General features: G+C 27.8%; 1 protein-coding gene across 2 annotated transcripts; it reads right to left on the minus strand.

The window, feature by feature from the left end:
• Positions 1-5,317: 5,317 nt before the first annotated feature.
• On the minus strand, positions 5,318-36,182 carry LOC129965602 (ATP-citrate synthase-like). Of its 2 annotated transcripts, none has more exons than XM_056079640.1 (27): positions 36,000-36,182; positions 34,356-34,526; positions 30,843-30,965; positions 29,338-29,400; positions 27,999-28,097; positions 26,980-27,071; positions 25,989-26,068; positions 25,379-25,509; positions 23,944-24,062; positions 23,647-23,783; positions 22,045-22,106; positions 20,776-20,893; positions 19,239-19,387; positions 19,016-19,150; positions 17,352-17,520; positions 16,523-16,638; positions 15,597-15,701; positions 14,950-15,041; positions 14,090-14,194; positions 13,367-13,448; positions 12,711-12,949; positions 11,759-11,852; positions 10,720-11,025; positions 9,891-10,034; positions 9,645-9,758; positions 7,697-7,856; positions 5,318-6,334 (listed from the first exon to the last, which is right to left on the minus strand). In XM_056079640.1, the coding sequence occupies exons 2-27, from the start codon at positions 34,506-34,508 to the stop codon at positions 6,234-6,236; spliced, it is 3,288 nt and encodes a 1,095-aa protein (XP_055935615.1). In that variant the 5' UTR covers positions 34,509-34,526; positions 36,000-36,182; the 3' UTR covers positions 5,318-6,233. The 2 variants fall into 2 exon arrangements, with proteins under 2 accessions (XP_055935615.1, XP_055935616.1); XM_056079641.1 differs by lacking the exon at positions 36,000-36,182 and adding an exon at positions 35,868-35,984.
• Between the last annotated feature and the right edge of the window lie 30,396 nt (positions 36,183-66,578).

Below are 66,578 nucleotides of genomic sequence, written 5' to 3' on the forward strand. Positions count from 1 at the left end.
CTTTCAGTCATAGCAAGACTGTTTGACCCTTTGGGTCTTATCAGCCCAATTATAACTAGCGCTAAGATGTTTCTTCAGAAACTTTGGCAACAAAGGCTAAATTGGAATGACACAATTCCACAAAACGATTTGAATGACTGGTTAAAATTCTTAAAAGACTTACCGGCAGTGAACCAGTTAAAAATTCAAAGATATGTTATCATCAAGAATCCCACCACCATTGATCTACATTGCTTCTGTGATGCCTCAAATAAGGCCCACGCTGCAGTCATCTATGTGTGTTCAAAATATAAATCCTGTGAAGTGAAAACAAGTCTTTTGTGCAGCAAATCGCGAGTGTGTGCAATCAATAATGACTTTATGAAAGAAGTTAAAACTCTTTGTGAATTGATTTTACTAACTAATATTTCTAATAATTTTATTTGTAATATTTTAAATTTAAATAACAACTATACTAAAATTGTAAGTTATCTTTTCAGATTTATTAATAATTTGAAGTGCTCTTCTGCACCTAAAAAAGGTAAGGTAACAATAAAGGAAATTCAAACAGCATCCAACTTCATGGTAAGCAAGGTGCAATCTTTTGAATTTTCAGAAGAAACTAAGGATTTGTCAAAAGATATTCTTATTAAACAAAGTAAGATTAAAAATTTAGCACCATTTCTAGATGAGGATAATATTCTTCGTGTAGGTGGTCGTTTGCAAAGGTCTACATTAACTCAAAATGAAAGGCATCATAAGCTTCTTCCTATTCATAATAAACTTACAAAAGTAATTATGGAATCTTTTCACAAAATATATTTACATGTAAGTCCCCAAACCTTACTCCATCTTGTTGGGGGAAATTTGGCTAGAAAAATAGTTAATGAATGCATTGTTTGCTTCAAAAATAAACCAGTAAGTTGTAATCAATTATTAGGAAATCTGCCAGCGGAAAGAGTAATTCCTAGCCCACCATTTTTTAATTGCGGTATCGATTTTTGTGGACCATTCTTAATTAAATATAAAGGCCAACGCAAAGGTATTTTTCAAAAGATTTATATTGCAGTCTTCATTTGTTTTTCAACTAAAGCCATACATTTGGAATTAGTCACCGATCTAACGTCTAATGCTTTAACTGCAACTTTAAAACGCTTCTTTGCCCGACGCGGTAAATGTGCATGTATATTTTCGGATAACGCAGGAAATTTTGTTCGAACAAATTCAGAATTAAAAAGACTGAAAAAATTAATGAGTAATCCTGATGATACTTTAAATAATTATTTAACTACAGAAAGTATTGGTTGGAAATTTATTCCTCCAAGGTCTCCTAATTTTGGAGACTTGTGGGAATCAGGTGTCAAATCTTTTAAATTTCATTTAAAGAGAGCAGTAGGTTGTATAAAATTCACATTTGAAGAATTTTTAACATTAACTGCAAAAATCGAAGATATTCTAAATAGTAGACCTTTTGTACCTTTATCTACGGATCCTAATGATTATACAGCTTTGACTCCGGGACATTTCTTAATTGGCCGTCCAATAACTTCAATTACTGAACCACAATTAATTGAAAAATCAGATAATTATTTGTCAAAATGCAAAAAATAACTAAATTAGTACAACAAGTTTGGAAAAATTGGAAACGTGATTATTTGAATAATTTACATCTTAGAAATAAATGGAAGTTTGCTAAGAATAATGTAAATCTTAATGATATGGTTGTAATCAAAGATCCAGATTTGCCTCCATATAAATGGAGACTGGGTAGAATTCTAGAATTAATAAAAAGGTTCAGATGGTTTAGTCAGAGTTGTTGTAATAAGAGTTTTGAATGGTGTTATTAAAAGAGGTATTAGTCAAATATGTTTACTTCCAAAAAATTAATTGGATTTATATGTGTATATGATTGTAAATAATATGTAAAGACTTTAACTCATTTGTATAAATTTGTATATATAAGAATTATTTCAGTATTATTTTGGGTAAATTTGTATATAAAAATTATTTCAGTATTTTTTTATTTGTCTTTACATTTATTCATTTTATAATAATTCTGTCGAATTTATTGTGATGTGTGAAATTCATATAGTGTCTGAATATTGAAATTGTGCAATTTCAAGGCTGGAGTATGTTACGTAAGCATGTTGCCCCACCTCTCACTTGTAACGCCCTCTAGCGGTATATGTAAAAAACCATCAGTCTTTGTAACATCATCGACGTAGCAGCACGCCGAAAGGCAAAGCTCAAAGAAACTCCCGAAAGCGGAGAAACAATAAAATCTTTAAAAACCAAAAAAAGGTCCGTCATTATTATTGAACCTCTCCAGGCCCTGCAGTCAATTTATTCAAGTCATAATCAAGTATTTATTAAATTAATTTTGGAATTTTATTCTAGTAATATTCCTAATGACCATTTACAAGTTATTCGTTATGCTGTTTTATAATTCTAAGAAATTTGGAGCTTTACAGTTTAAAAAAATATATTTCCTCCTTTTACAATATTGTTTAGAGTGTTATAGAAAGTTGTCTTTTGTTTTCGATATTTTTCTTAAAATTAATTTTACGTTTTGACTGTGCACTTTTTTTATTTGTACAATATTGAAATGGACTTTTTAGAAAGGGGCATAATATTGCGACTTCAGTTTTCAAAATTTACTACTTAAAATTGCTGAATAAAAATTAAATTAAAAGCAGTTAAAAAATTTGGAGAGAAAAAGGACTTTGAGATTTGCATTATCTCAGGGCCCCTGGAAGGTTTAAAACGGCCATGAATTCTTCTGAAATAAGAAATAATTACAATGATTAAAATATGGAAAAAACGCATAGCTAATCAGTAAACATTTCAATTAAGGTGTAGATGTATATTGTTGAAGAGTGTATTACCAGAACTTCATTAAAAACTATTTTTAATGATTTATTGTAAATAAAAGAACGATCTTCAATAAAATTAAAGTTACTGAAGAACATATACTACATATATTAATGTAAAAATCATTTTTCTTAATTCTATTTTATTTTTTAACAGTAGATTTGGATTATGGTTTAATAAATAGTGCAACTAGAAGAAAATTAAATTTGAATTCAGCTAATATCTCCTACAAATTTTCGCAGATACAAATGATCAGTTAGCAAAATATTAATATACTTCTGATTTAGTAAGTTGCTTATTTTATGCTTTGTATACTTACAATATTTCATATACAAAATGCAAAGTCATACAATGAAAAAATAATTTATCTTTATCAGAGTTCAGATTTAAAAAGAAATGTAACAATATTTAAATTATATCTACGATGATAAACAGAAAATTTTAAATCTGTAATGGCTTTCTACTCTGGAAACTGATTTTTTAAAAATTGATATAGCATGGAAACTTAACATCCGAATTTCAAGAATTGCTTTTGCAAGTTTTCCCTCCTTACAAATCATTCCAATACTACTAACCACCTTTAATTGTACTTTAAATTTAAGAAACAACTTTTTTAAGTGCCTATATTTACATAACATATTTTTATTTTCGAAATTATTGAATTAAATAAACGAATGAAGAAGAAATAAATCATAAATTAATGAAACGCAAACTCTTTCTTTAATGCAAAACGTTATATTTATGTAAAGTAATGCATTTATATCTGAAATCTAGAAAAAATTATTATTTCGAAGTGGGTACACTATTTATATGAGCAGAAATATCATTCCTCAATGTTTTTATCTTGCATTTTTAAATAAATACATTGAAAAGCCATCTTTCATAAAAAGCAAAGTGGTAATTACTCCTATAGTATTAAAACGTATGAAATTATATTAATGAACGTATCGTTAAGTATTCGAAATTGTGTCAAACATCAGGCTAACTCTCGCCAAATATGACACTTTTAAATAACGTTTAAGATGTTGTAACCTCTTCTAGAACTGACCCTCATCAGTAACACAACCGCATTGTAAACGAGACAACTGATTGACAGTTTTACGATTGGTACGCAAAAGTCATACAACCGGTGTACCTATATATTACTTCTTACACATGAAAATTAGTTAATAATGATTTGAAGGCGTTTGGTGTCAAGTATGCAAGAAAACAGAGAAACTGATGCCGAGTAAGAAAACATTTCGTTTATAGAGAAATCTGAAGATGATACTAATATTTTTCAACAAGAAATAGAGGTTGTAGAGATTCGTTTAGTTAAATAAATGTCGCAATTGAAAGCAACACTAGTGCCGTTTTGTAATGGACCACACTGTTTTGTACACTGGTCAGATATCGAAAATGATACCTCAAATCATACAAGGTAGATTTCCCCCCCCCCAATGAGTATGTATAGTTTGATTACTTTAAATGCAACAGAATGAATACTTTTTATTCGTATGTCTGCAGGATTAATGGAGTTGATTTAATGCAGCAGGTTTGAAAAGCAGGACTTTTAACTAATTCCAAACTTGTTTTCGTGGTTAGCATTGGTTTCAACTTCCAATTATTATATTATCATCAACTAAAAATTTTATTATCCAATTCTTTCATTGAAGTGCATTTTTTTTAAAGCTAAAAATACTGTTTTTAGCTATTGTAAATGTCAACATAAAATGAGTTTAATAGACAATTTAATGCTCTGCTAGAAATGAGAGCACTACTTTCTATAATTAACTTGAACCATTAGTTCTCCTTCATTTTAAAATAAGTTTCTGAATCTTAGAAATTTCCATATCAAAATATATTCATACATTTCTGTTTTTATAGATCCCTTTCCTGACAGTACTGGAGACTGAATTATTATATATTACTCCAAACTCAAATAGATGAATATGATAGCTTATATGTGTTATCCCTTGAAGTAGAATAAATTTATTGAAATAAAAGATTTTATATAATAACACATTAGAGTGGTCAAATTTTTCTCATTTGTAAATTGTGTAAAGTGATTTATTTTGCTATCTTTCCAACTTTTTGCAATTCTCATGATTTAACAAAAAAGTTAAATTATTTTCTTCAGTAAAAAGGGCATCTTATTCAATACATTCAAAATATGTTATTTATTTATAAATCAGTTTTCAAACACGTTTGAGTTTCTGAAATAATAAAATCCCACATTCCTTCCAAGCATATTTTAAAACATGCACATATTTCATTAAGAAAGTGAAATTTTGAAATTTGTTCCAAGGCTGTTTTCTATAAGTATGCCTCTATAAGATAATTAAACATTCTTATATGTTTCCCATTAAATCTCATTATAAATTGTCTTATTTGAAATTATGTTATGTTTAATTACAGATAAAAGGCATTTACCTGATGAACAAATTAAATTTTTGATACAGAAAAAAAAAGCCACATTCATTAAGGATAAGTTTTAAATATGCACTTTTCTTTTATTGCAGAAATGTTTACACTCGAACTACTTGATATGTTTGTTTTGGGCTTCTCGTATCTTACAATATCTTTCTATATAAAACATAAAAATTAAAAAAGAAACAACACCAGCAAAAAATATAATTAATGTTTCACAAATAACAGAATGATGGCAAATAATAAAAAGTTTTATAAATAAAATTGGAATGTACATATCTCGTATTTAAACCTCAACAGTTTATAAATAACAATAATAAAAAGCAAGAACTTGAGTACAGAGCCTTTTCTTTCCAGTCATAAAAGCTTTCATTTTACATCACATACTTTTTCATGGGTACTTTTTCTCATACAAATTTTTCAGCAAAATAAAGTATCAATTTTTATGTACATAAGGCATTGGGAATTTTAAGCATCTACAGATCAACTTTACAGGCATTGTTTTTATAGTACAAATACATATTTATCTACTGTTTTTCCATAAAATAATTCAATTGAACTTTAAACTCACAGTGACATAAAAGCAAATTATAAGACTATAAAAAATATGCTTTTACATCAGTCCAAATTTCTACAGAAATACTATATTTAATAATAAGAATTCCTAAAGTATAAATAAATTATTTATAACAAAGATTTATTTAAACATTAAAAATATAATTTAAGAAATAAATATGATCTTAACTTTAAAAATAAGCTTATCAAAAGCCTTCATCCAGAATTTACAGTTGAAACTTGCCTTTTTCTTTTGAGAATAAGCAAGCCAGCTTTAATGCAAATAATGATTCCACAAAAATAAATACAACGATGTTTATTGCAAAATGTTGTTTGGGTCCATTCTAGCCCACCAGTCTTTGTGCCATCCCCATGAAGGAAAAAAACAAAATAAAATGAAAAGAAATGCATCTGAAGATTCAAGATTCTTCCATCATTGATTCGGGCATAATATATGAGATATCATCCCATGGGTGACGATACAGGCCTTGCTTCAGACGTTTTTGATCCAAATAATGCCCTAGTTAAGAAATCCTTTTAGAATTAAACTTCATAAAAGAAAAGATTGTATACATATTTCACAAAGAAGGTATTGAAAGAATAAGAAAATTATTCCAAATGGTATCAAACTTTGATAGTCAAGTTTTTTGATTATAAGTGGCAGCTCACTGATTAGCAAGGAATACTGCAGTAGCTCTCGTATTTATTACAAATTTTATACTTTTTTTCAATAATTGATACTTTTTTACTAACAAAGTGATGATCTTATGAAATTAAGGATAAATATTTTTTAATTACCTTCTTAATTATTTTTACTTATAAATAAATTGAGCCACTTTTTATTCATGGTGATAATAAGAATTTTATACACTTTTAGTGTAAATAACCAGGAGGATATTTTTCAACTCTGTTAACAGGGAAAGGAAACATTAAATACATTAAATCCTGCTGAATTATTACTGTTATTCATGATCCACTAGTCCAAATATGCAATAATGTTAAAGCACATTTTAAAATAATGTATATAGCATTATTCCTTTTTGAGGGGTTGACATTAAAAAAAAAGATACTTAAAATTTATTGTATATTCCTGTGTATAAGCCACAAATTCAGAATTTTAACTGAAGCTAAATGATGGAGGTTAGGAATAGCAAGAAAATTATTAAATCCACATACAGACCCATTAATCTTCTAACAAATGTAGGACACAAGCATGGCACAACATTTTAATTGCTATATATCACTAAATATAGCTCATTTCTTATTCCTACTGCTTATATCTCTTAAGAATTTTTTTTTTTTTTTTTTTTTTTTTTAAAAGCTCTATCATTGTTGAAATTATTATAATTGGCTTGCTGCATTGGACTGAGGATTAATAGGGAAATATAAAACAATCATATCATTATTAGAATTTTCAGAAAATGCCATTACTTGCAGTATAAAAATTTCTTTTCCTACGCATCTAAATTTTTAGTTGAAATGGCATCAGTAATAAGATTAGCACAGATACAGCAGACCATATGCAAGACAGCAAGTAAATGGGAAAAAAAGTGCTAATTTCAGATAGAATTAAATCTATTGTCACCAGCATTCTACTTTATTGCCACATCAGTGGAAAATATTCCATCCATTTTGCCTGCTTCACAATATTTTTATCAATTATCAATTGAAATCCATAACATTTTATTTATTTATTTTTGGCTTGAGTAAATTTTTGAAGGGCAGAAGGAGTATTTTAAACCTATAATCAGAAACATATGGTATACGAGTTCAATTAATTTTTTTTTTTACATAATGTTTTTATTTGTAAATCGAAATTGTTTGTTTCATATAACTGTAAATAATAAAAGCAAATTTTATGGTCAATATGTCAAAAACTTACCAATGAATCCGACAGTTCGTCCCAAAACAAAAAGACCATTGAGAGCTCCAATTTCTATATATTCTTGGGCTTCCTCAGGAGTGAAACATCCGCTGCACCTTAGGAGATCCACCACAGCTGCACCAATCAGACCATCCACATTTAGAATTAGGTTAGGTTTCTACAAAGAAAAAAAATAAGAGCATAAAAATACAATTAACTTATATTTTATATATAACCGCTGAATTTTTTTAAAAACATATACTTATAATATCACTTTTTAATGGAATATATATGTCACTATTATAATTTACCATTCAGCATGATATACAAGGTTAATCTTCAGTCATGAAAAAATTTAAACAATCAATTACTTATCTAATGATAATTGCTTTGAATTCTGAATTCCATCAGAAAAATTGCATTTTAAACAACACAATCAAAATTATTGAGATAATTTTGTATCCTAATAATCTTGAATGAAACACCAATTTATTCAATATAATAAATTCTGAATATTGCATGACTGAAAATATATTTCAATAAACTTATTTCATCAAAACTTACTTATTTCAACCAAAAACAATGCTGAAGAGTAGATTAAGATTATAAACCCTCTAGCATATCTCTCACCCAAACAAAACACAAGAGCAATTTGCATATTTTTTCGGCTTTATTAAAAAACAATTTCAAATAGTATATATTGTATAGAATAATTAAACGTATTAAGAAATTAAGTAACTAATTTCTTGTAATAATTGAATGTTCATAGTAAGGATCATGACTATTCTAGTATAATCGAATTATTTCCTTTTCAGTAGATTTCCTCAAATAATGGAAGTTTATGTTTCCCATTTTTGCTACAAAATATTAACTCTTTTCAAGTATAAAATTTGCCTACTGAATATCTATCCTATAAAAGACATTCAAAGATTATTTCATTATATTTCTTCATAAATGTAAAAATGAATTAAATTAAAATTTTTATGAAGAGTAATAAAAGATCATAAAATTATGTAAAGTGGCAGAATCAGGAATCAAAGTATAACTCATTCATGAACAAAGAAGTATTCGACTTGTGCATACATGATAGCAGAATTAGATATTTCATTAAAGGTAACCATTTCTTTCTTTTATTACTGAGGAACATTATTTTAAGCAAATTACAGTAAAGATGACTATGTGATGCTTAGATATCTTTTTTTTTTTTCAATGTTCTAATAAGGATCAAAATAAATGTTTCCAAAAAGATGTATAATCCAATAAGGAGTACATAGAAATTTCAATGAACAAAGATCATTGTAATATGGCATAATAAAGTTTTGCAAATATTTGCCATACTTGTGTTGTTGTTACTAATGGCACTTGTCACAGACAAGCCCGCTGACAAATCAGTGATTTAAACTAAGTTAGTGCAGTAGTTTCTGAGGGTAAAGGCCCTTGAGTATCTGACGGGAAAAGTCTGTCTTCTAGCTCATATAAAGATGAAACTCACTTGCACAATCCCTTTTTACTAGGAGGGGGGGCTCTTTCTCACACCTCACAGATAGAACAAAGGGTAAAAAACAATCATGCCCGAAACAGGACTCGGTACATCCAAATCACTGAAGACGTGCTACTACTATGCCAGGATGCCAGCAAATATGGCATATTTGTTATTTCTTTAACACAACAGGTACAATAGATTTCAAATTTTTGTATTTCATTTTAAAGATTCAGTAGTTTTTAGTGCCTACCAGATAAAAAAAATCTTGGCTCAGTAAATTAATATTTTTGCTGAATGTCTGTAGTGCTGTGATTACCTTTTGATTACCCAATAACTAATTTACACTAGAATAATATTTGTTCAAATTTGCAATTCCTTTTTAACTGCAAACTTGTTTGGTTAGTTAATCATAACAAACCACTGAAATTGTAGAATATTTTAGCATAACATTCCCTAACCCACATTTACAAAGAGTAAACTGACCTTGGAAGTTGTGATTTTTTCTACTGCAAGTGCATAGTCCAGGATGGGTGTTGATGGAAAATGTTCTTTGACATATTCTTTAAGAATCTGCACCCGCATGTCAGGATTGTTTATCTGCAAATTTAAAGCATGTAAATTTTTAAAATCATCTTGTATACATAATTTTAAAACATATTAATGCCAGCAGGTATAAAAAGAAAAAATAATTTGAAAAAGTATTTTATACAAAAAAAGACATTAACGTACAGATTTTACTCTATGGCCAATGCCCATTATGAGTTGTCCTTTCTTTCTCATAGAATTAACAAATTCCATGGGAATCATGCCACTGTCATAAGCCTCACTAAACATTTTAGCTGCAGCATCAAGAGCTCCACCAAATCGGTCACCCTGAAAAATAAAATTACAACACGAAATTGGATTACATTGAAAAATAACTTTAATCAATACAAAAAAAAAAAAAAACTATTAAAAACACTACATTGAAACAAATAGGATATAATTTTTTATGTTATTATATTATCTGATAAAGTCACATTTTTTTCAGAGACATTAACAATGAGAGAAAGTATATCCATAATATGACGGAAAATGCAAAAAATACTGATAAATTCATCAAAATTATCCAAAATGGGACACTATTCTCCCAACAAGGAAAACTATTCGTCATTGTCCTTAAATATAATTTAAAAAGATTGTTTTATTATGAATTATTTACAAGACTCGTTTTTTAAAACTATCCACAAGACCTATTACACTCTCAGCAGTACACTTATAAATAATATCAAATAATGTGATACAATTATTTCATTGGATTTTGGAGAATTGAACAAATCTCTGAATTTCGCTATGTGCTTTCAAATCAAATATTAATTTATTTTAGTAAGAATATTAATATAATTCTTAGCACAACCCACCTAAAAAGATTTTTTAAAAATTAAGTATCAAACAGAAATAAGCAGAAATTGTTTTATTCTTAATATGTCTATCATTAATATCAAATTATTTTAACCAAATAAAGAAAATTCAGCAATGTTCCACCAAATAAACTGAAATTTATACAAGAGGAACTTACAATGGTTAGTAGACCAGAAACTAATGAAGAAACTAGGTCTTTCCCTGCACGTGCACATACAATAGTGTTATGTGCACCTGATACAGCTGGTCCATGATCAGCAGTAACCATGAGACACATTTCCAAGAAGTGCCCAGCATACAAAGGCAATCTGCGTTGGAACCACAGCAAGCCCAGTACTCCACCAATACCTATTTCTTCTTTGATGACTGTAGTAATGGGAGTGCCAGCATACAAAAGTTCCTGACCTCGTTCATCGCATATACTTGTCATGAAGGAAGCTGGCTTACGGATCAGACCCAGTTCCTACACAGGAAAAAAATAATGTAGGACATATTAAACCAACAGGGATGGTCTCTGTGAAACTTTCTTATATATTCTCAAATATAACCAATCTTTTAACCTTATGCTATTGGCAAACAATTGTTACGAAAGAGCCAAAGAACCTTGCATACAATTTTTTGGGTAATTAATCACTGGGATATGTTAATACACAAGCATCAGAACATAATGCATTTTTAGGCTCCTTATTCCCAATCAAATGAAAAAATTTGACATGGAGCTACAACTATAGTTTCAAGATAGACCAAATTTTATTCATTCATTGCATTTTTGAGTTATGAGATTTCCATGCTTATCAAATTACTGATTGATAGACAGTCGGCCCCTTGACAGATTTGGTTCCAAATCTGATACAGATTTAGATTTTAGATGTTAAACCAGACTAAAATAATTAATGATAAAAAGCAAATGACAGATTTAAATAAAATGTTTTTACATAAACATTCAAACAAAACTCAATACAATGAATTCATTAATACTCATAAATTTTCTGCATGGCAATGAAAAAAAAAATCAATTGCCCTTGTTATAAAAATAAGTTGATTAAAAAGTTTTAGATTTTTTTCCCTATTATCTAGAATTGAATGTAATCAAACTTTAAAGATAATTTCCTAGAAGAACAAATCAATATTTTTTTTTCAATGCATGTACTGATAAACTTTCCTATATATTTTAGAAATGAATTCTTAGTACTAACCCTCGCCCAGCTATAATCCATAGGAACTGCTGGAGGTGGAATTTCAGGTTGAGGTACAATTTCTCCTTGCTCCACAAGGTCTTCATAAACTCCCCTAAAGACATAATTTAAATATAAGCTTATTTGTTTTATATTGAAGTGAAATTAGTAAGCATATTTATGAAGTTATATTACAATACAAAAGAATTGCAGAAAATTCATGAAAATTAATGAATAAAAATGCTTTTTTTATATAAAATCAATACAAATATAACAAATGTAGTTGTATTTCTATCTAATTATTAAAGCAATTATTTACAGATACGATTTTAAAATCATTTAATAATAAAAATAATTTATATTTCAAAGTAAAAGTAATACTGTAAAAAAGTTGATACAACTGATGTATTAATGTACTCATACATTTAAGCTGAAGAACCTTTTTATATATCTGTTTATTACAAGTGTACTAGGTGTTCAAGAAAATATTAACTGCTTAAGGACAATTATTTTTTACTGTTATATATGTATGCATACAAATATAGAATGGCTTACCTCAGGCTATGTCCATAAGTGGTTAATCACTATTAATGCAAAATTGTACAAAAATTTTAAAAACTATTAATCAGGTTTCAATGAAATACATAAAGAAATGCTGATCCCTTTAAGAATTATAAAAATCAAATGGAATTAAAATTATATTTAAAAAAAAGTTCAAATAAAGCTAAATTTTATTCTGGAACTCATTTGAAAATCACAGTAAACATTTAAGTTTCATTAAAAAAAGATTAAGAGGCATGAAACAATGACAATGATTAACATCTCAGATAAATTTTTTTAGTTCTTTTCCCCTTTTCTGAATCGTAATAAAATGAAACTTTCCAATTTATGACATTACATTAATGCAATTTAAATAGCTCAAAATAATTGCCTTATTTTTTCAATTTTATAATTTTTCTGAAACTATACTCACTGAATGGTTTTGCCAAGGTTGTCAAATGTGTCAGGTACATATGCTCCAGCTTCGGAAAGTGCTTTGTTTTTGGCAACAGCTGTTTCATGATCACTATTAGCACATGCACCAGCATGGCCAAACTGAACTTCAGAGGTGAACATTTTGGCACATGTTCCAATGCACCAGGCTACAAGAGGTTTGGTGATTTGGCCATTCTTTAATGCTTTGCATACTTCATATTCTTCCACACCACCTACCTGATAAATAAAAATAAATTGAATAAGCAAGTTATAATTTAAACAAATTTGAACTTTCACATATTTTTCTAGCCTTCCTTAGAGAAAAGAACAAATAAAGTCCATAAATATCCAAAGAAAAACTCATTCTATTATATAAAATTTAATCTGAAATTAAAATAACATCAATGATAATACATTTGTATAGATGAAAATGAGAACTGTTATTTCAACGAGTTTGTTATCCCAAATATTTGTAGTTTAAAGCTATCTAAGAAAATGACAAGAATTCATTAACAGCATAAACTCTTAAAGTTCTTATCCTAGTAAAACATTTTATAAATATTAGATTTCTAATTACACAATTATTACTCATATTTAGTAAAACTGTTCTTGAATTCAGAAAAACAAAAAATACTGTATAAAAAATATACTAACTTCTCCAAGTAAAACCATCATTTTGACATCTGGCTCTTGTTGATAGCGAAGCAAGTGGTCCATAAAAGTGGTACCTGGATATCTAAAAAAGAAAACAAATGCATTTAAATAACATAGTAATATTTTTTTTTAAATTTATCTTTCTTAAACAAAATCATTTTTAAGATAAATGATCAATTGAAAATACATTTTCAAGCTATTTATTATCCAATAACATTTAAAATAATTTTTAGTATAGTGTAAAGTTATAATTAAAAAGAGTTACTGTAAAAAAGAATTAGAAAAAGAAAATTAATCACGGGGAATAAAACACAATCAGTAATTCTAGGTTTCATAACAGTATATAGATTACTGAATTTTTCAACAGCAATGAGGATACATGTGCATATTAAAAAGCTTTTCATAAATTCTTCAGGGAGAAAGAATTTAAACATGAAACAATGGGAAATAGATTTCAAAATCTTTTTCAACTATAAAGATCATGCTCTGTATTTAACTCATGAATTAAATAAAATAAGCAGACTAATTTTTTTTTCTACTACAATAATTTTTATTGGCAAAGCATTCAGTTTATATAATATAATTTTAAATCAAGAATTCACAGTGAAAAAAACATTACTAATGTTAAGAATAATCAATAATTAATGTAATGTAGGGAAAAAAAATTTGCATAGCAAAAAACATTAATATTTAACAAATAATTTAATTTAAAATATTGCTTACCTGTCACCACCTATGGCAACACCTTCATAAACTCCATTTGTTGCACGAGAAATTATATTATTTAATTCATTGGACATTCCTCCAGATCTGGATACATATGCCACACTATAAAAATTAATTAGAAAATAACATTTGTATAACTAAACAAAAAGGCAAATGCTTCAAATGATTAAGTAAAACATTTATATTTTTACCCCCCCCCCTACTCCAAATGTAGAAATTAAACTAAAGCATGATTTAAATGAAAGTTATGCATATTATGAATATAGTTCATAACAAATTTTATGAATAATATTTCTATAAAACAAGCACAAAATTTATTGAATTTTTATTTAATATTCAAAAACATTCAAATTTGGCAATCTGGCTACATTTATAAAATATTGAATTTTTATAAAAATTATTGATCTCTTAAAAAAAACTCAAATTTATTATATAATGCTCATTTGGGCAGTTAAAATAATAAAAGTTAACCAAATAAATAGTTTCGTGAAAATAGAATTCAAAATAAAGAAATCTGAAATATTAATAGCAGATATAAATGAAAATAAAATGGATATATTTACATTTAATAAAAGAGTCTCTTCCTAGAGTAACCAATATCAGTTTCTCCAGTAATGCTTGCATACACTTTACAATGCAATATTTTTTAGCCACACTTCTGACAATTTGTATAAAAAAAAGTCACATAGAACTTTGAGAAAGAAATATACAAAATTAATTTTGAACTTCAATCTTTAAAGTATTCTTAAACAGTTATTTCATGATATATTTTTTCCCTTTACACTTAAATATGTAGTATTGGTATCAATGTCAAAAAGAAAAAAAGTAATACATAATAAAATAATAATAATACAAACCACCCAGGCCTGTGTAATTTGGAAGCTAGAATATTGTCCATCATTCCACCAGTGTTGCCAATTTTGAAGCATCCGGGCTTTATTCCACCAACCTGTAAAATTAAAAATCTAGCAATTAAAAATAAAATAGTTTGAAAACTTAAAAGAAAAAAAAAACTTCTATCAAGGAAAAGTCAAGTTAAAAAGGAAAAAGCTATAGAGATGGAAACACAATAGCAATTCACACACACAAATTTTTAAAACATTTGGTCAAACTATTATTGGCAAAAAACTTCTAAAGATACTATTTGCATTAGTAGTTTTTGATATATACATAAATATAACTTTTAATGGTGCCCAAAAATGAAATATTATAGCTAGTTTCTAATTATATTACAACAATCAATTAATTCTTTACACAAGATTTAATTAAAGTTGATCAAAATAAACAAAGAACTATCAGTTCAGAAAAATAATTTTGAAAATAATTTGTATTTATTAAATGTTAATATAATTAATCAGAATGATTTAATTTATGCAAAAAGAATTTTAATAATTGTCAATTTTCTACATTTTTAATTTAATTGAAATTCATCAATTTAATTATTTTCATCAATTCATGAAAATAAGAACTGAATTAGATTTAGAGTAATTTTAGAACTACTTACAGTAGCTGGGCCTATTATTGTGACTCCCTTACTATCAGCCACTTTGTTCATTTTACGAGTCATGTTTTCTGGAATACCTTCTGCAATGATTGCAATTACTTTGATCTGTAAAAAAAAAAAAAAAAAAAAAAAAAAAAGCAACAATTATATAATGTTTATTTAATAATTTACTTAATATGTTTAGAATAAAAAATCTATCAGCTTAAAGTAAAATCACACTCATCATGAATACATTTCAAATAACCCACAACATAGTTTTTTTAATATAAATTCAATGAAACATCCTCAGTTTCTAAATGTTTTGTGATAGTAAAATACACAATAAAATATCAATAAGTGTCAAGTTATTGAACTAAGTATTCCAAATACTATATCATACATGAGGTAGTAACTAAAAATTAGAAAAGAATTGTTCAAATGAAATTGCTGTTTAATTTCATAGCTTTATTAATTTTTTTTTCATTTGCTCTATACTAAGACAGCCATAATAAAAAGTAACAGCACATAATTTTAAAATATGAATTCTATTTCAATAGAGCAAAACTTTAGATAGAAAAAACAATTTATATAACAAAAACATATTAGTGAATACGATTATTGTGATAAAAATGTAAACTAATAATAACTGCTATCAAATATTTTGAGACATACGAGAAAGATGAATGATAAAGTTATTGTAAACAAATCATGAAATGAAAAGAATTTTGACTTGCTTCAATTACTATAGGTGATTAAAAATTATTAAAATGATCCAATTCTCATCAAATTAGAAATTATTTTTATGCAATGTGTAAACAGCACTGCATTTTTTTTTCTGAAAAATGTATGACATATAATTACTTCTCCATTCACCTAACAATGCTTGTACTTATAATCAAAAATATACTACATCTTAAAATATCTATAAAATAAGATTAAGCAAATACCTGTGGATATTCCATTGTTTCCATAGTACTCTCATATGCAGAACGAAGGGATGCAAAGCTGATCATTACATCAGCATCCTTGTGTTTTTTCATAGCATCTGCCATATTTTTATATACTGAAACATAAAAAAAGATATTCAAACTAAAAGTGAAATGATGCTACCTTCATAAGCTTAAAAAAATAAAATAAAAAATATTTAAGATTCCCCCCTCAGAATAAAGCTTTCACTTTTTTAATCTTCCCTCCTTTTTTCCTTCCAAAAAAAAAAAAAAAATTCCTAGTATTCTAAGTAAATACATAAGCAGAAAAACTGGAAAAAGAAGCATGAATTACAGATGAAGAATCAAATTTAAATGGTTTTGAGTTAAATTTTTTTCAATCCAATTAATGATTTCACTGATATTAGGACATTTTTAATTAGATGCCTTAAATCAAAATACTTTAAATACATTTACAAACCAATAATGAAATTCAACTGAGATAGGACATGCAAATTCTTCTGAATTTTAAAATTCATAGTACATGAAAAACTGCAAGCCACCAACTCAAAGGATAATGAAATATACAATTCTATGCTGCGTAAAATTTCATTTAAAATATAGATTTATTGGAAAGAATTCAACTATATGTGCTTAAGACTAAATTATAATAAAATACTTCAATTATTTCTAAATACATTATTAATATTAAACTGATAAGGATTTGCACCACCATACAATTAAACTGAGTTGCCATTTACTATATAGCAATATTTTAATATCAACTTAATATAAAAATAAAGATACTAAAATGTAAATTATATTAATTTAAAACAAAATTTATTTTTACCTGGAATAAGTATTTCTTTGTGTCCCCAGTAGAATTTCTGTTTATGATCTCCAGTGAAAGGGTAGACCATAGCTGCCACAGAGCACTCTTTACGGGAACAAACATAATCAAAATCCAGCATGCCTTGCACAGCTCTTGTTTGCATGCCCCACACAATGGCTTTGGTATTCTGTTATTGAAAGAAACAAAAACTCACTTTTTAAATTCACATTTTTAAAAAAAGTTATCAGAAGTGAATTTTCTATTCATATTGATTTTGAAACAAGTGCTTTCAAACCCAACACTAAAGTTATAATTCACATAATGTCATTTTTTTAAAATTAATTCTCAAGTATTCCCATTAAATTTATGTTAAATATAATAGTTGCTTAGTAAAAATAATTTAAATAATTGTATATTTTATGATTGACTGATAAATAATCATCTAAAAAAATTCCTGGCTTACTGTTTCTTTTTATTTCAAAATTAAATTAAAAATTTTATTTTTTATTTTACAAACTATTAAAAATAAAACATCAAAATGCTTTATAAGGGAAAACCAAATTTCTATATCATATATTTTTTTAAAGTTCTCCAAAATAATCTCAACATTATGTGTATAATAAAAATTCAAAATATATTTGACTTATAGCATTACTTTCATTAACATAAATTCAACCACTATATGCTTACATTACTAAATGGAACTACTACACTTCTTCAATTACTATATGTAATTTAATAAGTATTAAAAATTATCAAGTCATATATCGAAAAAAAATCAAGTAACAAAACATTAAACTGATCAATAGAAAGATCCAGAGAGCTAAACAAATTACAATGCACCATAAACAGATGTTTGAAAAGGGTAAAAGTGATGCCTTTTAGATTTACACACATCAGTCAAGCTACTGTAGTAATTTTTATACACCTGCAGAAAGGTACTTCTAATACATATAATTTTGATTAAGCTAATAAGATATGAAGAAACACCCAATGCTTTTCATTTTGGATACAGAAGACTAAATTGCAGACACAGATTTAAACCTAATACTAAATATAAAATTTTTTCTAAAAAAAAAAGAAAAAAAAAAAAGAGAAGTATTTTTAAAATTTAATTACAATATAAGTTTCTGAATGACAAGCTATTACTAGCACTGTGTGAAATTCTTTAAATACAGAAGGATAACACATACTGAAATTTGAAATTTTAATCAGTTATTTAAATTTGTCAAGTATGTTACACCAAAACTATTCTCAGTATTTGACAAATGTACTTATCTAGAATAATAAATTGCTTTGTCTCATTTTTTCTTTGCCAGGATAAATATCATGTATGACTAACAGATTACTTATATAGTTTTTTTTTTCATGAATTTTCTTTTGTAGAAATTTTAAATATTTTTCAAAAAAAAAAATCAAATAAATGTTAATTTTCAAAAAAATTTAAAGCTAAGCCTGAATCTTTTTTTTCTTAGTTAAATTTCAAAAATTTACAACACAATCACATGTTCAGTGTTTAGTGTATAATACATTTTATTTATATACCCTATGAGAGATTTTTGAAATTAATTTGTATATTTAGGTGATGCAGAAACTGATTCAATGTATAAATTCAATGTATATATGGAGACAATCTTTTGAAAGGATCCCAAATAAAAATCTTATCCAAGTAAATTATTTACCGGTGAGAATAATGTCTTTGAAGAAGAAGAAACTCCATTGACAGAAGACACAGATGAGGATCTGGAGTATTCCATTGAACTAGATAGACCATTGCCCGAGTCAGTTCTGGCCATTTTGCTGGGGGTAGGTGCAGACTGAAAGAAAACAGGAGTTTGAAATATCTCCTAAATTCAATGAATTGAATAATCATTTGTTTGAAATGAAATGAAACAGAAAACACACCATCATTCCACCAGGTAGTAAAAAATTCGCTGTGGTCATTGTAGGCTCTGGCATAGCAGGAAGAGACTTCTTACCCATTGCCATTGCAACAATGGCAGTCATGTGTGTTTCAGGTCCAAATACATGAATGGGCACTCCTAAAGTTCCACCTATAAATATCAGAACATTAATATCTTCTAGTCTAAGTTTTTTTTAAAATCTGCTATTTAATAAATTTATATATATATATATATATATATATATATATATATATATATATATATATAAATTATAAAAGTAAAGTATTCTAAGATAAGATTTTTTGTGGAATATTATACATAGAAGGAATATTTTTCAAAATATTTACTCTATAAAAGTGACAAGATGTTCATATTAAGTTCAGATTCTATTACATTCAACATGTTTTCCCATTATTAAATTTAAGAAATTTTTAAATAATTTTATATTTGAACACACTTTACATTTAACATGCTAACTGATATTTTTATTAGTATGCTTTTACCATTTTTTATATTTAGTTCAGAAGGAAAAAAAATTCTTGTTTATATGTATTTTCAACTATATTATTTAACTGTATAATAGTTTTAAAACTATTTTGAATGTTGTTTTTTAAAAATATTTTGAGCCATGGACTGATAAGAAAAAGATTAGAGTAGGCAGCAATTCTCCAAATGCTTTAACAGTCAATGCCTTTAATAAAATTCATTTTGTGCATATTTTTATCAAAATACAAGAGAAAAATTGTTTCCCACAAATCATAAAATGAGGTCAAAAGCTGTGACTATTTTGAGCAAAAATAATTTGCACACAAATTATAAAAATTATCTGCAATATGCAGAGAGCTTGAAGAGAGAACATTAACTTAAAATCTGTAACAGATTTCATTAACTACAAAAAAATAAATAAATTAAGTTTATTCATTTTCAAAGTTCAGACTTAAAAACTATTCGATCAAAATAATTGCATTCAAAGAAGGTGCATAAGGTAAATGTAATTCATAACACTCATTTTGATTTGGTTTTATGATTAAAAAAAAAAAAAACTGTAGTCAAGACATATTTTGCTTTTAATGCCATCTTTTTAATCTTCCAGCTGTTTAATGATTTGAATTCATAAGTATATCATATAATGGTACTCATTTGAAAGCAATTTTCAGATTATACAAGTGTTTACATCTGTATGATCAAATCTTGTTTGTTAAAATACCTTAATCTTATTAAATCTGCTTTGACGAAGGTAAAAAAAAAAGTATTGTTATTACAGCAATTATATCAAGTTACAATAAAAATCTTATAATTTAAATTCAATAAATTTAGAGTGACAATCATTAATATAAGTGAAATACAGCTTCTAATTACAACAAAAAATAACATAATATGAACCTCCTCTTCAGTGTCTGCAACATTTTTTCAAAGACATTCGAGTTTGATAAGACAGAAATTAAATCTACTAATCTAATCCTTTCAAACCTTTTCTTTCTTTAAAGTTTAATATTATATATGTAGAGATGGTGGTAGGGAATAGAAAATATACTAACCTACTTCACGCATCACTCTCAAACCTTCTTGATAATTAGGGCCAGCTCTTCTGACAAATATAGAAACACTATGATCAACCAACTTAGTCTGAAACTCTTGTAATGCTTTTACAATTCCCTGTAAAAATAAAACAACAAATTAGTGAAAAAATGCAAAACATTTGTGCAATGGATTATACTAAATATATTACAATATTTCTATTAAGACGAAATACATGCTTTATACATGAATACAATGAAAAGTATTGCAATCTTACAGTAATGACAGACGAAATAATTAATTATGAACAAAAATTAATTTTATGTCAAAACACAAGATATTAAATAAATGATCTAAGGGTATGGTATTTACGTTCTTTTAAAACTGCACAAAGTTAATATTTGAATAGATTTTAATATAATCCATCTCAAAATATACTCTATTTGTGATCTACAACAAATGATCAAAAGATTTTGCTTTAAATTGAACTCCAGGTATTTAAGTACAGTTTTGTTAAAAAAATTGTAATATTTATGTCTGTTATATTAATATAATAACAAGTCAACAAATTAAGGATTTTTTCTTTTTGTTATTTCATAATTACTTTCCAATTTTATGACATCCTTATTAAAATATTAAATCTAAAGAAAAAAAAGGCCTGAAAAGATTAGACATTAGATGCAAAAACTTTATAATCCTTAAAGAAAGATTTCATTTTATTTCAAGGGATAAAGCATTATAAATAACAGAAAATATTCCACAGTATAGAAATATTTTATATACCAACATGTTATTGATTTAATTTCTATTTTAATAAGTCAATTACAGATAGTTGTAAAATTAAATTTATGGCAATTAAAGAAAACTTTTCAATATCCATTGCTAAAGAGAATAAGAATATAAAAGGCATACAATATTCCAAAGAAAATTTTTAGGTTTCATAAATGTATAGATATTTTAAATAGTTTTCATTGCTTTATAATTTAACATTCAAAATGTTAGCCAAGTGAAATTGTAGAGTTAATTTAATTAATCTTAATTCTATAGAACAGTTTCATTAGTTTAAAAAGTAATCAGACTATGAGAAGTGAAATTAATTTCTAAGATTAATTATTAAATAATCTAAATATATATGAATCACATGTTATATAGTTATCTCACTCAGACTTTTCCTCCAATAAAATACACAATTCAAATGACAAAATAGATTGAAAAGACAAAATATAAATATTATAGACATACAATGAGAAACAGACTAAGCGATAGTATTAAAAATGTTTGATGGTTACCTTAAATGTTGCAGCAACATTTGTAAAATTGGCAATTCCACCACCAATGAGCAATATTTTTCCTAAAATAAGAAAAACATTTTTTTTAAAGACAAAATTTTGAAATCAATGATCTTGGTGCATGCAATCTAAATAAAAAAAATGTTTAACTTTTTAACAGAAATGCCAATTTAGATATTTAAAATTCTAAATTTATACATAAAAAATAAATAAATCCCATAAAAAATAATTTTTAAAATTGGGGGGGGGAGAGAGAGGAGGGCAAAGAGAGGTATAGAACATCAAAATGTGAAAGCAGAAACTTAAAACATCAAAATAGATAGAGCAATTTCCAAAATCAAATTATATGAAATCCCTTTTTATAATTGTAATCAAAGGATCAAAATCTGTCAAGTAGCAATACTTTAAAACTGACAAAAGCAGAAAAACTTCTATGATTCAATCATTTGAGATATAATATATAAATATCTGCAGTTATAACTAGGTATCAAAATTTAGCAATATCCTTCGAGATAACATAAATCATTCAATACCTTATTAAATCATGCAGAACAGTTTTATAATATTCATTGTTTTAAAACCAGCATTAAGGGACCGCTGTTAGAAGCAGAATACTAGAAGTTTTATTTTCTTCTATGAAGAATTTTGATAAATACAAAAAGAAATTAAATGAGTTTTTTTAAAGGAATGCAAGACTAGAATAAAAGCTTTTTTGTACATAAAAAATGTTTATTAAAAAGGAGATGTATGTTTCACATACAATGAAGCTGTTTTTAACATTAATGTTATTGATTTTAATCATATTAAATAAGTAATAGAGTAATTAATACAAAACATAACTACTAGATACATGACTAAATCAATAATACTACAGAACTTTTTTAAAAATATAGTATGTATAATAGGTTACTAATTTTTTTCTTCTTTTGCATCAGGTTATCAAATGATCAAATGTTGGAAAGAATTATTTTTTTTATTAGACAAAATTACATGTTCTTTAATTTTACTATAGTTTCTTAAAATAAAACAAAAAATACAAAAGATTGATTATTTTTATCTTACATTTAGATCAGATAAAAATCCTTTATATATTTTCTTAAATTGTTCAAAACTAAGACGAAAAAATTCATTGCAAGAATAGAATCAGCATCATATTAAAGATACATAAAATGAAAAACAAATAATTTAAAAAATGTCATACTATTAAAATTGAATTGAAAGGAATGAATAAAGAATTCTTAAATTTTCTGAAAATATGTACTTAAAAATTCACCACAAATCTATTTTCAATGCAAAAATAAAAATACAACATATATACATTTTTTTACAAGTAAGTTAGTGCAGGACTATGAACATGATTTTACCCAAATATAATAAAAAAAGTTTTCACAATATAATAAAAAATATAAAAAATAAGTTATTCCCATATCTAGAAAAACTACTTCAGCACTTTTAAACATAAAAATAAATTCAATTGGTAAAGAACAAGACACTTCTACAACAACAATTTAATGTGTGTTATATTATATATATATATATATATAAAGCATTTTCTTTGAAACTTCAGAGCTTATCTAAGGTGAAATAGAAATATAAACCGACCTTCAGGATGCTTTTCTTGAGTCATTAATCCTAAAATGGTCTTAGCATATTCATAGGTTTGCATTTCTGTTGGAGCTCCTGAATACTCTCCATAATTAGCCAGCTCAGAAGCACCTCCAAGCTCGCAAATTGTATCACTGCAACATGCACAATAAAAATGTGAGTTAAATTATCAAGACTGAATGACAAAACAATATTATTTTCAATATAACAGATATATGTTAATAGATTTTTGGCAAGAAATTGGCAACTAAAAAATTTAAACCAGTTAATCAATTATCATACTATAGTTCATACCTGTAGATTACAGAGGCTCCACCCCCTGCAACCATAGTCCATATACGACCTTTCTTATTCAGGATAGTCAATTTCAAAGAAGCTCCACTCTTTGCATCCAAATCTGCAATGTAGGCTTCCTAAGGCAGAGATTAAATAAAATTTATATTTATATATATTAACAAACAATTTCATAGAAACTCTGAACTTTATTTAAATTAGGAAGTTCTAAATAAGGAATTATAATAAAGCATTAAAGAAAAAAGTAAAGCAAGCAAGAAAATGTAATAAAAAATTGCTTTTTAAATTAGTGCAATGAAATCATTTTTATATCCAGAAAATTAAATATTCTTGTTTACAAGTAATAAATTATGATTACTCAAGAATTAGTTATAAGATCTAATGCAAGATTCACTGTCACATTAAGTATATGATCCTAGTTTTCACGTCCTGTTCTAGATAAAACAGAAATAAACCAAAAAAAGAATAAATGGTTTTTAAAAATTAATTTCCATTAATGTATAAACAGAACAAGTGAATGAATGTTTAAATGGGATTATAAAAAAATAAAAGCATAGATAATGATATAGATAATTTTAGAAATGAATAATGATAACAAAAGTACAAAAATTAATTATAAAGAAATATATTTTAGAATAAAATATGGATTTAAAATATTTAACTCTAGAAAGCATTTGAAGTCTTTTAAAAGAATACAATTTAAAAAAATTATCTGGGAATTAAAGTTTGAAATACTGGAAGAAAACTACAACATTAATTTTAAATATTTGACTAGGACTATCTGGTTTTATAAACACAGTTGTCTTTAAGCATTAGCAAACACCAAGCTTAGAAAGCATATTTTACAGCCAAATCAAAATCTCAGAATTATGCATTTTATAGTTAAATCACAAACAATAGCCATACGATTTATTATGATCAAAAAAATTTTTAGACCTTTCCAAAAAATCAGAATACAGTTGAAAATGGCTTTGAAATTATTGCCATTTAGAAATGGAATTTCATTCACAAATCCTCATTAAAATTCACAAGTATACATATATAATTTAGCAATCATTTACATTGACAGCTTTGAATCAATAAATTTTACTCAAATACTCTTCATATAGAATTTAAACTGTGAAACATTCAGGAGCATAAGAGCTAGCACAATATAGCTGTCTTTCAATAATTAAAATGAAAACATTGATTATCATAAGAACTATCATAAAGTTTTTGGCAGTTTTATCAATCCACAAAATCATTAATTAACATATTTTTCTTTTTCAATTCTGCATTTGTTAAAAAATAATTTTTTAGCAAATCCAAGTTGTATAGAAAAAAATTTCAGAAAATAGTCAGAGGAAATGAAGCTGCAGAGAATGCTTTTTACACATCATAATTTATTTTTTAAATGGAATAAACACTAGCCAAAAAAAAGAAGTAAAAATCCTACTTCTGGATAAGCATCTCGCCCAAAAGCAGGAGGGAATTCAAATTCTCCCCATTTTTGTTTACATATAAAGTCAGCAGTAGCATCCAATTTAGCCGCTAAGTCCAATATGTATACCTTTCCTTCAGTCAGAACTATTAAAAAAGTTGTAATATTAAGTGCATTCACCTTTATGAATGTATAAATACTTTTTCACATAGAGACTTTTAATTGCAAGTTGACAAAATGGGTATATTAATTATAATTAATGTAGATTAAGGTATTATTAAGCTTAGTAAAATATTTTAATGTATATAATTTCTGGCAAAATTTGTATTTTTTTTTATACTATAACAGTCAACAAAACAAAATGGAATATTAGAACAAAAGAATAACAGTCTGCTTTCAGGAAATAATTTTAACAGGGGGGGGGGTTAATAATTGAATGATAGCAAGTAGAAAGCATTAAGATATTAAGTAGTTTATGAATATTATAAATATGGAATTCCAAAAATTTATTACTAAAAGAAACTTTTTTTTTAAAGATTTTGTTCAGTACTAAAACTAAAAATAAAAGTTTTTATACAAAATCATATCTTAATTTAAATATTATAAAGGGTAAACTCATTCTTACCTAAAGGATTTATTTCCAAATAAGTAAAGTACAAATCCACATAAATGTCATATAAAGAACAAATGAAAGCTGCAACATAGCTAAAAAATAATAATTTTATATCAGAAAATGAATCCAGTTTTAAATAATAGCACAAAATTAATTCCTAATTCTGCAATGAAAAGGAAATTTAATAGTAATTTATATATATAATTATTATAGCCCTTTTATAATTGCAAAAGCATTTTACTTCCCTCCCGATTCTAAAAATCTTTGAACGAAAGTTCAACATATAAAGGCATAACATTGTTAAAAAAAATAAATATATCTTTACAACTTTTATATTTTATACTTTTATATATTATTACAATATTTCATATGATTATTATAACATAAGATTAAAAAAATTATGAAAAAAAATTTATTAAAAATTGTAAGTGGCAGAAACAAATTCCATATTTGCCAACACAAATAAACATATAATTTGGAAATAAAGCCAATAAACATATTCAGTACATTCATAAGGTAATTTTAAGATTTCACCATGAAGGGAAATACTTAATAGAGTGGTTGTTGTGACGTTTCTTTGCAATTTATCAATCAATATTAGAAAAAATCTTTCTCAATGAATTCTACATTCTCTGACTGAGAATTCTGAATAAAACTGAACACATTTGGTCTAAGAAGTAACAACTTTCATAGAGGTTTCTTATGATGAAAACCGACTATACTGACTCTTATAATTTTTACCTACTATGCATTGCAATACAAAAAAATTGCAATATAATATAATTAAAAGCCATTTTTCTCTCCATCAAATACTACTAGGTAAGCACAACATACTTCAAGATTATATATATATATATATATATATATATATATATATAAACCTTCAAACTGGAACATAAGAATTCTTAAATTATTTGAATACAAATTTCAAAATATTTATAAACTAAATATACTGCTTTTGTTTCCAGTAGGAAAAAAAAAAAAAAAATAGATGGTAACTTACTCTTGTTTCTCAGCAGGCAAATGTTGTACTAATTTTGTTTTGATGTCATCAAAGGATGGTTTAGTATCTACAGGAACATCAAGTTTCATTGCCTAGTTATAAATGGAAAAAAAAAATTATTAATTTTAATTAGTTTTATTGCAAGTAAAACTAAGTAATTCCAATATAAATTTTTTAGATATAATTTAAAACTATGCATCAAAAATAAATAGAGAAATTATCATTAACTTTCGATTTATAAAATATATTAATATTCATGAGTTCAACCAAGTCTTTCCAAATGTTTTATTAACAAAAAATGCTAGAAGACATTTAACATTTCTTCAAATGACAGAACAATCTTTCTTATAATTTAACATTAAATAAGGATAGGATTGGGAAACCAAATCATTTTTGTTTACAACAAATAAGTTTTATCTGTATTTAAAAGGATTTCAATTATTTATTCATAATATTTCATTTATAATGGACTTGGAATTATTCATAACTGAAAATATAGTTAATAGGGAATGCTTATGAATAGAAATTCATTTACAAGAAATCTCTAAACACTAATAACACATTTTTGATTTTCACCATGAAGGTGGGGTCGACATCACCAATGTCGACCCCACCTTCATGGTGAAACAGTATGGTATCTGAATAACGATGTGAATAAATGCAAACATAGACTTAAAGCCAATTCTTTTAAAAGCCTGAATTTGATTTGGTATTAATTTTCATCAATTCTGCTTAGCATTTAAGTTAGAATTCTAGAGTAGAACACATAATTGTAACAAATAAATTATATAGACATGAAAAATAGAATATTCTTAAGATAGCATGAATTAAATATTAGCTACAATATGAAGTTCAGAAATATCTTGATAAAATGCCCAAGAAAATCAAATAATAAAGAAACGTAATTGAGTTACACCACAATTAATGTTAAGTGTATTAAATCTATGAATCAACAAATAAAAAGAAAAAATTTAATGCTGATCAGTTCTAAAAATAATAATAATAAAGCAAATTATAACCTTTGCGTCGACATCACCAATGTCGACCCCACCTTCATGGTGAAACAGTATGGTATCTGCATAACGATGTGAATAAATGCAAACATATGCTTCTTCCTCCTGTAAGAAAGAATATATTAATAAACATGAATACACACTGTATTTAAATAATTCATTTAAAAGGATATTTTTAATCGATTGTTAATAAAAAATTTGAAATTTAAACAAAAAAAAATCTTTAAAATTTTTCATTTCAAACTTGAAGATACTTTAGCAAATATTTAGTTTTAATGAATTTCTAGGTTAAAATTTTTTTTTTTTACAATTCTCAACCAATTTAATAGCTATACATCTCCAGAGGAAGACAGAGAAATTAAAGGTAACAAAAAATAATGAAATTCTGAATTTTCTTTAATAACTTTATTTAAGTAATTTAAAATATGATTCAAATTTTGATGTCAAAAGGGGGAAAAAAAAAAAGGGAAAAAAAAACCTTGAAATATCAAATTTGTGCAGTTTGAACTTAAAAGCATTAATTATTGAAAGAATTAAATTTGATAAATACACAATTTTTTTTTCATATACTAAAAACCATCACTAAAAATGAATTAAAAATCAAAGTGTATTAATGGCATTAAAATTAAAAAAATATAAGGCAAAGCATTAAATCAAAACATCAATGATATACAATAATTTAGGCATAATACATACACATTTATGCAACAAAATGCTCTTTTGTTTGTAAACCACTTTTAGTGATAATGGAAATTGACAAAAGAAAATGACCAATTTCTCAAGAAGAAATGACGAGGGGCAAATCATTTTTCTATATAGCTTATTCAATTTCATAAAAGAAAATCCATGAAATTACATAATTCATTTAAATATAAAATTTCTATATACAGAATATCAATAATTAAAACTTAGAATAAAATTTTTAATCAAAATATATCATTAGATCAGGTTAGCAATTTCTTTTCCTTTCAAATAGGCATGGCATGAATTTGGAGAATGTGTCATTCTCTTGAATTTATCATAGTTCAAAGTTTCAAGGATATCAAGAAGACAAAAAGTTTTTCTAGACAACTAAGTCCTTTATATTTTCAAATCAAACCTTAATCTTTGCTTTACAATCAGAAAATTGAATTTCCAGAATATAACAGAAATTCAAATCTTCTTAAACTGACAAATTAAAAAGTTATTTGAGATATTCTAAAATTGTATGTATTTTCAAGTCAACACAAACTAATAATATATGCCATCTGCAGTTCTGTGTGCATTAAAGATGTATTTAAAAATTAAGAGTATGAATAAAAAAAAGCTTCAGAAAAAATAAATAGAAGTAAATCTGAAAACGTACTTGCTTATGCGGTACGAAAGGCTCAATGATAAAGTTGCGTAATTTTCCAGAAGCTCTGTCCACCTAAAAAATCATTATATTTAAAATTGCAAATAAACCATCAAAATAATTCAAAAGCAATAGAAAATGTAACAAAAATAAGTTCTTAGTTAAATGAAAATTATGCATCAAGAAAATTTATGATATATAAACGAAAGTAAAAATCATAACAAAGAATAACTAAAATTTTACAATTACCATTAAAAACATTCCATATAAAAAGTAGCAATCAACTATTTATTATATAATATATGCTTAACAACAATATGTAAACAAATATTTTATATTATAACTTATGTTAAAGTCAAAAGCATATAGCTAAACAGCAAATGAATTGGAGACTAAACTTTACATTACATTAATTTAAGTCTTAATACTTCATACAGAATCCATACATCTGATTGTTTAAAACAGTTATAATGATAGTATTTATCAATAAATAATTTTTAAAATAATACTTCTGAACAAATACTCTATTTGATTAATCATATAAAAAAAACAAATAAAGATGATTTCAGTACCATTTCAAAGACCTTAAATACTAGCATAATAAAGATTTCAGATTTTTTTAGAAGGTATTAAATCTTAAAAGTTGTTACATCTTTAGTATTTCATTGGTTTTAATACTTTTAAAAAATCCAAAGAATAGTGTAGCAATTCTATAGAATACCTAAACCATTCTAAACAATTTGCATTGATAAAAATGCCTTAAAAACTTCAGGGCTAATAAAAAGCATTGTAATAATGGGAAAAAGCTTAAAAGACAGGATGTATGAGAGAGACATAATATTGTGTATTATAGCAGCTGAAATTTCATTACATTTAGCAAGACATTTTAATAAATGAACCGATATTTCTTTTTTTATTCAATTTCAGGTAGTATAGTCAAGAATCATTAACAGAAATAGAATATGAAATCTTTTGATAGGATGTACAACTTTCAATAAATTATCCTTAAAAATTTAAATACAAATTTATAAAAAATAAAAAACATTTTAATACCAAAAATTTTGCATGCAGAGCATTATTTTTAATAATACTGCTAATACTGAGAATCATTAAAAAAAAAACACAGCTACAATTCAGTTTCATGTAAGATTTTAAAATCAAAGTACTGACATTTTGAAATAGCTCTTTATTTTATTTTTGGTGTTTTTAATATAATAAAAAAAGAAATTTGTTTAAATATATGCTTGGAGTTAAACTGGGTATAATGAGAGTATAAAAGGTTAATACGAATAAATTCACAACCGGCACACATCTAAATCTTCAATGGGAAAAAAAAAAAGGTTATTTTGGCAGATTATTACTCATACAATAATCTTAGAATTATACATTTGTTCTAAAACAACATTTGAGAGAGACAAAGCACAGATGTAAACAGAATTTAGGCTATATTACTATGTATAACAAACATCTATCCAAATATAAAAGTTTGCTTTTCAGAGTATATTTCAAAACCACACCTTTACAACTTTGTTCATACGCTCATCAATCCAAGCTCTGACACCCGAAAGATCTGTGTTGACCTTGATCAGCCCCAATTTTCCTCTTCGTTTAATCAGCTGATCTGGTTTAACAACCAATTTCTAAAAAACAAACATAATATCCATAAATCTAATCCATAAATGCAATAACACTAAATTTAGATTGGCTACAACAAGAGGATATTTTACCATTAACTTCACAACAATTATTTTCAAGTATAAATATTGACATGAATGTTGTTTTGTTATGTTACGATAGTAACCTTACCAAATATAGAAATCTTATGCTACAAGTGACATGTTTAACAGTTTCAGATTGAAAATTTGAAACTCATTTCAGCTACTGCTATCCAAATAAAAAGTAGCATATTTGTTTATAATTTAACGATTTAAGTAATGTTTAAACAAAATAGAAATGTGAAAGGATTATTTTGTTTTGTTAGGTTTTAAAAACCCTTATTTATTTATACTTACTTTCATTTTAATTTACAAGATTCTATTTGTAGATCAATGTTTTTATATTGAAAGCAGCAATAATTTGAAATTGTACTTTAAAAAAAAAAAATTATTTTTTTATATTTTTCATGAAATAATTAAAATTTATAAACTATGTGCTTTATATAATAACAATTTACTTTTAATGCTATACAAGAGCAAACTGAAATTTATAATTTTTAAATTTCAAAATTAGTTCAGTTAGATGAAAATGACATTCAAGCTGACAGACTACATTAAACTTCTGAATCACATCAGCAAGAATTTTTTTTATTCAAACCCATTGGACGAAAAAATGGCTGCTTGAAAAGTTAAATGTAAAGAAACTTCATATACTGTTCGTCAACGGATTCAGAGACGACCATATTTCGATGATTCCATCTCATTAAGGGACAAAATGCGGAACGATGAGCACATTTCCGGTATTCATCTTTGACCTTGGATTTCCTCCATTAGATACTTTTTTCCTCAATTTTTTTCACATGTATGCGAGTGTTGTGTCATTTCTTACCGCATTTTATTTTAATTCAAAATTTCGTATTGGTTAGTTCAAATGGCAAAAACGCTTTCAGGAGAAGTACGAAGAAAATTTTAGTAATTATTTCATGTTATATATTTAAAAATGATATTCTCAAGCAGAAAAATAATTAATAATGTTTTTAATATCAAAATATATAAAATATCATGTATTTTAAAGATAATATTTATAATATTTTTAAGAGGCCCCATATTTACAGCAATTTCTTAGCTGAAAATAAATATTTTAAATAGAATAAACTCTGAATTATCCATTGTTGTTAATCTTAAAATATTGTTAAAAAATTCAAAAACATATAAAAAAGAATTTTAAGATGGAAAATGATTATTATTTTGTAAAAATGTAATTACCAAATATTAAAAACAGAAAATTTTCGTTTATTCTTCATAATTGAATGTTTATGCCCCTTACATTAAATAAAAAATTGCTCTGAAATATTTTACTGTGCATTAGTACCTTTTTCTTTCTGTATTACTAATTATCTGTAACATTTATGTCTCATAAAACCACGAGTCCCCATTGTTAAATAAACATCTCCTTTCATCTTTCCTTTCCCCCTATTTTGACAAATTAAACCCATCCCAACGCATGCACAAAAGTGCAGAGGGTCTTACAATCCATTGTCAAACAGTATAAGCATTATATTAATTTTACCTAATTTGTATTAAAACACAAAAACATTGGTAAAGATATCAATTTCATTGTTTCGTATCAATACCACATTTCAGACCAATGTGATATTGATATGACCACATTTCAAAACAAACCACAAAATATTCTTGACTGATATTCAAGCCCCTTCATGTTCTTTCAATCACTTAGAATCTGAAAGGCAGGAATTAATGAAATCCAATCAATTTTAAAAGTTGATGTATTTCAAGATTCTTTAATTTGACTTTCATAATTAATATTTGATAGCTACTATGCAAAGATGACAGAAAGAAAAAGAAGTCAAGATTAAAGAGGACAACCAGTATTCGGGGAGATAAGAATGGAAGTAAAGAATTTATGGCAATAAAATAACTATTTAGAAAATTAATACAAGGTAAGCAAAAGCAATCATATAGAAGCCATATAAAAGAAGCATTAAAATAGCTGATTAATAATTCATTTTTATTTAGGGACAAAAATATTACAAAACAACTGAATAGACCATTACTTCAGCTAGTTTCAGGTTTTACAAGGGGAAAATGTTAAAGCACAATGGCTAGTCAATTTCGAGAAAATGGCCCTTAAACTTTCTGCATAGCTTATATACTAATAATGTGTCGCCATTGCTGAGGTGACACTGGCATAGCAAACAGGAGACCCAAGTTCAATTCTGGACTAGCATTTTTTTGCTTTTTTTTTTCTAATTTATTTCAAATTAATTTAACAATTCACAAACAAGTTCAATTAATATTTTTTTAAATTTTTTATACAAAAAGAAATATTTATTCTCTTAATATGTGGATTACAATTTAAATTTTAGAAGAAAAATAATTATAAGTATAAATGCAAGTAATTTTGTATATTTAAAAAAACGCATTCATATTGCTAATTATTTTTCTTTCAAAGATTAGATTGTAAAAATATTTATTTTTAAATTAAATAAATATTTTTGCATAAAAAAAATGAAAAAATATTAATTGAAACTGTTTGTAAATTGCTAAATTAATCTGAAATAAATTAGAGAAAAAAAAAGCAAGAAATGCTAGTCCAGGATTGAATTTGGCTCTCCTATTTGCTACACCAGTGTCTTAACCACTATACTATTTGCGCTTCGGCAACGGCGACACATTATTAGTATATAAGCCATGCAGAAAGTTTAAGGGCCATTTTCTCGAAATTAACTGGCCATTGCGCTTTAATATTTTCGTGAAAAACATCCAAAATGTATACTATCTTTATACTAAATCTCATCCTGAATTGAATTTTCAACCTTGTGCCCTCCCCTTGTTAGATTTACTAACACAACAAAGATTTGAATATATGATAGTTAACCAAGTCAACGAGGGCTAGATTTCCAACAGCAGTCTAAAGAATAGAGTAAATTTAATTTAATACGAAACATCAAAACATTCAGTAAAATACATATGTTTATATAATTAGTCAAAATTATTGGCAAGAGTGACTTTTCAGCTGTTACTTAAGCATTAATATTTAATTATTAACACTCCAACACCTGGTTACATCATGTTGGGTACTCACGAAAACTATTGGGCAAATGCCAGGGATATCACATTAGGGTCCAATGAAAAGTGTGATTTATTGATAACTAAAATGATATGAACCAGTCTTATTATCACCAAACAAAAGAATCCTGATCAGATATGCTAACAGCATAGTGTTAATGAGATGAAAAGTTTTAAAAAGATTTAAAAAGAAAGAAGAAAGCAGATCTTCAGTCCTTCCAATTTCAATAAGCTTTGATCTATAAGCAAAAAAATCAATAATACAGAAGATCAAAATACACTTACTTCCTTTAAAATCCAAGGATTTTCATCAACTACTTGTTGCCAGTCGCTGTTCTCATCAACCACTGCATACTGGCATTTCACTACAGAACTCGAGGACAAGAATTTGTTCAACAAATTTTTGCCAGTTGCCTCACGAATAGCCTTGGCAGACATATTGATGTTCAATGGAAGCTAAAAATTAATTGCCAAAAATATTATAAATTAATTTTTTAAAACAGTTATCACATATTTAAGCATTTGTCAACATAAGCTAAAATGAATACAAATGAGCCAAATAAAATAAATAAATTCAAAAGACTTCATTTTTTGATGCATCAATTTTTCCTCAGGTTAAATTTTGTTCAACATTCATGTTCATCGATAACTGCTGCAAATCTAATACGATCAAACCATATCTATTCTATAAGCATATATGTATATTATATTCATCTCTAATTTCATTAACTTAAGTGACAAATCTTATAAAGCAAAGGTTAGAGACACTTTTATGAATTTGTACTCACTCATGATATATTAAAAAAAGAAATTTCAAAAATTGAACTTTGGTAAGATTCTATTTGCTTATTTAAAAACAATGAATAGAATAAAGATTTACTATTTTTCTTAGTAAATTAATATTTTCATTGGAGCTAAAACAATAAATTGGGAAACTAGTTTTAGAATTCTTTAACAATACAACTCCTTAACAAACAAGACAAAAGCAGATATTTATAAAGTTCCTTAAATAACAATGCAAGAGAAGATATTTATTCAAACATAATCATCTCTTGAAAAAAATATTTTCAGAGAAATTGGTACCGTTTCTTTACAAACAAATCTTCAATAACTATAAATATATATAAAATCAAAATTTTCTTAAAATTTCACTGACACGTCGATAAGGGAAATTCGATTCTAATTTTAAGAATGAATCCTTTTACAGAAAATCTTTACAACCACCCACCCCCCTTTAACTATAGAGATAAAATATGTTTACGTGCATAATAATAAATTCTGAATCTTTGCAAGGCAAGAAAAATATTATAAAGAATTTCATCACTGAAATTAAAAAAGTTCTAGATAATATTCTAAGAATGATAAAAGAAAATACATGAAAAAGAAATTTAATATTTACATTTTAGAATTTAAAGATATCGAAACTAACAAAAATTCATATTTAACATTACAAATACAACTAAAAGAAAAAAGTCTACTTTTTTGCAGAGATTAATTTATACATATACATTAAAATATTGAGAAGGAAAATTGCGAAAAAGTATAGTTTGGGAAGTTTTAATACATTTTCACGTATTGGAATGTTACGTCAAATCGTAAACCAAAACTAAAACTAGCTTTAAAAATACCGGTTTATCAAGCTGAATAAACAACTTTAATACCCAGCGATGTTATTAAAAAACAAATTAACCAATAATTATCACTAAAACAATTGATAAATCGCAGAAATAATATGAAAGTTTTAAGCAATTTAATGGTAAAGGGGAAAAATCAGTTTTAATAATTCAAAATCAAAACCGTAAGATATGCTCAGCAGCACAGCGCCGGAGTTCTCTTCTACGTAAGCTTCATCACACCACCATCTCACCATACTATTTGTTTACTATGCCCAAGTTTTCGGCAGACATGCCAGCGGTAAATTCCACTTACCTTTACAATTTAACAGGTGTGGGAAACGTTTGTATGCACAGGAAATTCCTTTAGATTACTTCAGACTAGAAGAGGGGTCATTTCTGATCTTCAAACACGTAAGCAAGATTTCACAGTGACCTACACAACGATGACCTGATTACTAATACAGCAGCAAAGAGCTTGAACAGATCACAGACACCGCGTCGAAACCTATCAGAGCTTCCCTATTTTTTCCCTCTTTCCCCTAGAGCGCCATCTGGTGCGGAAACCCCGAGGCATTTTTATATGCCACTTTTTATTCATTTTTTTTTTTCCATTGCTGTCCTTGACTGCTCTAAGAAGTCTTTGACTTGAATCTGCTAATTAGAAGAGGAAAAAAATATTTATTTGGATATTATATGAAGCATTACTTAGAATGTGAATGCAGATTCTGTAGCATTTTTAATTTGAATTTTTATTCTCATACCTTACTTTTCAAACATATCTAGTTTCTTATTAAATGAAATAAGCAGTAATTCTTAAATAACGAAATAAATATTTCAGTCAGTGATATAACGACTGGGGGAAGCAAGGATATAGCAGTGGCGTAGCGAAGTTAAGAGGCAGCCAGTACTTGATTTTCTTCGCCCTCAGTCGTTATCAATGGCTTAGCGAAAGGCAGTGGCTTCTGATATAGCATTATTTTTTCAACCTCCGCCGTATTTTATTTCAAAAAGCATTTATAAATGCATAATATTTTACCTCTATAATGTTTTTCAAGGCTGATACACGATGTATCTATACTCCCTTCCTCTTCTGATTACTACTCACTTGGGGTATAGATATCCCGGGCGTCAGTCATAGTGGGCACTATAAAGTTTGAACTCACGTTTTGAAATGAAATACAATGAGGAATGAAAAAATAACATAATGCCTGAGGACTATCGACCTTCGCTGCACCATTGATGAAAAATAAGTTATAAAAAAAAATCATACACTCTATGCGTCTTTTACCCTTGCTACGCCATGGATATCATGCCTATAGTTAAAGCACAATATCAAATAAAACATTTAAATTATAATTGTTCTAATTATAACTCAACTAAGGGACTTTTGACAGAAATTGCTGCTTCCGTTCATAAAAAAAAATTACTTCTCGTTAAATTTGGTGAGTGATAATAATGGATTCGAAAGTGTAATAGAATGATAAAAAAAATTTTGTAATGGATTATGATTTTATAGTTACAGCATCTCTGAAATTGAAACCTGCATATTTATATTTTTCTTGCTTTTCCCTTGCCAAGCCAATGAAAATAATTTCGCAAAATTAGAAATTATCAACAACAAAATGTGTAAAATGTTAACAATAAAAATGATAAAAAAGGACATTTTGCAATGAATTGTGTGTGTGTGTATATATATATATATATATATATATATATATATATATATATATATATCTTGTAGTTGAATGTAGAAGAATAATTAGTTCGGAATAATAACCAAATTTAAATAGTTGTTCTGCTGAAAATATATGCTTTCGTAAAAAATCTTTGTAAAATGAAGTTTTAAGAAAATGTTCACCGCTGTTTGAAAAATTAATTAATTAATCTTGCAAAACAGCGAATATTTCCTTGCATTTAAAAAATTATATTGAATGATATAATTCAGAATATATTGAATGATAAAATTATATTTATTATTCAATATATTCTGTGTCGAACACGGAAAAAATGTTTATATTAAATGAATTCAAATCAATTAGATGTTTTATGATGTTAATCAATTAATTAATGAACAAGTATTTTGAATATCATTTGACAAATTTTATGTAAAAAATAAAAATAAAAAAATTAGGGAATGTGTTTCATAAAATCAAGGAACATGGGACAGTATATCTTTTAAATCTCGACTAATTATAAAGATGAAAAATTTGAGTGTGTGTGTGTGTGTGTGTGTGTAGAAAGGGGGATATATTTGCATTTGACCAAGAGCCAACAAATTTGGCACATATATAATTTTGGAAAATAGGAAAGTACACCGCAAAGTGATTTTTTTTGAATTTGTAATAAAAATTTTAATTTAAGATGTTTGACTACCGTTAGAAGCACCAATTTCCGACTACTTTTTTTTTGTTTGTAGATCACTTTTTTTATATTTCCAAAATCGTTTGCCATTTTTTTCCTAAGGATAGTAGAAATAAAAGTGACAAAGATTATAATATATTTTGGGTGAAATAAAACCAAATCGGAAATAGCATTCTGAAGCAAATATTGGCTTTAAAACTGTAATAATTGTAATATGGGTTAGTACAGTAAAGGATATGGTGCGAATTTTGTGAAAAAATTATAATGTGTAGAGTATTTATAATAAAAGGGCGTGGTTCTCCTTCAAACTAGTAAATGTTCAAAAACTAGTAAATGTACAAAATGTTATTAATGTAATGTTTTTTCACTGTACACGCAAATACAAAAGAATATTGTAATATTACACTATGGAATTCCAAAATAACATATTATAAAAATCAATGTAGCTACGTCATTTATATCTGTGCTGTAGCTTAAGTAAAGATATAAAGATATGTTAGCAGTTTTAAATTTCAGAACTGGAAGTCATGTCAAATGGATTGACATTAATTGAAAATAAGCTAATTAATGATCCCAAAAGACATTTTTCACTAAAAAAAAATCTCAACGAAAAAAAACTTTTTGCATAACAAATGAGAAATATTTGCAAAATAAGGGAACTAAAAAATCAGATCTGTCGTTGTGGAAAATTTTAAATTCCTGTGACCACATTTACCATGTTTTTCAATTAAAGGAAATCTTTAACAGTAATCTTCTCAAAACTTTGTTTTTCCCTCACCGTCAGTATGATAACTCACAACCTAATTGTCCGAAAGTTACAATATAGGTTTCAAATAATATTGGCATTCAAATGAAACAAAATTTTTTAAATTAATGAAGTACTTTTTCATTTATATGCATTTAAATCAAAATTCATTTGTAAAAAAATTGGCAAAAAATGCATATTTACATACATTCCTCCAGTTTATTTTTATTTCCCAAATTTTCGCAGTACTTAAAAACTTTGGTCATTTCACAGATCAATATCTCCCTTAATGTGTGCAAAGGAAATTAAGATTACAATTAGGCATAGAGTGTTAATTGTCTTGGTCAAATTTCATTAAAATTTACCACAAATTATACTATTTCGCAAAAAATATTATATTTATAAATAACTTTTTCTTCGTTTATATATTTATAATAGACAATGCACTTAAAAATTAGATAAAGCTATTAAAAAATCGCATTTTTCAAAAAATTTCTCACAACGTACTCGGTTACCTAATTGAAAATGAAGCGATTTCTTTGACACTTTCTCACAATAACTTTTTCGCACATTATTTCAGAAAAATAAATTTCTCACTATTTAAAAATTTCAAAAATTATATTTTTAAGATATAAATTTAATAATCGTGTAGATTTTTCTTAAATTTTGGTAATTTTTTTCTTCTAATTTCCAGCAATAGATTATATCGTTTCCTTGAAAGTCAAACCGTTTTCGTTGCTGTATCAAATATTTAATAGCATGATTTGAAGTAAAAGAAGAAGGTTCTGTTTAAACATGTGACGTTTACAAAACGAATAAAAAAGTGAAGCTACATTAGGAAGATGGATGAACCACATATTTACGTTCCTAATAGCGCTATTATGTCTTAGGATTGATCACTGTTGGAAAGTTCCATGCATAAAATGGAAAAAATACAATGAAAAACAATTAAAATAACAAGACTTTAATATCTGACAGTTTGATGGAATCATGAGCAAGAAGTTATGTATAAATTATTCAAATGAAATTAAATATAACCAATATTCCCGGTGAACTAGCTGGTCGCCAAAGGCGACTAATAGTTAGAAAAGATTAAATAGCTTCATTGCTTACGCATGCTTAATTTTATTGCTATCAAAATTTTCTATTAGTGTTTTATTATCATATTTATAGGATTATTACGGAAATCTAATGTTTATAAATTGATAATGTATATTTTGATCCAACATATACAAGTTTATAAGTTTTATAAATCGTTCAAAACGTAAATAAGGTACAGTAATTATTCTAGATTCAGTGAGAGATCTAAGTATTTTGCAGATCTAGACTGTGAATATTATGATGCCCAATGACCAATTTAATTTTACGTTTCAGCACAACTTTAATATTTTAATGATTTATTATGAACTAAATATTTTTTATTAACTTTGTGAATATATATTAATTTTTACTTGCCGTTTATGACTCCAGGCTGCCTGACAACAACATTTGTATATAGCGTTATTGAGACAAATGCCCAGTTTTATAAATATTCTAATTACTAAATGAACGTAACGAAGATATAGGAGCTTGACCAATAATTATATTTTATAAAGTATTAATATTCACAGAATTTAGAATTATTCCAAACTTATTTATTTGGAAATAAAGGAAATACAATTTTTTTTTAACTAACCAGATTGCAGTTACGTCCAAGCTTAACGGCTGTAGATTGTTGAGTATCCGCCACTGCTAAGGTCCTCCCGCTGGTGTGGTGTGGTGTGGAGAGGGGGGTGCCAGCTCAGGTGTCGTCCTCGTCATCGGTTCAAAATGACGAGGTCCGTCCCAAAATAGCCCTAGTGTTGCTTCAAACGGGACGTTAATATAACTAAACCAAACTAAGCCACTGCTAAGAGTAGTGGCTGATTTAGGCATTTTGTTGTCATAAGCAGTGCATATTATGAGATCCTTCCTGTTTCAATTATTACTTGCATATTTCAACACATTTTTGACTTAATGATTTATTTTAGGATAATTTTTAGTTTATTAGTTTTGTGAAAATACATTTGTGTTTAGTTGTTTATTATTACTTATGAATGAGTTCAATCCATGTTTGTACAAATATTTAAGCAAATAACTGGTGTTTTTTTAAATACTGTAATAATTAAGCGAATGTAATAAACATATAAGAATATGACGAAAAATTACTAATACTGTTATATTTAATAATTACTACAGCTTGCATTTTTTTTACAAACTTATTTGTTTGGTAACTAGAAATATAATTTCTTTTTAAAATATATCTGTCTACCCTCTCCTTCCCATCCTAACAGCTCTAAGCAATTGCCTAGTCTATCTAGTTGGAAGCCCACCACTGGCTGAGAGTTATCAAATTTATGCCGTAGGAAACTTTTTGGGTAATAGATGCTCAGTAAAAAAGAGTTTTTCAAAATCTATGTTTGTACATAATATTATTTAAGCAAATAACAGGTGTTGTTAAATACTGTAATATTGCAGCGAATGTAAGGAATATTTAAGAAATGACAAATTATACTTGAAAAAGTGCTAATACTATCATATTTGATAATTAGTAGAATTTGTATTTTTCACAAATTTATTTATTTGGTAATTAGATATTTAAAAAAAAATCTAAGTGTCCGAACCGGGCGTAGACAGTTAGATATAACAAACCTAACCCCTCAACCTAACGATCCTAGTTAGGAACATTAACCTAATTATAGCTTAGTCTACCACGTTGGAAATCAGCCACTGGCTAAGTATAATCAAATTTATCCCATGGGATACTTCTTGAATAAAGTGCTCAAAACTTTAATTAAATTTTCAATTAAAATTAATAGAATTTTAACATTTCATTTTTTCTTAATAATTTATTATTACATAAAGACAAATTAAAATTTTAAAAAATTAGCCTTTTAATAACTTCAATTTTATTTCCGTACACTTTTTTTTATAATTTTAATAACTCTTAAAAACTTTACGCAGTTTTATATAGTAATTAGATTTCATTACTATAATAGATTTCATTACTTTATTATTGCGCTTATACATATGCACGTCATAACAATATCCAATTTTCAGTTATTAATACATTTTTTTGTGCGCGTTGTTGTTACTTTAATTAAGAATAAGTATTTAAAAATAACATAAAGACCAATGTATCAAGTATCCCACTACAGTGTTTCCTAACATAAGATTTTAATCTCCTTTAAATTTATTTTTATTTTTTATTTTTTCACATTTTTAAATAATAAAATTTCCTTGAGAATTAGAAGTAGATAAGAACGGGGAAGTTTTTGGTTCTCAAATGCGGGAAATACCTGTTTTCTTCCTCTCAGTTCTCTTTCTCATTCGTAGTCATAGAAACCAAACGATTGATTTTAATCGTGGCCATAGTGAATAAACTAGATTTGATATAAAGGTAGTTTGACGTGACATTTCCTTGTCTTTTCTGTGACAAGGAGATTGGTAAAAGGAAAAAAAAAAAAAAAAAATTAAATAAATGAGTGAAGTACAAATCCTTCCACGTTCCCTTTGAGCTTCTAACCAAGAATAATATTGAAGGCAGAAAGAGAACTCTGTGACGTTCGATCTTGACCTTCGTTCGAATCGACGTCATTTTCACCCTTTTTACTTCTACTCCTCTCTCTTCGAGTTTTTCCCTTTTTAATTTTAGATCAGGGAATTCGGAATCCGCTTATTGCCTCAGTGATTGCGAATTCGCCAACACGTGGAACTGAGCTGACCGGGTTTTTTTTTTGGTATCTTTTTATTTACCTTATCCTTTTCCTTATTTTCTTTTTTTTTTACATCCGAAATTATTTCATTAGCAGTTTAATAGATAAGGGAATCACGAACATGCTTATGGGGAATGATCTAATATATTCAATTTCTGATGAGGTGATCTTTTTCGAAATCATTTCGTGTTTGTACTGATAAGTCGGGATCATGTTTTCTCTGTTATCTAATGCCGGTAGATAAATGGAAAATAATCAGTAACTAATTAGATATTTTAAAGTCATTTTTTTAAAAGTTGCAACTAAAAATTAACTCTGCCGTCTGCAATAATAAGTGCAATAAATAAATAATCTACTATTCCAATAGCGATTAAATAAAGAACAGTTCTAAAAAAGATTTTAAAAAATTAGTTATTCTTTGTTATTGAAAACGATTTTTTTTTTCTCTTTTAATCAGAAAATCAAATAAACGCTCTTGACTTCCAACAAATTAAAAAAAGAATGTTCTTTCTCGAATTTTAATTATTTTTTGAATGGAGGAAACAGTACCGATGATTTTGGCCGAAATATAAATACACAGATTTTTAACACCATGTTGAAAAATCTTGCAAAGCCAATTTTAAAGCACCTGGAAAGCTTCTTGTTGCTATTCTGTGCTGTTTAAGATTAATCTGAGCATGATGGTACATTTTTGATGAAGTTTTCTTATTGCACAATTTTTAGATTTATTGATGATGGAATGGCAACGAAGAATATTAAGAAGTTCTAATTTTAAAAATTCAAAATATTGATATATGGGGAAAATTAATTTCATTTCTCTTGAAGATTATGATATTGAGGGATGAGAGTCATATAATTTCACTGTTTTTACAAAAACAGCGAATTTGAAACAACAGTTTTAATCAGAGAAGTTAAGTCAAAGTTGATTAATCTACGATTTTCAAGATAATTGATAGTTACTTTTCGAACGATCTTGCCATTTCAATTCGTCATTAACTGACGAAAACACATCTGAGGCAAATTACCTATTCCAAAATATCATACCTCCCCTTTCAAGGACATTGGTCCCACGATAATTTAAAATGCTTTCAGCTCACATATATGATTGATCTTGTAAGAAATCATGTCTCAAACCCGTAAACTTCCGGTCTCAAAGTCTGACTCTATCACACGACCTTGTGACTCTATCCTCACCTTGACGGACCACGTAATTCTGAGCCATTATCACTAACGAGGATTACAACTTTGCCTACCTCCCCCCCCCCCTTTTCAAACTTCCTCGCCACAACATCTGGGATAATTAGCAAATGATGACATATTAAATGTAAACCAAGATTACATGGAAGTGGATTTGTGATTCAAACCAGAACTGGTCTCTGATTTTAAAACAGAAACTTTAAAACCAGGCTAACATCAATTTAAGTCTCCCGAAAAGGGAAGAGAAACTAAGGGATGAAGATCATCTGGTCTATGCCCAGGGGAAGGACCCCGCAGGTTCAAAATAAGAGAAAATATATTTCCTATTTTCAAAGATAGGAGATGGAAATTTGTGGGAGGCTCATACTGATATAGGCTTCGAGGTGCCTGTAGGTGGCCTTCTTCAGACATTTGACATTTTGTTATCTGAACTGATATAAATCTTTGCTACTCTCGGTCCTTTATGGCATAAAGAAATGAGTGTAAAATTTACCTAACATTTACCTAAGTGCGACTCCCACCGAGGGGAGGCACCGCAAGTAAGAGGATGAGAAGCGACCAGCATGGTGGTTGTTCTGCCTACCCGCGTAGGTATAGAAATTATGTGGGGTTGATTACTCTTTGCCTATGATGGAACGTGCTTTCCATTGGAAGGGTTTACTGTGGCCAATGATGGTCCTTAAGACTCAACCATAGTTCCCGCCAACGCTGTCGCGGCTGTCCGATCATTCAAATTTTATCCGTGTGCCTCAGGGCGGGTCGGAGTAGTCAGTCAATGGATGATTATCTATATGCAAGATAATGATTTAATTTTCTTCTTTTTTACTGGAAACTCACTTTATAATAATCATTATTTTAGTTTAATTAATAGCTTTAGTAACTGGTTCTGTGATAGAGACGAAAAACAAAAAAATATTTATATATAAATAAAACTATAGTTGGGAAGCGAATTCCAGGTTATCATACGATAATGTAAATTTTGGTGAATACCTGATTTGAGGGTAAAGATGTTAAACATGTCCATCTAATGATTTTAAAAATCTATCCTAAAATGAAATCTGATTGATTGAGTAATCACCGCTGAATGAAACAATTTTATCCATCAATCAGTTGCAAAAATAACACTTTAAAAAAATCAATTCCATGTTTCCTATTTCATTTCATAAGTTAATAAAAATGAATATGTATTTGTGTGTTGGAACTCTACAGAGTAAATCTAGGATAAAGTTACCAGTACAAATATACTGCATCTTGAAAGATTTTTTTTGAGATTGTAATGACAAGTTTAATTAATTAAAAATTAAGCAAAATTTTGATATTATTCAAAAATAACTTCCGAAAAGCCAAAATTTCAAAAATTATTTTTACATCATCTTCAAATTAAAAAAAATACTTTTAAATGATATTAATTTAACAACAACTCGGTATTTTGCCTTTGTTTTATTACTTTCTAGTGTACGTAGCATAGAGAAAGTATTTTAATCGTTCAAATATTCTAACTCGAGACTTTGACAAATTTCCATTTTTAGACCTCACTGAGTTCAAAAACCACATTTTTGGAAAATATCTGTCAATCTGTGACAAAGATAACTCAAAAACTCTTTGAGCTAGACGGATGAAATTTGGTATGCGGTCTTTGCACCAAATTTTCAGATTTCTATTAAATTTTGGGTAAAATCTGTTCAGAGGAAGGTCTCTGCCTGGCTGTTCAAATATAAACTAACACTAACTAGAAACGAAGAGAGCTAGATAAATAAAATTTGGTACACAGATTTAACATCTATAGTGTAGATATCTATGAAATTTTGAGCCAAATCCAACAAGCTATTGACCTTCTGTCAGTTTAAACTTGCAGAATCACTTAAAAGCGATAACTCAAAAACGCAAATATATCAAATCTGATATGTGATTTTGTGATTACAGTTGCTGTGTCATATTTTTGTTTCAATCGGTTGGAAAAAAACGAATACATTTCACAAGCACAATTATTACAGAGTATATGGGAAAGTTTCGGGAAGACTACGCTCATCGGCTCTTCTCGTTTCCTTTTCTCCTTTTTTTTTTCTTTGCATTATTATAAAAGCAGTTTTAAAATGATCTTTTTCATTTGTTTTGATCAGTTACTTTTTAGCGCGATCTCAAAACAATCCTTCTATCCCCTACCAAACTTATGTACAAATTTTCTGAACGGTATCCAATCTTCTCTGTATATTTTGTTATTCATTTATGAGCCAAAATTAGAATCTATGTATCTTTAATGATTAAATAAATAGCGCAGAAATATTACAAATTAAACTGTAGCATAATCAAAATAAGGAATTATCTTTATTATTTTTCAAGAGTATTTTTTCTGCCTAACAATTTATTTGTTAAATATCAGACTCTAAATGAATAATTTAGTTCGATACATCAAATTCAATAATACATGTAATTCTGTCTTTTTATTGATATTTAAATCAAATTTTAATAGATTTCCTGTCCTCTTTTTTTTTGTATATTTGAAGATAATATTTACAGTTCATTAAAGATTAAATGAATTGCAGCATTTAAGTTTGATTGATATTATTAAATAGATATTACAACTATCTGGTAGTTGAAAACTACTAGTTATATCTATGCATATGATATCTATGCATATATCTATGCATCAGCTCCAATGACTGGTCTACTTTTGCTACTTTTTATTTTATATGACAACTGGTGGTTTCTGGATATGGCATTAATGAACGGTTGCCTTTCTTCAGCTTCCGTTTTCAAGAGAATTCTCAAAAGCACTATTTCACTGTAGAATCTTTTTGGAGAATACATGTGACAGATAATTCCAGCCACAACCATTGAACTGATTTCGAAAATTTTCATTTCATATGAAAACTCAAAACATTGAAATGCATCATTATTGATCTCCTGCCTACCCACCAACTTTCATTTTGAAAAGAAATTTCAAAAAATTACTAATTTTTTATAGGTAGAAACTCTGACATTGTTCCCTAGCCATAACCATCGTCCTGAAATCGAGAATTTTCAATTTTCATGAAAGCTCAAGACTTCCAGATGCATCATCATCAATAGTGGTCTGCTCTCCATCAATGTTACAAAAAGTTTATTTCACAACATAATCTGTGTGCGGAACAACTGACAAGAGTTCTCCAGTCACAACTACTCTAAGGATGTAAGGATTTCAAAATTCCTTATTTCATTTGAAAGCTCTTGGCCTTTAGATGGATGGCCACACATATTCCACTCACGGTTCTAAAGTTTCGAGAGATAAAGCATTGTTGAGGTCCCCACTTTAACAATTCTTCCGATTTCGTCACCTGCACTCTCTAATTTATATTGCCGCATTGAAAGGAGGCAGTCGGCTCTCCATGGCCGAATAGTCATAGCACCGTCTCATAATTGAGAGATCGTAAGTTCGAATCCCGCTAGAGACAATGCGATTCACTATCTGTGTAAATGTTTAATTCCTTGATTATGTGTTTTCCTTTATTTCATATTCCAGCAGATTCTGGAACGTTCTTTAGTTTACCAGATAATAAGTGTTCTGGACTTTTCTTACTGTCTCCAGAAAAGTATTCTGGAACTTTCCCTGCTAGTATAAAAGCAGAAGATCTGTCAGTCACTGTGTTCAGAGTTGATTTAATAAATTGGTTTAGCTCTACTTCTTGTGTGTGTCATTGAGTTCCACACTAAAGTACCTACGTGACAATATATTTAAAATAACTAGCAATAACAATGAACTAGATGCCAAATCTCAAACTCTGGTTTGGTTTCAATAATTTTTATTTTATGTAAAAATTCATGGTATCTTCAAGGACCAAGATCAAGACCTAGACCTTAGTATCCAAGGAAAGCCAACAATGACCGCCTATCCTCCGTACACTTCTATTATCTCGAGAAATTTCAAAAATACTACTTTACAGTATATTCTACATGGGAAAAAAATGAACGACCGAGACATCCAGTCCCAATTACTAAGCTTATTTCACATATTTTTAATTTGTATGAAAATTCAGATGTATCATCAGTTATCATCTGTTTCAATCCCACTTTTCATTTTTTAGCGATTTTGTAAAACCAAACAGTGGCACAGCCCACAGTCTCAAGAGCCGTCAGATTGGTAAAAAGCTATTATTTTAGAATCTTATTTATTATTTAAATCTATTATTCCTCAAAAACTATCATATTACAAAAATATCAGGAAATTGCTTTTTTTAAAGATATCAATTTCATTTCAGTACAATTTTATCGATTTTTAATATTTTTTAAAGATTAATTTTTGTATGCAATCTGTAACTATGTTTTTATTGTTATGATGAAATTCAAACTATTTTCATTATTTCATCAAATTATTCAGTTTCATGATTTTTCAAGTTAAAAAAAATTGCTCTCGTTCGGACGTTTAGTGCTAAGTAAAAATTTCACTTCGCTTTTACTTCGTAATACAATATACTTTTTAATATGCATGCACACCTACAGTAATTTTCAGCAGACTGATTCAAATAAATTTGCGCTTTTTAATCTTATTAAATAACAAAGTGAAATTTTTTATAAATTCCATATCGATCATTTAACAGTCTAAAATGTAGATATTCTGGCCTAAAAAGCTGGTCTCTAATATTGACTATTTTTTTACAATTCATACAATTTGTATTTTTTACAAATTTATTTATTTAGCAACTAAGCTAAAAAGATCTATTTAATCGACCTGTTTGCCGCTTTTTCTTCCCCTAAGCAACCCTAGGCAGCTATCTCTGCTTAATCAGAAATTCGTTATTGGATGTATGCGCATGGATGTATGCGAAATAAACATGAAGGGAAATGTTTCCTGGCAATTCAAATTAATTTCGAATGCAAAAGATATTTTTAGCAAATACTACCGAGAATGAATGATTGTTAAGCTCGAGGAAGGCACATAATTGTATTAGTGCTGAGAAAGAGAAAAGTACGTTTCGACTACTGCGTTTTTTTCCCCCTCCGTCTTTGGGTGAAAATTATTCTAAACTACTGTGTTAAGCATTCCCCCGCCCCTCCGTCTTTGGGTGAAAATTGTTCTAAACTACTGGTGTAAGCATCCCCCCTTCTCCTCGTCTTTGGCTGAAAATTATTCTATACAACTGGTGTAGACACCCCTCCCCCCACCGTCTTTGAGTGAAAATTATTCTAAACTGCTGATGCAAGCGTTCCCCCCCCCCCTGCGTCTTTGGGTGAAAATTATTTTACGGTCTACATTCTTATTCTACGTTCAAAAAGAAAAGAAAATAAAGTCCTAAGGAAGTTACCGTTATAATGTTTTGAAAACGGAAAGCTAACCACATAAAAAAATGAGTCGAAAGTAGAGTTGCATTACGAAATACGGTTATTTCGTAATGCAACTGGACTTCAACTATCAAGGGCTTTTGAAAGCAGAATTTCAAATTCGCTTTATATCTCGAAGAATTCTATAATTCGAGTACATCTATCTGCAGTGGTTATTGAACAGATTTTTTGCTCTCTGTGTAGGTCTAATTACTGCTGGAAATTAGTATTTGTTTGAGATATTTTTTGACTTTTATTTTGCCAAGAAAAGTATTTAATGCCAGTTGCCTTCAACTATAAGTCTATCATATTAATAATATTAACTTTGCTATGCCAATCATCTGCCATAAACAACATCATATCATTACCAAAGAAAGTGCTATTTTAAATCATATTTGGATACAAAACATAGGACATTATGAATAGTTAACCTTGCTTACAAAAAAGGTGAAATTAATTGGTGAAATTGGTCCACTTTTTGAAGCTGGATATTCAAAAATTCTATTTTTCGACATCGTTCGAAAATTGAAGACAGTGGGGTCTGGGCGAATATTGATGACTTATCTAGGGGACAAGGACATTGATATGAATTTAGACGGAATTTTTAGTCATTAAGACTGGCAATGGACTTCTGTAGTGGTTTTTCCCTATAGAGAAATGTATAGAGAAGTAGTGTTTCTAAGATTTCTCTCAAAAATTGCGAATAGAAGGATATGCCATCCTTAATACCATATGTAGGGGCTATAAGATTTTGTATGAAATAAAAATTGGCAAAATTGGACTAGTGCTTCGGGTCTCGGAAATGGTTCTTTGTTTTCTGATTATTTTAACTATGTAGATTAAGTCAATTAATTAAGTCGTACAATTTGGAAATGCTCACAGTTATTTGAGCCTCTTTAATCTAAAATTTGAGTGCTGTTCATGACAGTTTGTTAGTAAGTAAGTTTCTACTTTGCATAAGACGTCACCCTTTTAATGTTATTCTAATGTAAAGTGTATTTTAACCGTTTATCCATGATGATGAAATCTGTCCTACCACAAGATAAAGCCTTTCAAGGATAAAATCTCTTATCTAATGTTTAAAATAGATCTATTGCACATATTTGTTAGAGTTTTACGTCATTGTTTCTCATCAAAGCCACATTTTCATAAGCAAATCTTCACCATGTTTGCAGAGCAGCGAACCATGAAACAGAGGTTATAGAATCGTGATTGTTTGATAGATTTTTCTGGAGTTTTGCTCCATCGCATTGAAACACTGAATAAAGCAGTGGGAATGTTCTCTAAAAAATTTTCTCGCATATTCTCTAATAAAATTCTCACGCTAGAGAACGCTTTGTATGATATTGGCGTACAACAGTTATGAAATATTAATCTCTAGCATCCTTGGCGAGTTTTTCGGCGATTAATCCCTGGAATGTGATTAATAATATCCGAAGTTTAAATTTGTATTTTAGAAGCATTTTCTCCTACCGATTAGAACAAAAATTCGACACAAAACTATATTTGCAGTCACAAAGTTCCATACCAAATTTGATCACTTTAAGTTATGGCGAATTTAAGCTATAGAATTAATATGTTTCCGAAAGTACCAATCGATATATGGTCCAGTCCTTGTTGGATTTCGACCAAAATTTAGCAGATGTCTCTACAAAGATGTTAAAGTTGTATAACGAATTTTATCCATCTAGCTCTCGTCGTTTTGTATTTATCATGTTAACTTATATTCATACAACCGGATAAACGAACTTCCTCTGAAGAGATTTTACTCAAAATTTGGCAGAAATCTGGAAATTTGGTGAAGTGCATTTATCACATTTCATCCGTCTAGCTCAACAAGTTTTTGAGATCTCTGTCACAGGCAGACAGATTGACGGACATTTTCCAAACTGATTTTTATGAATTCAAGGGAGGTCTAAAATGTGGAGATTCGTCAAAATCCCGAGTTCAAATTTTTTTAAGGTTATTGTACTTTCTCTATGCAACGTATACGAAAAAGTAAAAAAACACAGCAGTGGTAACTCGTTAATTAAGATATCAAAAATGCTACAGTAGAATGCAAAAAAAGGGGGGGGGGTTCAGTTTCTGTTTAATTAAATACAGTAACTGCCGCTTAATGTGATCATTTCGGGACTTAGGAATTTTGATAAAGTTAAACAATTGATAACAATAACCAACAGATAACATATTTTTATTACATTAAGGGAAAAAGAAAAAAAAAAAAAAAAGACTAATCTCAAGGCTATATATAATTTTTCTCAAATATTTAAAAAAAATTCATTAATTTTTGAATTTTTGCTTATCGACAATTATTACTTAACAGTTCTCTTTTATATTGTTCGCGCTCATTCTGTTTTATTCTTAAAATTGTATAAATAAAGGATGCACGCTGAGTTTTTACATGCTAAATGCTTGATTATTTCGGTCTTGATTGAAAGGTTATCTTCACTACATTTTTCCTTGTCGGAATAATCAACGTTTATTGCTTGGTCTTAATCACACACACGCGCGCGACTCTTTTTTTTTTTTTTTTTTTTTTTTTGTACACTTACATTCCTGTTGAGAACTTCAATTTTCTCTTTAACTTTTAAATCAGTTGCTTTCATAACTCATTCAGCAGCAATGACCTATGGCTGTCTAGTCCAGAAAAGCTAAAGTGAACCTTACCCCATAGAAAAAAATTACTCTCAGATATTTCTTTGCGAATGGAGCAAGAAATTCCATGAAAGTCGGTTATTAATATTGACTGGAAGTGAAGGATCGGCTAATTCTCTATTTCAAGTCAAATAGCATTGAACGATGTAGTGATCACGCTAAACGAATACTTTTGTGTATATGTAGATACGTCTGTTCGGTACTAGAGGATTTTAATAATATAAACCGAATGATAACATAATCCACGATTCACATTAAAATGCATTCACTGTATCAAATACGCAGGTTTTAACATCTGTGCCACCTACTTTGTTCCCAATTAAGCCGGCGACAGAAATATATGTTTGATTTTCTCCCTGAAGAATAGTAATCTGTATTTGAAGAGTTGAGCTATAACGAGAGAAAGGAATAAGCATGTAAATAAAAAGTCGAATATTAAAGAGCAATCATAAAGCGAAAGAAAACGTTTTAGGAAAGAGGAAAAGGCAGAAAAATTCAGAAAATATGCGTTCGGAAGACCACTGATTTGAATTTCTGTATGAATTAGCGATTGTCTGCTTAGCTCTGCATTTCTAACGACCTCATTTTACCGCTATTCATTCGTCATTGGGATAATGCAAACTAACTGATTTTATGATCGCAACAAAAACATTTGTTAGCGGCTTTCTTGACTAGAATAGAAGTTTTGTGAAATGAAAATTGGTTTTCGCACACGAATTGTGGGTATAGAAATAGATTTTCAAATGATTTTTGTGTTTAATTGAATAAGATAATCGGAATCTTATCTGAAGTGACTGCAATAATCTGAATTGTTCTAAATCTATCGGATTTGAATTGACATACAATTTCATATTTTAAATAATTAAGAAAAGTGCTGTTGCTCTGTAGCTCAAATAGACAGCAATTATTGCAACTTAATATAAAATTCTTTTTAAAACATAGTTAAAATTAAGTAGATTAACATTCCATTTTTCAAGCTATTTGAGGACTATTTCTAAACAGAGCTTCTATTTTTGTTTTGTTCAGAACATTTTAAAACAGAAAGTTGTCTTTGATATTCTGAAATCGAATCCAGCAGGCTTAAATGTTTATTAAATTCACTTAATTAATATAATTTTGTAAGACGATATTTCTGAAACGTCATTTCGCATCTCTGCGAATATTATTTTTATTTGCTATTGTAACTCTATTATTTATTTGTTTTATTGTAGCTCAAATATTAGCTTTTTTTTATGTTCACTTTTTTTCTCTCCTCTCTCTCTCTCTCTCTCTCTCTCTCTTTTTTAATTTTTTTTTTTTTTTTTTTTTTTTTTTTTTTTTGCTTTAGATGACGAATGAAATATTTTATTGTCACATTCAGACGAAAGAGATTAAGGTTATTACGAGATGGTTGGTTACGAGATGAGAGCAAGTTATCTGTAACCATTTTTGAATTAGAATACAAAAATTTTGCTTGTAGAAAGTTCGACGAGTCTTATATAAAAAAAAGAAAAGAAAAAACAAAAGTTTTCAAAAATGGTGTCAATTTCTGTTCATGTGACATGTAGAAAGTATGCTTCCCGAAATTCAGTTTCCACTGTTCATGTTACTTATGCTGCTCGTAAAAATCAGTTCTTTTTATATTTAAAATTATTATTCATTTTTTTGCTTTTTATTTTTTTCTGTAATATTATTCTAATTCATAAATTAAAATCTGCATTTTTAGAAATTTTTTAAAAAGTTTATCTATTTATTTAAAATCGTTTTCTATTTATATTAATATTGTTCCTGTTCATTAGAATTATTACATAAACTTTTATGTTAATATAAAGACGCTTTTATATGTTTTTATTTAATTTTACTTAAACTCGTTTTGAGGTTACTTGTTTTATGAGCTGGTTAATAAAAGTGCATTCCTTATATTCGAAAAAATTATTTCATCAAAATATACAGTTTATAGGATATTCTTAAAAAAATATAGCATGAAATTGATATCGATATTTTTGAAAAAACTTTCTTTTATTTGTCTCGTGAATAAACCTACATTTTGATATCAGAAGTTTTTTATTTCATTTTATATATATTTCTTGTGCTGAAAACAAATTTACCTTTTGTTTTTTGCCCTTTTCTTCTGTCTAATTAAAACATAGCACAATAGTTTTAATTAACATATAAATTTAGCTTAGGTTAGCATTAAATTAATTTAGAAAATCCATAAAAGTTATTATTGATGTTCGTAAATTTAATCATTTTCATGACTTAAACTATAGTATATTGCTTTTTTGTCACCTCAGGATTTTCTGTGCAAGAATACTAATACTATTCCGGGTTTTTTTTCTATGGTTCTTTCATTTTAAGAAGAACTGGCTTTTTAAAGTTTAAATATTTTATAATTTAGCTACACTAACTCTCAAAAGTATAGCTGATTGGGAAAAAAAATGTCTGAAATCACCATATGTATTTATAATCCATTAAAAAATTCCTGGAGCAAAACCAAAATAATATTTTTGTTATTGTTGTTATGTGGCAGAATAATTTTTTGGGGGATAAAAGTTGTATCTGGAAACGCTGTAGCCGAAAACATACAAATCACAAAATCGAAAAACAACAGTTAAAAATTTCCAATGGCAGCATTAATTTTTTTAAAGATCCTAGTTGAAAATATTCATATCATAAGAACAAGGAATAATAATTTTTATCCTCAGCTTATTTGTGAAAACTTCACTTGGAAATAAGATCAGAAAGAATAATTGGGAACGGTGATTACAGTATGAATTTGTATAACCTTAGCGAGCTAGGACACATATGTTTTATTTAAAGCATTTTAAAGGAAGATGAACAACACCTGCCTTTTCCTGTTTGTTTGCTTTAGATGCAACCATACTAAATAAAAGTGAAAACAAAACTTTTCTAAGGATCTTTTTTCATTCCTTACATCGTCTATTGGCAAAGTAAATGGATCAGTAGGATATAGTTTCTTGGATCTGTAGGATATAGTTTCTTGGATCTGTAGGATATAAAGGTTATTAAAACGATTCAATTTCTATTTTTAGATTTTCTTCTGAAAAAACAGAATAGTATTCTCAGTTTCTCCTGAATTTTTTTTTTATCCGAGGGTAATTAGGAATAGGTTTTTATAATAATAAAAATCTGTATTTTTCATGCATTTGGATTAATTTTTTTTAATAAGAAGCTGAGGACATGGAAGTAACTAAACTTGAATCATTCACAGTTGATATTTCAATAAATATACACATTTTGATCCACTATAAGGATAATACAAAAATGAAGACCTGTTATTTGGATATCTGAGGGATTAATACAGATGACGGTGGTTAACTAAACAAAATAGGTTTGAAGAGCAACACTTTAATGAAATCACAAATTGTTTTAGAAAATAATGATAGTTCAAGAATTTCAAGAGTAGGATGAAAATTATTGTATCAAATTTTATCGCTTATGTAGACTTTTTTAAGTAGCATAATTGTCAGAGAAAAATGAACCGAATACGAGATTGAACGTTTTACTTGAAGTGGGAGCTCTACTCTTAATTGCCAACTACTAGTCATTACTCATTTTTAAGTGCTTTTTAAGATATTTCCTCTTCACATCTCCCGAGATGCAGTCATTATATAGATTCGTTTGCCGATTTTAGAGAAGAACAATTATAAAATATTCCAAATTGAAGGTAATAGATTGTTATGATAGTTTACATGCTGTTTTCCATGAAATAAAATAGATTTTTATTGAGAAACAGTAACAGAGCAGTACTTCATGGTAGTTGGGAATGGGCGATAACATAAATTTTAAGATAATAAACAGTAGCATCTTTTCATTTCAAATTTATTCTTTTCAAATAAGTTCCCTGTTGGGTTCAAATCCGAAACGGGTGTTCTAACTCCCACATTCTCTAGGCAAATTGAGGACGTATAGGGGCAATTATAAATGACATAGTAATTGATACTGTTTCATTAGTAAATTAATTTGAATAAAAAGGGATTGTTTAATGAATGCTCCAATAACTGATTATTCATTCACGTAAATTATAACTCTATTTTCAATATCATAAGATAACTTCGAATCGATGAAAATGGCGAAGTCTACGAAATTCCATAATAAATTACCGTGTATAAAAAAAACATATAGAAGGAAAACCTTTGAAGCCTTCTGTCGGAAAAAATGATTTTTTTTAATAAAAATTAATGAATAGGCTAACAAAATATCGTTTGCGTATCATTTCCATCTAAAACAAGCAAAATTCTTTGGTAATATTGAAACCAAATACATTGGAATAAAAAAACAATTAAAGATAAGAACAATCTGATAAGCTTTATTTTCCCTCTTCCCTTTTAATGAATTTCGATGTCTGAAGAACGAGTTCTGTAGTAGAAAAACATGTGCAAATAAACAACTGACGACATTGAAGTATTTTTTTACCTTCAGGTGTTTAGCACTCACATATTGTCCAGTCATTAAACGAAATTTTTTCCTGCAAAGGCAAATGGTAAACAACAAATCTCGAAATTCGACCAATGCAATTCACAGAATACGTGTTTGTGTAAGAGTATTATTTGTACATATCGTTGTTGTTAACCAATTGTCAATCTTTATTAAACTCTATTAATATTGTTACTCGATACAGAAATAGTTATCTAAAATTGTAATCATGAACTATCAGAGTATTGTTTCGCAAATATAATAGGCAGTTGCATGGCAGGCAAAAATATTCAGTTTTTAACAAGACATGAAGGTCCCAAGTTTCCTATTTCGCCTAATTGCGATGTTGCGAGAGATCGAAAACGAGTAATGTTAGATAAATAATATTGTATTTTTTTAATATTGTTTTATTGACAGGCTATTTCTTTAATTATATGAAAATAATTTGCAAATGAAAAATATGTAGTAGCGGAAAAGTAGCAAGTGAAAATATATAGAAGCAATACTAACAGGACGAACTTCGTTATTGTAAATTACTATCAGAAGACGAGAACGGCACCTGACTGTCATCCTACTCTTCAAATTTCCACACCACGTCAGTTCGAAGACATTTAGTCCGATGCACCAAACGTCCTAAATCGGTGATTATTCAGTGAATGGATTTCGAAACTGCTTCAGAAATCGAAATTTTTTCATCAGTCCAAAAATTTTCATCAAAGAAAATTTTTTTTTGTAGATTTTTATTATTATTAATAAAAATAATTTTTGTGTTAATTTTATTGGCAATGTTTTGTTTTATAAAGTTTTTTTTAAAAAGTTTTGATGATATTCTGTAGGGCAACAAGTTTTAAATTAAACGTTGTAGGAATTCAAAGTTTTCTTTTTCTTTTTCTTCTTCTTTTGTTTGCTGAATTAACTTTTGTTGCTTCCACCAAAATCATGAAAAAGTTGCTAACATACTGATGATCTAGATCTATTGTTTCTAAAAACAAAGATGAATTTGTGTTTGTCTTGCTGTGTGTGTGTGTGTGTGTGTGTGTGTGTGTGTGTGTGCTATGTTAGTCTATAAAACAGACTGTTTTATTTAAAGCTATCAAATTTGTACAAATATATTTTGAAAGGTGGAATTGTACATCTCGGTGAGATATTTTTTTTAAATTTTAATTATAATTCTAATTAATTAAAAATTATACCAAAGTTTAATATTTTTCAAACAACTTCCGAAAAAAATACAGTACAAAATTAATTTCTGCAACATTTTAAAATTTTAAAAAATATTTATATGATGTCATATTTTTTACCTCACATTTTTTTTTATTTGTAATTAATTTTTTTTTTAAATTAAGAATATTTTACAGAAATATATTTCATTGTTGAAGTGAAATTCAAGTCATTTTCCTCTTTATTATAAATAAACACTTCATCCTAGTATTTTTAAGAAAAATATCGAACAAAAAAAATGAAAAGAAAATGGAGATGAACTAATAAGACGAGTGTTAAAATATCTCGATTTTGGTTTCTAGACGCTCAATTTAAGATAGTACTAAAATCACCGATAAAACGAAATTTAACAAATTAGTTTGTCTTTCAAATCCAAAATTTGTTGAGAATATATAAGATGTAATTAGCATTTAAATTGAATTTTATGATTGTAAAATTAGATATTCAAATTTATTAAAGGGAAGTGTAATGATTGAAATTCAAAGTAAATCACTGGAATTAAAGCCTATTCAGTATGACGGCTGTATGTGTATATGAGTGAAGCTCAATATTCAAGATAAAAAATTGAAGAGTTACAAATTTCTACATTCTTGAATTTGAAGCAGAAATTTCTATTTTTGGAGAAATTTTTATGGTGTGATATGTCAACTAGTAAAGTTCGGTCCTTGATCCCACAAGCATTGTGTAAGCAGACGTAGTGCACCGTAAGCCAGCGAGGATAAAATGCTGTCCTGAGGCTTTTGCGCTAAAGCACGTTTGCCGATCTGGGCTTTTCAGTCCTATGACTACGGCTGAAAGTAACAAGGGCCAGCCTTTAGTCGAATGGACCAGTTGCTCCCAAGTGGGCCTCGCGTTTAAGGGGCCCTTACCTGTGTGCTCTGGACTCTCAGCTCATTCCATTAGTGTTAGAGTTAGATTAAGCAGAATGAACTGTTTGTCAGTCTGTTCATTCATGCTTCTTATATGCAAAAAAAGAAAAAAAAATGGATGTTTACTAAAATTCTTTTCCTATTCGGGTCCCGCTCCTGCTGAGGTCGGTTCTTAAAATAACTCTCTAGCGAAGGTTATTTCGAACAATCCAGAACTGTTAGAGTCCAGAAATAACTTTTTTATTGCTTTAAAGCGGAATATAAATATAATTTGAGAATCAAACTTGAGAAATTTTCTTCTCCTTGTATCTCTAGCCAAAATATATCTATCTTCGCCTCCTTGATATAGAAAAGAAATTCTTTTTCATAAGTTTTAAGATGACGAAAAAAATTTCTTATCCTTGTATGTTGTTTTTTGAAGTTACCATCGAAAAATACAAGAGATACAAAAAGATCAGTAATAATCTGATAACAAAAAAAGTAATTTTGGATATTTTTATAAAGTATATTGTAGATAAAAGTCGAAAATATTTGGTTATATATTTCCGAAGCAAAATTATTTTTGATCATAGATTATGGCATCCTTTATTTACTTTCTCGTATATATAGTATAGAGAAAGTACTGTAAACAGCAAAAGATTCAAACTCGAGATTCTGAAGAATTTGCGAGTTTAAACCTCCCTGAGCTCAGCACATTTTTGGAAAAGGCCCATTCATCTGTATGATTGTCTGTGACAAAGAAACTCAAAAACTCTACTAGCTAGACGGATGAAATTTGGAATACGGTCTTTACACTAAATTTGTAGATTTCTTTCAAATTCTGTTCAGAAGGAATCTGTCTCTTCGGCTATATAAGTAAACACGTTAACTACAAAACGAAAATAGTTAGATAGATAAAATTCAGTACACAAATTTAACATCTAAAATGTAAATATGAATCAAATTTGGGATCAAATCAGTCAAAGAGTTCACCGTCTGTCGGTCTGTACTCTCAGAAACATATAAAAGCAATAACTCAAAAACGCACTGACTTAAATGTATCAAATTTGGTATGGAAATTTTTGACAACAATTTAGTTTTGTGTCAAAATTTTGTTTTAATCGGTAAAAACATGTTTAAAACACAGGCTCGGTTTTCGGGGACTATTAACTGTATGCCAAGGATTAATTACCCCCCGCCAAAAAAAAAAAAAAAAAAAAAAAAAACACTCGCCAAAGATGATATGATAGATTCAGTAAAAACACTAAATTCTCGCTAAAAGTTAATATTTCGTCACTGTTAAAAGCCAATACCATACAAAGCGTGCTTTGGGATAACACTTTTTTTTATAGAGTATGCGAAAAAATTTTGTGCAGATTACTTTGGCTAGTTTCCTTTTTGGGGGGACCGTACGAGGAAGTTAAGTCTATATCTGGCGATGTTACAGATTAGATATAACCATGCTTTGGGTTCATCATTTTGCATAATACAACCAGCGGTAGTAGTCTCCGTGGAGTATTCTCGCATATTCTCTTATAATTATTATCTCTCATTATTTCTCTTTTTTTTTTCTCATAAAACTGTGGACATTGGGAAAGACTATTAGCTCCATGAATTTTCAGATTCTTATTTTCAGTTACGCATGTGAGAAATGTATGCTTCGCAATATAGCAAAGAAAATCGAATATGTATTTTGGATATGTTTTCCTTGGTTTATTAAATCAAAATTTGATATAGATCTATAATTTTAATAGCAAATTACTTACTATATTTCATTAATTTGTCATCGTATTTTTAAGTTATTACATTTGCAAGTATACGGAATTTATAGATGATCAATATTTTGACAGATTTCATCTAAAATTAGATATATAACTACATTTTAGATGCTGAAACTATGAACCAAACATCATTTACCCAAGTCATTACACTTTGGCATTACACATTGATATATATGCAAAAGTATAGACGAACTTCTTTTGGATACTGATGTTCAACCTCTTGAGGGTTTGGTTCCAAATTTGTTAGGGGTCTATTTTTTTACGTGTTAAACCCCGTGTACTAAATTTTATCTCTCTAACTCATCATGCTTTGTAGCTATTGAGAATATATTCACTTATACTCGGACAGCAGAACAGATAGACTACTTCTGAGTCGATTTCTTTCAAAATTTGATAGAAACTGTACTGACTAGCGCCCTCTAAGAACGAACTCTCAAAAAGACCAGAACGAGAGACGCCATGATGAATGATGGAATGATATGAAAATGGTGTTGTGTTCAGAGAAGTCTGAAATATGGAGATACATCGAAATTTCGAGTTCAAATTTCATCGAATGCTTTATCTTTTTATACTTTGTATAAAAGAAAGCGAAAATTGTGAATGCTTAAATTTAGATGTTCTAACTGTGAGTGGAAAGGATACTGATGGAGCTTTAAATATAGCTATAGTAACTTATTATTATCTATCTACATTAAGATTTTGTTTTCTCTTTAGATTATGTTATCTATTTTGAGATAATACTCTTTGCACGAGCCACCACTGATAAAAAAAACTGTTGTTGTAAATATTATTCTTGTAGTTTCGTTTTTGTAATATAAAAATAATTGTAATATTTATTTTTAAATAAAAAAAATATAATGAAATTTTAAACAAAAACTTTAAGATTACGATGCCTTAGTTCCGACTCTGTGACATCTAATTTAAATTCTGATTAAATTTCCCCATAATATCTAATGTAAAACAAAAATAATTAAATTATTCAATGTAAAATTCTATTCTGAAAGCTGTAGTCAATTAGATTAGCATAGATTTTCTTATTATTTTTTGTAAATATAGTATAATATATACAAAAATTGCTTGAAAAGTTTCCTTACTTATTTCTTACTTCCTATTTATCTTCCTAGTTATCTAAAAATTTTCTTATTTTTGAATGAAATTTTAAAGAGGCATTTTCATCATCTATTTATATATGTAAATAAAATTGGAAGAATTTGCTACCAATGGAATTTTCAGTGTTGCAATCGTCGTGACTCTCTAACTTTTTATACTACATTGCTCAAGAGGCATATTTGCAAAACTTTATATATTTTTGCAGATTTTAAGATTAACCTTGAATCGATTAATATTAAGATAATAAAATAATTAATTTTTACAATCACTGATTCGGAACAACAAGTATTTTAACCAAAAAGTTTTAATTAAAATTCTGAAAAATAAGTTTAAAATTCAGTTTTAATTAATTTTTGCATATTTATATACAATTACGAATATATACACAATTATGCATGAAAAATTGAAAACTTGCATAATTTTGTATTGAAATAAATACAATGAATATTGAGAAATTATCTGTTATCTAATTACACGAAAAATTAAACGGCCTAGCTAAAATAAAGATAAGCATAAGCTGAAAAATATTTATTAGAATAATAAAAATTATTTGAAAAATGGAATCTTATTTTTCTTTGCTTTGCTTCTGGTTAAAATATTGTTCCATTTTTTTGCTTTGATATTCCGGTAAAATAATCATAAGCAGAACTGAAAAATATTTATTAGAATAATAAAAAATATTTTAAAAATAGAATCTATTTTTCTTCGCTTTACTTTTGGTAAAAATATCATTCCATTTTTTACTTTGATATTACGGTGACTGAATTATGCTGAATTATGAAATTTTAAATGTCACTATTTTAAGACAATCAACAATTTCATAATTTTAGGCTAATTAGTCTTGGGGTCATTGGCGTACCTACTTTGAGGGGGGTCAATGTAGTCTTAAATCTCGCATTTTAATTAGCTAATAATATTCAGATTCATTCTATATAATTCACTCAGTTTTAGTTACAAAAGAGAGGTCATTTCTTTTTATTCAAAATTTTAGTTTCTCAAGATTATTTTACTAAATATGATTTGCAGGACAGAAGGTCTACACTAAAATATAAAATTCATTGTTCATCAAAATATTTATTGACTAAAATTGAGTAAAATTAAATTCATTACCTTCATTTTTCCTATTAGATGTATCTGCCTAATATAAACATTTTAGAAATTAGGTAACGGGACTTGGTTATAGTGGTTATCCTGTATATATATATAAATCAAATTTGCCTTAATTACTATAGAATTATTGAATTAATAATATACGCATATTTAAAAAATTGCAATCTCCGCAGATTTTGGTTATCTTTAATTTCAGTTAAATCCTTTAGATGTGACTTCGTATCCGCGATATCGTTAAATTGCCAGACATTAAAAATATGTTACTTTAATTGCCTTACATATGCTCCGTTCATTATATACATGAACATTTTTAATGGAGACCAGTCCCATGACATCAAGGCATTATTAAAAATGTAAATGCATGCATGGCTCATTTTAAAAATGTCGTAAAAATTTCTAATAAATTTTTCAATACTATAACTTCACTTTTATGCATGTCATGTAAGCTAACCAGATATTAAACAGAATCCTTCTTATATAGCTTTTAACAATGGAAGAAAATCACATGATAAGATAGTTGATGAAACAATGAAACCGGTTTGAGCTTCATGGCAACATGCTGAATTTGTAGTAATCTTTTGTTGGAAATTAAATAAAACAATATTTTTAAAAATTACAAAAATTCAACTTTAGCACTTATTAAATTGATATTATTAAAAAGATAATTTTTTTAAATTTTGGAACGGTGTGCAATCGTTTTTGTGCGATAATATTTTCGGAGAATATTGTGAAAAATATTAAAATTTCGCTTAATTTTTAATTAATTAACCGAAGTGCACATTCCCACCTTCCAAAGTATATAATATACGAAATTTGGTAATGGTGTGTCAAATGGTCTACATTTAAAGCACCGACACACACACATTCATTTTTATTTTTAGTATAGATTATTACACAAAGAGGCCATAAATTGTTAATCTGATAAAGTTTATCTGCACTAATAATAAAGATGAATATGTGTATATAGTTGGCTCATTGCAGATTAGCAAATATATATTATATTTGGCACTTAGCAGATTTTGACCAAAAATTTTCAAATTTGACACATATATATGTCGGAGTGTGAGAAAGTACATCTCTGAATAACTTTTTAAAATTTTTAATTAGAACGTTAATTAAAAACAAGTCAATTTTTGGCGTTTACCGCAATAACATTGGAAAACATTATCATAAAAATAAAATTTGCACAGTTTAAAAATTTAAAAAAAAAATATTTTTAACAATACCAATTTAATAATTGTGGGAATTTTTGCTTTAGAAGATAAAAGTTTGTTCCTTGGAGTTTTTTAATTTTTTTTTTATTTTGACCAATTAAAGAATGCCATGTCATGTGTTTTAAATTCTGCTGTTTTTTTCATGTAATATAATTATAAATATAACCATGAAATTCTACTCCGTCCCACCCGAAGGCATTCGTGTAAACTGAATGACCGGAGCATCGCGACAGCATTGGCGGGAACTATAGTTGAGTCCTAAGGGCCGTCACCTTCCAAGTAAAACCCCTCCCATATTACGCACGTTCCGTCATTGGTAGGGGATAGCCAACCAGCACCATTTTTGTTCTCAATAGGCGGCGGGAATGAATCATCATGTCAGAAGCTTCTCCTCCTCAATCCGCAATCGCCGATAGGAGGGGCAGATAATCATATACATAAGAATATTCATGGAAAATTAGAAGAAAGCATTGTCCATTGAAGGGAGTTGAGTCAACTTCAAAAATAACATGAGCTATATGTCTGTCAAATCTGAAATATAAATAACTTTTATGGATGAAACTATTAAAGCTAAGTTACAGAAATTTTTAACAATCATTAATCTTAGCAAACCAAATGGTCGCCAAAGGCTGTTAATTATAGATAATACAGAATGAAAAATTTATTGAATTTTATTTATTAGTTCAAAGGAATTTATATTAATACATTTCAACATAAGTACCATTAGTTGTTCTCAGAATAACGTCTATTTTCGATTTCCCTCCAAATGCTGTAAAACATTTGCAAGATCATGATAGCTGTTTCTTTGATGACCCGATTTTTTAATTCTTCAACGTTGTGAACTTCTACAGCTTAAACTCGATTCTTCAAGCTTCCTCAGGAAAGGAAATTGAATGACGCAATATTTGGCGAATGCTGAGGTCATGAAAGGGGTCTATTTTTGACAGTTCATCGTTAGTGATTTATCAAGAACTCTGTTTTGGAAAGCTCCTTAATCAAGGAACGTATTTCGAATTTTTATCGGATGACGCTTTTAAGCAAATAAGCAAGTTTTGCTATTACCATTCGTAAAAATTAGAAAAAAAAAAAAAAAATGCTTGAACTTTAGATTATTTCGATAAAAATATTTTTCTCATACTATATAAAATTACATTTTAATTTAATTTTATTTTCAAAACTCAAAATTCCAGTAATTTCAAAAATGTGCACAATACTTTCTTTACGCTTCGTATAAGATTAAGTAAAAATTTAATCATCAAAAAAATTCAAACTCGGAATTTCGATGAATTTCCACATTTCAGACTTCCCTAGATTCGAAAAGTCCACTTTTGGAATTATGTCTATTTGTCTAAAAATGCGATAATTCCAAAATGTTTTGATATTGACGGATAAAAATTTTGTATATAGACAAAATTTTGAATTTTTATCAAATTTGAAAGAAATTTATTCCAAGAAAGTCTTTGTTTGGTTGTTCGAGCACAAGTAAACTCTCAAGCACAAAACGTAGATCGACAAAAGTTTGAAACCAGTTTCGCATATAAAATATAGATTCTCATCAAATTTTGAACTAAATCTGCCTCAAAATTCACTTTCTATCGGTCTGTATTTTCGCATGCAATGTAAACGCAATAACTCATAAATTCAATGATTTAACAAAATTGAAATTCGGCGTATTATTTTGTGTTTGCAACTGTAATTAAAAGTCAAATTATTGTTTGAATTTTGCTTGTTAAAAAAGACCTACCAAAATATATATTTTCCTGATAAAGTCAGTAAGAATGCTGAAATCTCGCCAAAGATCTATAGTTCATAACTATTGTTCGGCAATGACATGCGATTTATTAACAGTGTTACCCAAAGTCCACAATTTTATCTTGGAGATTGGGGGTGAACCTTCAAAAACATTTCGGTGAATATTCATTCAATAGAACCTTTATTGAAGAGATTGCCAAAAGAATTCGGGGAAATCACCTGCTTGTTCCTATTAGTATACTTCGTATACGAGATAGAAATTATTTTTAATTATAGTAAAGATTGTATTTAGACATGAAAAAAATGTATTTAAAGTCTTCGAAACGTTTCTGTGTATAATGTAATAACTAATGGTAAAATGAAAAAAAGTATTATTAAAGACACTGAAATTAGATTAAAAAAATTGTTCATTTAAAAAAAGAAGTGGCACTAAAAAGCTGAATTTTCAAATTTTGAAATAATGTAAAAAAAAAAAAAAAAAAAAAAATGCTTGTTGTACTATTATATGCTGTAAAGTTATTGAGAAAAAGCAGTTTAATTAAAGTTTTCTTTAATTAAAATGAAATTTCAGTTTAATTAAAGTTTTATTACAAATCGAGCTTAAAAAATTTCAAAATCCTTTCTTACTTGCATTTATTACCTAAAAAGTAATAAAATTTCACATTAATTGTAATGTCCTAGTAATTTATCCCATTTAGCATTTAGAACGATTTTTGAAGCAGCCATCACAAATATCGAATTTATGGATAAAAATTTGCCCATAAATCCTTTTTATGCAAAAAATGAGATTTAAAATTCCGAAAAGTACTCTGTCTTTTCAAGATTGGAACATAAATCTGTGAGAAAAGATGCTCACTTTTGCTTTTGCGTCCCAGATCCTTATTTCAAAAAGTATTTTGATGATCCATTGAACTTTTCCGAGAAAATCGGGCTACACTGTATTCTGTGGTAAGCCCGATACTTTGGCGCAAACGTAAACGTACTCCTCAGATATGATGAAAAACATAACAAGACATTCACGATCACTCCACGAACAAAAACTATCATCAATCTGGAAATGGATCAGATTTGGCATGTTGGATATCCAAACATAACTAGATTTCAATCAAATGGAATTTCTATCTTCTACATAATTTCGAAAAGGTACGACGGGCTCTTTTCGGAAATGCACCAAGAGTGTGCAGTATGCGTTTGTATGAGGAGAAGGTGGTCATGGAATGTATCGCTGTTTTGTAAATATGGAACTAAGGAACTATACATTACACTTACACGACGCACTAATCAATGAAATTGGACAAAACGATTGAGGGATAGTTAGTGCTTCCAAGAGCCTGGTCTAAATAATTGGACTGAAAAACGTGATGAGAAAAGAGATAAGCTCAAATTTCATGGTAGAAAGTGATCATTTACTGTGGAAACTGTCAAGATGATTTGTGTCTTTTTCACTATAAAA

Source organism: Argiope bruennichi, chromosome 4 (genome assembly GCF_947563725.1).
Source record: "Argiope bruennichi chromosome 4, qqArgBrue1.1, whole genome shotgun sequence".
Classification (NCBI taxonomy): Eukaryota; Metazoa; Arthropoda; class Arachnida; order Araneae; family Araneidae; genus Argiope; species Argiope bruennichi.

Excerpts from the sequence above, each read along its gene's own strand:
- LOC129965602 (XM_056079640.1), bottom strand. The coding sequence starts at position 34,508 with ATGTCTGCCAAGGCTATTCGTGAGGCAACTGGCAAAAATTTGTTGAAC. Across the intron at positions 26,069-26,979 it reads TTGCCTGCTGAGAAACAAGA|CTATGTTGCAGCTTTCATTT; the intron begins GTAAGTTACCAT and ends ATTATTTTTTAG. Across the intron at positions 10,035-10,719 it reads TTTCTGGTCTACTAACCATT|GGTGACCGATTTGGTGGAGC; the intron begins GTAAGTTCCTCT and ends TTTATTTTTCAG.